Source organism: Gossypium arboreum, chromosome 7, assembly GCF_025698485.1.
Source record: "Gossypium arboreum isolate Shixiya-1 chromosome 7, ASM2569848v2, whole genome shotgun sequence".
Taxonomy (NCBI): Eukaryota; Viridiplantae; Streptophyta; class Magnoliopsida; order Malvales; family Malvaceae; genus Gossypium; species Gossypium arboreum.
The window spans coordinates 91980795-92052883 of record NC_069076.1 but is presented as its reverse complement, the minus strand read 5'-3'; the positions used below and the strand labels follow the sequence as shown (position 1 = coordinate 92052883).

The 72089-nt window shown below is 33.7% G+C and overlaps 2 protein-coding genes and 1 pseudogene across 2 annotated transcripts; all 3 read right to left on the bottom strand.

The window, feature by feature from the left end:
- Nucleotides 1-39725: 39725 nt before the first annotated feature.
- LOC108479467 (polygalacturonase-like) lies at nt 39726-54333 on the bottom strand. The gene is made up of 4 exons (XM_017782090.1): nt 54264-54333; nt 45326-45390; nt 40214-40522; nt 39726-40037 (listed from the first exon to the last, which is right to left on the bottom strand). Exons 1-4 carry the CDS (start codon nt 54331-54333, stop codon nt 39726-39728), a joined length of 756 nt encoding a protein of 251 aa, XP_017637579.1.
- A 5693-nt stretch (nt 54334-60026) lies between these two features.
- Nucleotides 60027-61624, bottom strand: LOC108489152 (polygalacturonase-like; annotated as a pseudogene).
- Nucleotides 61625-63070: 1446 nt separating this feature from the next.
- LOC108482828 (nucleobase-ascorbate transporter 1-like) lies at nt 63071-68302 on the bottom strand. Its single transcript, XM_017785918.2, has 13 exons — nt 67988-68302; nt 66752-66849; nt 66389-66565; nt 66090-66190; nt 65927-66002; nt 65588-65835; nt 65415-65511; nt 65245-65331; nt 64944-65002; nt 64767-64858; nt 64149-64226; nt 63528-63688; nt 63071-63437 (listed from the first exon to the last, which is right to left on the bottom strand). The coding sequence occupies exons 1-13, from the start codon at nt 68061-68063 to the stop codon at nt 63225-63227; spliced, it is 1563 nt and encodes a 520-aa protein (XP_017641407.2). The 5' UTR covers nt 68064-68302; the 3' UTR covers nt 63071-63224.
- Nucleotides 68303-72089: the final 3787 nt, after the last annotated feature.

Here is a 72089-nt window from a genome sequence, read left to right as displayed (position 1 = left end):
GATCAATACAGAATCATGGATATCACATAATATTAATGCATAAGAAATTCAACATGTAACACCCCAAACCCGAGACCATTGCCGGTGTCGGACACGAGGGGTTAACAAGCCAAGTTCACATGTTATTGCCCACCAATTTGACATTTCCAGTCAGGCTGGAAAACTGCGTCACTGTCGCCTTAAAAATCATATCTCGAGTTTCAAAACTTGGAAACTGGTTTCGTAAATTTTACCTGAATTTAGACTCATATATCCATCCATGGATTTATTTCTAGGATTTTTGGTCGGGCCAATTGGTACAGTTTATTAGTTAAAGTTACCCATGTTACAGGGATCGACTGCTCTGACCTTCGCGCGGTATAACTTGAATATCTCTCTGTACAGGGATTTAATGCTGGTGTCGTTTGTTTCTAATGAAACTAGACTCAAAATGGAATCTGTACATATAAGGTATGTCTCATAATTCTTTTGGATAATTTATAGTGAATTTTAAAGTTGCGACAGGGAACCCAGAAACCATTCTGGCCCTGTCTCACAATAGCTTTAATATCTCTTAACCTGTAACTCCTATGACCATTTCGTTTCTTCCATATGAAAATAGACTCATCAAGGTTCATTTACATAGCTTATTAACTATTTAATTCCATTCCTATGAATTTTGGTGATTTTTCACATTCACGCCACTGCAGCTGGCAGCATCTGTTTTTAAGGTAGGACTTACCTATTTGGTAGTCTCCATGATTCAACTAGTCTTGCCATACATAGGTTCATATATGATCATTTTAACCATGCCAATGGCTGATCATATGACCAACATTCCCATTTCCAAGCCATAGCCACATCATGACACCAAATATATACATACAACCCACAATTAGTCTAAGTTCATGCTTCCCTTTTCGAGCCATTTTCGCATGGCCGTACATACTTACATTACAACCTGTTTAACAAACAAGGGGTAGTCCTATACATGCCATCTCAAGTTCAACCAAAAATTTATACCAAAATGGAGGCTTGATAGTGTGGATGACTTCGACTTCAACGATCCCAAATCCGATTGCTTGAGCGAAATCTAGAAAACCGAGAGCCAAAGCAACGGGTAAGCATTTTTATGCTTAGTAAGTCTCAAGGAATATAATCAACTCTAATTACAGCAATACATTCACATAGCCAAATGCATCATTTCATTAATACACATTCTTACTTCATACTTCATCATTATATAATTTCACAAAGTATCAATCAATTCAATAACTGAAATTCATTAGTCGATTGAGCGAATGTTGCTCAAACATGTCGACTCTCCAATGCACATATAACGTACCTTATCCTTTGGGCTTTCCGAGTGTACTAATTGAATTCATTACAGCAACCAACACTCACCTCCAGCCCAAGATTCTTCGAATATAACCGGATATAATCACGCACAAATGCCTTGGTCTTAGCCGGATAGAATAACTCGACGAATGCCTTGGTCTTAGCCGAGATATAGCCACTAGCACAATTGCCTTCGTGTCTTAACCGGATATAATTTCCAGCATAATTGTCTTCGGCTTAGCCGGATATCATTCAATTTCTCATGCACACATACATCAATAATCATTGGACATACATATTTCATTTTCAGTTATTAAGGCTCAAACACAATTATAATCATTAGCATATTCGCCTTCGGGACTTAGCCCGGTGGAATTCAAATACTCATACACACATAATCAATAATCATACACAACCATATTTCATCTCACATAATTCAAGTAAGGTCACTTCTTGAGGACTTACCTCGGATGTTGTCGAACGGCTTTTTCGGCTATTCGATCACCTTTTCCTTCCCTTGTCCAATTGTGGCCCTCTTAGCTCTTGAGCTAATTCAAACAAATTCAATTTATTAAAACCTCATTGTGCTTGCTTATGGCGAATATGACAAGGATTTTAAATGGTCATATGGCCACTCTTTAGCTTGAATACACAATGGTCATGCACATTTTATACTACATCAAGCAATTCAATACAATTTATTTGAGCATCAAGGAAATGCTAAGGCCTTCAATAGGCTACCCAAGGCCGAATATTCATGTACATGTTGAGGTCAATTTTGCACTTAATACCTCACAAAAAACAGCATGCAATTTACTAATTAATGCTTTGCACATTGTGGCCCAAAACTTATAATATAGCATCAAGCACCTACATGTGTGCTAGGTCAATTGTGCTTGCAATTTCACAAGCATTCTTCCACATCTTCTTCTTTAAACCAATATATTCATCACTTAGTTCATAACCAAAACATAATGTGCAATCATATATATGCATATATGAGCATGGCAATTTCAAGGTGTCCATAGCCATCCAAAACACAAATTTTAACTAACATGCAAGAAGCATGAATCATGCTCAAGAATGCATCATGGCGAATATGACAATCATGCTTCTTTTCAACTTCAATCATGATAAAACAAAAGAAAGCTCAAAATCTTACTCATGAGTAGACAATCCATCATTGCATGCATCATCATCAAGTTTCACACTTAGCATGCAATGGCTTTATCACCATAACAACTTTGGCCAAATGCCATTTCCATGGCATAACAAAGATTTGAGCCATGGCTAACATGCACATCAAATTAGCAACCAAACCATGCATGAAACTCCCAACACAACCTCATACATACCTTAATCTTGATGTAAACTTAGCCAAATCTCCTTCTAGGTCTCTTCCAACCCAAGCATGAAGCAACAATCCTCCCCTTTTCCCTTAGTATTTTCGCCAAGAAGATGAGAAAGGATGAACAAATTTTTCTTTTCTTTCCTTAGGACATTCGCCAAGCCTATGGAGAAGAATGAACATTTTTTTCTCTTTTTTTTCATACTCTTATTTTATCATTTCTAACATCATCCATTAGTAAAACATGTTGGGAACATGTTTTCCTTGCCCATAATTTGTCATGGCCGGCCATCCACCTTAGGGAATGGGATAATTGACATGCAACTCCATTTATTTCACTTTATGCATTATTAGGCCACTTAAAAATACACCTATCACATTTTCAAGTCCTAGCACATGGGTCCTTTCTTATAAATTAGCACCTAATTAATAAGAATCGAGACATGAAATATTTACACATACCAATTCCACATACAATAAGCACGGAATATAACACTTAATTATTCTTGTGACTCGGTTTCGTGGTCCCGAAACCACTCTCCGACTAGGGTCACATTAGGGGTGTCACAACTCTCCCCCACTCAAGAGATTTTCGTCCCCGAAAAGCTTACCGGTAAATAGGTTCGGATATCGCTCTCTCATAGAGTTCTCGGTCTCCCAAGTAGCTTCTTCTATCCCGTGCTTGAGCCATAACACTTTCACTAGCGGAACCCGCTTGTTTCGCAACTCTTTCACTTCTCGTGATAGGATACGAATCGGTTCTTCCTCATAACTCATATTAGCTTGAATTTCAATTTCGATGGACTAATTACGTGCGATGGATCGGATCTATAACGTCAAGCATCGAAACATGGAAGACATCGTGAACCTTTTGAGTTCGGGGCAAAATCAAACGATATGCCCTTGGACCGACTCGCTCTGATATCTCATATGGCCCAATGAACCTCGGCTCAACTTGCCCTTACGGTAGAACTCGAGTATCTTTTTCCAAGGCGATACCTTGAGAAACACTTTATCACCCACCTGATACTCGATATCCTTACGCTTCATATCCGCATACGACTTCTGACGATCGAAGGCTATCTTGAGACTTTCACGGATTACTTTCACTTTCATTCAGCATCCCTAATCAAATCCACCCCGAAAATCTTGCTTTCACCAAGCTCAGTCCAAAACAATGGTGTACGGCATTTACGCCCGTACAAAGCCTCGTAGGGTGCCATCTTAATACTTGATTGAAAGCTGTTGTTGTAAGCGAATTCAATCAACGGCAAATACCGTTCCCATGAACCACTAAACTCGAGGACGCAACATCTTATCATATCCTCAAGTATCCGAATTATCCGCCGGATTGACCATCGGTTTGGGGTGAAAGGCGGTGCTGAAATGCAACTTGGTACCCAAAGCTTCTTGCAACTTTTTCCAAAATCGCGAGGTAAATCTCGGATCTCTATCCGACACGATGGAAATAGGCACCCCGTGTAATCTCACACTCTGAGAAACGTACAATTCCGCTAATTTGTCCATTGAAAAATCCGACGACGACGGGGACAAAGTGGGCCGACTTAGTCAATCGATCTACCACGACCCAAACCGCATCCTTCTTACTTGCGACAATGGCGGTCCAGATACAAAGTCCATTGTGACTCGATCCCATTTCCACTCGGGTATCGTGATTGGTCAAGTAATCTCAAGGCACCGATGTTCCGCTTTCACTTGTTGACATATTAAACATCTCAAACAAAGTCGGAGATGTCTCGCTTCATACCATGCCACCAAAACCGACGTTTCAAATCATTGTACATCTTCAGACTCCCGGGTGGATTGCCATTTGGCTACAATGGGCTTCATTGAATTATCGAAATGAGTTCAATTCTTTGGGACACATGACGACTTTTGAACCTCAAACAATCGTCATCGCCGATTTGAAACTCCGAGTCCTTGTTCGAACACACGCAGCCCGTTTTGCAACCAACTCGTCGTCGACTTTCCGAGCTTCTCGAATTTGGTGTGTCAATAATGGTTTGGCTTTCAATTCAGCCACTAACACACCTTTGTCGGATCGGACGGACAAGTGCACATTCATCGTCGTAAAGTGAATAACGATTTACGACTCAAGGCATCCGCAACCACATTCGCCTTTCCGGGTGATAGTCAATGATCACTCATAATCCTTTAATGTACTCAAGCCAACGTCTTTGTCGCAGATTTAAGTCTCTTTGGGTCATCAAATATTTGAGACTTTTGTGATCCGAGTATACATGGCACCTTTCACCAAATAAGTAATGTCGCTAAATCTTTAAGGCGAATACGATGGCGCCAATTCGAGATCATGAGTCGGATAATTTTTCTCATGTGGCTTTAATTGCCTCGACGATAGGCCACAACTCGACCTTCTTGCATTAATACGCAACCTAACCCAAGTAGAGAGGCGTCGCTATAGATGACAAACTCCTTGCGGACTCGGGTTGCACTAGAATTGGGGCTTCATCAAATAAGTTTTCATTGATCGAAACTTTTTGGCATTTCTCCGTCCATTCGAACTTAACGTCCTTTTGGAGTAGCCGTCATCATCGTGGCTATCGTTGAGAAGCCTTTACAAATCGTCGGTAATAACCTAAGAAGCCCCAAAGCTCGAACCTCAGAATATTTCTGAGGCTTCCAATTAAGTATGGCTGAAATTTTATTGGTCGACTCGAATACCCGATGCAGATACCACATGACCCAAGAAGCTAACCTCTCGAACCGAACTCACACTTGCTGAACTTAGCATATAATTGCTTGTCCCGTAAAATTTGCAAAGACTAACCGCAGTGTTCAGCATGTTCGGTCTCATTTCTTGAATAGACCAAGATGTCATCAATGAACACGACTACGAATCGATCCAAATATGGTCTAAAGATCCGATTCATTAAATCCATAAATACCGTAGGGCATTAGTGAGCCCAAACGGCATCACTAGGAACTCATAGTGACCATATCTCGCTCAAGGCGTCTTGGGCACGCTCGAATCTCGGATTCGCAATTGATAGTAGCCCGATCTCAAATCTATTTTCGAGAACACCGAGGCTCCCTTCATTGATCGAACAAGTCATCAATACGTGGCAACGGATATTTGTTCTTTATCGTCGCTTTATTAAGTTGACGATAGTCGATGCACAATCGCATGGTTCCATCCTTCTTCTTCACGAACAACACCGGCGCACCCCAAGGCGAAAAACTCAAGCGAGCAAAACCTCTATCCACCAATTCTTGCAATCGAGCTTTCAACTCCTTTAATTCCGTTGGTGCCATACGATATGGAGCTATCGAAATTGGAGTGGTACCGGTACCAATTCGATGCCAAATTCTATTTCCGAACAGTGGTAAACCCGCAATTCTTCTGGGAAAACATCCGGTATTCACAAACCACGCACAGATTCGGGTTTCTTCTCGATTCCTTGTCATCGAAGTACGACGCAAGGTACGCCGCACCCTTTTCTTACATATTTCGGGCCAACATCGCCGATATTACAAATGGCAACCCTTTAAGTCCGTGGACTCAACCCGAATTATTTCATTATTCAAGACCTCAAATCGATAGTCTTGCTCTTGCAATTTACAACCGCATCGTGCATGGTCAACCAATCCAAACCAAGAATAACATCGAACTCATCGAACGGCAAAAGCATTAAGTCCACGAAAACAAGAACCTCGGAACACTAGGGGACTTTTCTTGCACACTTTGTTAACAAGCACGTAATGACCCAAGGGGTTTGACACCCGAATTACAAACTCAGTAGACTCAATGGGCAAAGTCTTACTGGATGCTAAGGTTTCACATATATATGAATGAGTAGAACCAGGGTCAATCAAAGCAATTACATTTGTATTGAAAAGAGTGAAAGTACCGGTAATAACATCTGGAGAGGCAGCATCCTCGCGTGCCAGATGGCATAAGTCCTAGCAGAGCACGAGCCTCGATCCGATGGTAGCATCTCTAGATCCTCTCGACCGCCAACGACATTGCCCATATTTCTAGGTGGCCTACCTCGAGCGATGGTAGCACCGGGTTTGCACTCGATTTACATTCTGCTCATGCATCCTCGGGCAATCCTTCATAAAGTGGTCGGCCGATCCACACTTATAGCGAAGCGATCACGAAACCAACAGCTCCCCGAATGCCATTTGCCACAATGTGGACACTCCGCCCTCTCGGCGATCATTTCAGCCACCGGCGATCGAGGTGACTCGTGTGGTCACAGGGGGTCGATCGCGTCCTCGTCTAGGAAAGCCCGAAACGCCTCTAGACCGGCTCGCATCATCTCGAAATCTCTTCGATGCTTGTTGAAGAGACTTTCCGAGGACCTCTTCGAATTCTCCAGTTCCCACATCGCTTTTTGTTTCTCCTTTCTAAGCTCTTCGACTTTACAAGCTCGCTCAACAAGTACTACGAACTCTCGTATCTCGAGAATGCCAACAAACATCCTTATATCATCATTCAGCCCATCCTCAAAGCGTTTACATAATAGCTTCGGACAAAATGCATTCTCGCAGTCGGCTAAGCCTCACAAACTTTCGCTCGTAGTCAGAACGGACATAGAACCTTGCTTAAGATCAAGAAATTCCTCCGCTTTTGGTCGATGAATCTCGGTGATATACTTTTTCAAACTCGGTTTGAAAGAATTCCCAAGTCACTTGCTCTCTAGGCACCACAAGTCGAGTACTCCACCAATAGTAGGCGGACTCGTAGCAAGGAGATGGTACACTTTAAGCACTCATCGGTGTACAGGATAGCTCATCAAGCACCGGATAGTGTTATCTAACCAAAATTCAGCGCTTCGGCATCATCATCATCCGTAGCCTTAAATTCAGTGGCCCCATGTTTTGAATCCTATCGATCGGGGCTTACTTGACCTTATTTGGTCATCACGGAGGTATTGTAGGTGCGGGGTTGCATTTGTCGGGAATGGAGGTTGTGGAACAGTAGTGTTGGTTCGAATGTATTGATTAAACCATTCGTTCATCACACTATAAAAGGCTTGCTTAGCCTCGTCATTAGGATTGCTGGCCATAGGTTGAGAGTCCACGGCCGCTGTCCCCTTGCGCGGAGCAGCGCCACACTCTCCACATCATCAGCTATCGCTTCGGTTGGGATCGGGATCCATTGCTATAAACAAACACAAAGTCAAATTGTCGAAATCACCACACTATCGATTCATCATTTAATGGCATGTATAGCTAGACCCCAAACACATCACGGTAGTCCTAGAATCGACTAAACCGTGGCTCTGATACCAATAAAATTGTAACACCCCAAACCCGAGACCATTGCCGGTGTCGGACCCGAGGGGTTAACAAGCCAAGTTCACATGTTATTGCCCACCAATTTGACATTTCCAGTCAGGCTAGAAAACTGCGTCACTGTCGCCTTAAAAATCATATCTCGAGTTTCAAAACTCGGAAACTGGTTTCGTAAATTTTCCCTGAATTTAGACTCATATATCCATCCATGGATTTATTTCTAGGATTTTTGGTCAGGCCAATTGGTACAGTTTATTAGTTAAAGTTACCCATGTTACAGGGATCGACTGCTCTGACCTTCGCGCGGTATAACTTGAATATCTCTCTGTACAGGGATTTAATGCTGGTGTCGTTTGTTTCTAATGAAACTAGACTCAAAATGGAATCTGTACATATAAGGTATGTCTCATAATTCTTTTTGGATAATTTATAGTGAATTTTTAAAGTTGCGACAGGGAACCCAGAAACCATTCTGGCCCTGTCTCACAATAGCTTTAATATCTCTTAACCTGTAACTCCTATGACCATTTCGTTTCTTCCATATGAAAATAGACTCATCAAGGTTCATTTACATAGCTTATTAACTATTTAATTCCATTCCTATGAATTTTGGTGATTTTTCACATTCACGCCACTGCAGCTGGCAGCATCTGTTTTAAGGTAGGACTTACCTATTTGGTAGTCTCCATGATTCAACTAGTCTTGCCATACATAGGTTCATATATGATCATTTTAACCATGCCAATGGCTGATCATATGACCAACATTCCCATTTCCAAGCCATAGCCACATCATGACACCAAATATATACATACAACCCACAATTAGTCTAAGTTCATGCTTCCCTTTCGAGCCATTTTCGCATGGCCGTACATACTTACATTACAACCTGTTTAACAAACAAGGGTAGTCCTATACATGCCATCTCAAGTTCAACCAAAATTTATACCAAAATGGAGGCTTGATAGTGTGGATGACTTTGACTTCAACGATCCCAAATCCGATTGCTTGAGCGAAATCTAGAAAACCGAGAGCCAAAGCAACGGGTAAGCATTTTTATGCTTAGTAAGTCTCAAGGAATATAATCAACTCTAATTACAGCAATACATTCACATAGCCAAATGCATCATTTCATTAATACACATTCTTACTTCATACTTCATCATTATATAATTTCACAAAGTATCAATCAATTCAATAACTGAAATTCATTAGTCGATTGAGCGAATGTTGCTCAAACATGTCGACTCTCCAATGCACATATAACGTACCTTATCCTTTGGGCTTTCCGAGTGTACTAATTGAATTCATTACAGCAACCAACACTCACCTCCAGCCCAAGATTCTTCGGAATATAACCGGATATAATCACGTGCACAAATGCCTTCGGGTCTTAGCCCGGATAGAATAACTCGCACGAATGCCTTGGTCTTAGCCAGATATAGCCACTAGCACAATTGCCTTGGTCTTAACCGGATATAATTTCCAGCATAATTGTCTTGGGCTTAGCCCGGATATCATTCAATTTCTCATGCACACATACATCAATAATCATTGGACATACATATTTCATTTTCAGTTACTAAGGCTCAAACACAATTATAATCATTAGCATATTCGCCTTCGGGACTTAGCCCGGTGGAATTCAAATACTCATACACACATAATCAATAATCATACACAACCATATTTCATCTCACATAATTCAAGTAAGGTCACTTCTTGAGGACTTACCTCGGATGTTGTCGAACGGCTTTTTCGGCTATTCGATCACCTTTTCCTTCCCTTGTCCAATTGTGGCCCTCTTAGCTCTTGAGCTAATTCAAACAAATTCAATTTATTAAAACCTCATTGTGCTTGCTTATGGCCGAATATGACAAGGATTTTAAATGGTCATATGGCCACTCTTTAGCTTGAATACACAATGGTCATGCACATTTTATACTACATCAAGCAATTCAATACAATTTATTTGAGCATCAAGGAAATGCTAAGGCCTTCAATAGGCTACCCAAGGCCGAATATTCATGTACATGTTGAGGTCAATTTTGCACTTAATACCTCACAAAAAAACAGCATGCAATTTACTAATTAATGCTTTGCACATTGTGGCCCAAAACTTATAATATAGCATCAAGCACCTACATGTGTGCTAGGTAGAATTGTGCTTGCAATTTCACAAGCATTCTTCCACATCTTCTTCTTTAAACCAATATATTCATCACTTAGTTCATAACCAAAACATAATGTGCAATCATATATATGCATATATGAGCATGGCAATTTCAAGGTGTCCATAGCCATCCAAAACACAAATTTTAACTAACATGCAAGAAGCATGAATCATGCTCAAGAATGCATCATGGCGAATATGACAATCATGCTTCTTTTCAACTTCAATCATGATAAAACAAAAGAAAGCTCAAAATCTTACTCATGAGTAGACAATCCATCATTGCATGCATCATCATCAAGTTTCACACTTAGCATGCAATGGCTTTATCACCATAACAACTTTGGCCAAATGCCATTTCCATGGCATAACAAAGATTTGAGCCATGGCTAACATGCACATCAAATTAGCAACCAAACCATGCATGAAACTCCCAACACAACCTCATACATACCTTAATCTTGATGTAAACTTAGCCAAATCTCCTTCTAGGTCTCTTCCAACCCAAGCATGAAGCAACAATCCTCCCCTTTTCCCTTAGTATTTTCGGCCAAGAAGATGAGAAAGGATGAACAAATTTTCTTTTCTTTCCTTAGGACATTCGCCAAGCCTATGGAGAAGAATGAACATTTTTTTTCTTTTTTTTTCATACTCTTATTTTATCATTTCTAACATCATCCATTAGTAAAACATGTTGGGAACATGTTTTCCTTGCCCATAATTTGTCATGGCCGCCATCCACCTTAGGGAATGGGATAATTGACATGCAACTCCATTTATTTCACTTTATGCATTATTAAGCCACTTAAAAATACACCTATCACATTTTCAAGTCCTAGCACATGGGTCCTTTCTTATAAATTAGCACCTAATTAATAAGAATCGAGACACGAAATATTTACGCATACCAATTCCACATACAATAAGCACGGAATATAACACTTAATTATTCTTGTGACTCGGTTTCGTGGTCCCGAAACCACTCTCCGACTAGGGTCACATTAGGGGTGTCACACAACAATTCATCACTTATGGAGGTCTCCAAGACCGAAGACATACTTTTAAAAAAGGTAGGGACTAAACCGAACACATTTAGAATTTTCAAAACTTAGAAAAATTTTTCAATTCAGTTGAGGTCACACGCCCGTGTAATTAGGTTGTGTGCCTTACATGGGCACCAAACATGCCCATGTGATCCAGCCGTGCCAAAACAGAGTATATATACTGACTTTTACACACGGCCAACAGGTACGGTCGTGTGCCATGGCCATGTGATACTAAACTGGCTACTAACTTAAGCCCACAGCCATATGACACGCCCGTACTCCCTGACCGTGTGGCACAATGCAGGCTTGGTTTAAGCCAGCTTGCCACCCCTTTTTGGGTCATTCCTACAATCAATATTAAACAACATTTATACCAAAATTTTCAGCCAATTCCATGCTCAAAACATGCCTCATTATAACTAAATCATCATCATTCAATAACCTATTCAAATTCATACCAAAACACATAAAAAATCTTTTTACAACAACATGCCAAAATGCTCATTTCATAGCTCATTTATGGCACCTTCTAACTCATGCTTAAACTTAACATTTCTTCAACTTGGCATATTTCAAAATGACCACCACATACAAGGCCATATAACCATTACAAGCATACACAATTTGGCATCACAAACCATTTACCAAAACTAAGCACAAACATACCATTTGCTAGCCAACTCTCATGGCATAACATATATACATATCAAAGCTTAAATACATAGACATTCTAGCCTATACATGTCATACTTCAAAATTTTACACTTTCAAAAGTACCATAATGAGTTCGATAGTGTGGTGACAATCCTCAACTATCCCCGAGCCTTCAGTAGCTACAATAATTGTAAAACAGACAGAAATCACACAGAGTAAGCTACAAAGAGCTTAGTAAGCCAAGTACAATTGATCTAACTATTAAATCATATAAAGTACAAATCAACAGCAAGAATTCATAGCCATTTCACAGAATAGCACATGAGCCTAACCATGCTCATTTGCTTGTATACATGTCATGTTTCATTTCCATGATTTCATACATACTTCGCATTCATTATTTCACAGAAACAGAGTCTTTCATATTCAGAAGTTTAATACAATACAAAAGTACCTGTATAGATTATACATTTCATATATTCATTCCCATATCTCGTACTCTATCATCAGACAGTTCAGAAACGATACAGATACTCATAAACGGTACAATGTTGGCGTCTCGGATGTGGTCTTACATGTAATTCAGTATCGATGCCTCTATCCCAGATAGGGTCTTACACGAAATTAGATACGATGCCGATGTCCCATACATGGTCTTACACGTAAATCTCAAATCGAGGCCTATGTCCCAGACACGGTCTTATACGATATCTCAAATCGATATCAACGTTCTTTTGAAAACATACAAAGCTTTTCAGATACTAGCATATTTCAGAATTTACTCGGAATTCATTCATCAGGCTCTCACAGCCGTCCAATACAGATTATAACTAGTATATACAACATTCAATCAATTTAACAAGTAATTGTATTTTGACTTACCTCGTACGAATTTCAAACGGAAACGAGTCGACTATTCAACTATTTTGGACTTCCCTCGATCTAAGTCTGATTTTCTTTTTTCTTGATCTAATACAATTCAAATTCAACCATTCAATCATTCATTTCATTCATTTCATTCAAAATAATCCATGAACACATATTTAGGGCACTTTGCATTCAAAATAACCTTACATTTTCACACTTTAACAATTTAGTCCATTTTTCACAAAATCACAAATATGCAAAATTCACCAAGACTATAGCTTGGCTTGAATATACATAGCTACCATACAAGCCCAAATAATATATTTAATTCACAATTTAGTCCTTCAATACCTCATTTTCATAAATTAGCCCAAATAGCTCTATTCCATTAAAAATTCAAGAACAAAACATGATAATCTCACATATATCTTTCATAATCTATATAAAAACATTACAAAGCTCATATAATCATCAATGGCACATTTCATAATCTTCAACAGAAATAGAAATTCAGACATGGGTTTTGAAGAACACGAAGCAACGATCACAGAAATGTAGAAATTATCAAAAACGAACCAAAGCACATACCTTAATCAAGGATTACAAATGTCGAATATCAAAACCCTATTTTAGCTCTTTTCCTTGCTTCATTCGGCCATGAAAATGATAAAATGGCCATTATTTTATGTTATATTTTATTTAACATATGTTTAATATGCTAATGACCATAATATCCTTTAGTTATAAATCATTAAAATTTACCTAACATGTCTATAATTGTCCACCATTAACATAAATGGTAAATTTGACATGCAAGGACCCTCACTTAAATAGGCCAAATCAAATTGGTACTTTTAACTTTTAGCACACAGCTTTTACACTTTACATTATTAGGTCCTTTTGGCAAATTAATCACAGAAATAGACAAATTAAATCACAGAAACTTCGCAGATATAAATTCACATATCACAGACACAGAAAATAATATTAAAATATTTTTCAGAATCGGTTACGTGGTTTCGAAACCACTGTTCTGACTAGGGTTTAAATCGAACTGTTACAGTTGTGGCTTGGTTTTAATCTCTTGAATTAGTTGGTGAATGCATTCAAGTGATGTTGTAGGTTGAAGGCAAATTTGGGTGAGAATAGGGGCCTTGAAAATGGCCTATTTTCGTCCACATGAGCAAACACACGGGCATGTGTCTCAGCCATGTGTGACACACGGCCATGCGCACGAGCATGTGGTTTGGCCATGTATCCCCTGCGTCTTTAAAATTGAGAAACAGAATGCCTAGGTATTTTCAAACAAGTAGAGACACAGGCATGTGTCTCAGCCGTGTGTGACACGCAGCCTAGCACATGGGCATGTGGCTTGGCTGTATGACCGCTGCACCTAATTAATGTAAAATAAATTGTTCACATGGCCTAGCACACGGGCGTGTGGCTTAGCCGTGTGACCTAAGCCAGTAGCTACCCTAATTTGAACACGGGCTGGGACACAGTCGTGTGCCTCACATCGAATGCCCACACAATCTGAGACACTAGCGCGTCACATGGCCGTGTGAACTACACGGCCTGACCATACGGGCGTGTGTCCCCTGCACTTAAGAAAAATTTTAATATTTCGCAAAAACTTCTTCAAGTTCCCGGTTTAGTCCCTATTTGATCTAAATGCATATTTTAAGCCTCAATCGCCCATTTAAGGAACAATACGATTGATTTCAGATATGAATAGTAAATGATATGAATTTTTCTGTAATTGATCTGTAAACTCCAGTCATGCTCTATGACCCTACTCTGGCGACGAATTGTGACAGCCCTAATTTGACCCTAGTCGGAATGTGGTTTCGGGACCAAAAAACCGAGTCATAAAAATTTATTTAAAATTTATTTGCATAACTTCTATGTGTGATAGTGCATGTGTGAAAATTTGATGTTTTAATTTAGTCTTATGAATGGGAATTTTACTTGAAAGGACTTGGTTGAGAAACCTTGAAAATGGGATAGGCAAATGTGTAGTAGCCAAACATTTTATGTTTTAGTATTATGGGGGACTTGGATGTTAAATAGACCTATTTTAAATGTAAATGGCCAGCCAACATGTATATAATCATGGGTTCTATTGTTTTTATTTTAATTGGTGGGAATTATATATATAATTAATATAGAAATAAGCATTTTATGATAAAATGATTTTTATATTGTGAAATAATGAATTTATAATAGTAAATGGTGATAAAAACAAAGTTCCATGATCCTTTCTTTCATTTTTTCGAATCTAAAGAAAGAAAAAAAATGGAGCAAGACATTCGGCCATTTGAATCATAAGGAAGGTTAGTAAATTGTGTTAGGTTTTTTTTTAAATTCTAGCTTGTTTTAGGTTAATCATCATGTTTCTTACTTAGGCCATGTTAAAATTTTGGATTTGGGTGGTGAATGGAGCATTCGGCCATGGTTGTTAATGAAGAGATTGGATTATTTTCTTTATGTTTTGATGAATAAATGCTGATGAGAGAAGTTTGAACTAGTTAAAAGTTTAATTTGATAGTATTTATATGTGTAATAGCCGAACTTGGACTTGTTTAGTTACTTGAATAAATGTTTTGAAGTTAAATGCTAAAATATGAGTATTGCCGTTTAGATGATTTGAAAAGAAAAAGGTAGATGTTTGAATGTCTAAAGGTTCGGTATTGTACATGAATTCTAATGGTATGATTTTGTAAATTGCCGAATGAGCTATAGGAGTTCGAAAATGGTTTAATTTTCATGTTTAAATTCGGTTATATCCAATCATGGTTGGAGTTATTTTGATATGCATAGTATAAGGTATGTATGATTTGTGTTTTGGTTGCATAACTATACATGTTTAAATGATATGAATGCAAAGAGTTGTGAAATAGTAAATTGTAGTAAATCTGCTTGGGACAGCAGCTGTAATGTGATTTTGGAAAATCACCATAAATTGTGGGAGTGGAGTTAGAATCTGAATAAACTATGTAATTAAAGCTTAATGAGTCTAGTTTCAAATGAAATCAACGAGAACATATTTTGACTTCTGTACAGTTAAAAATTTGATTCGAAGTAAAGGGTGGTCAGATTAGTCGAATAGTGAAACAGGGGAAACTTTAAGAAAAATATGGTATTGATTGGCCAAGCTAAAAATTCTGAAAATTTTATGAATAAAATATATATGAGTCTATTTTTAGGGAAATTTTACGGCAATTGATTTGGAGTTTCGGATCTCCAATTATAAATAATTTAGTGATTGTTGCTCAGGAAGACAGCTTATTGTGAATTTGTGATTATGTGGTAAATATTGATAAAAATTTGTTAACGAGTTGCTTAATGTTTTCTTATAAACTTACTATGATCTATATGTGTGAAATTCGTATATATATATATATATATATATATTATATTCTGAAAGTAATGCTTGAATAGTCGAATAATGACTAGTTTAAAATTGTTGAATTTAAGCTCAAGAGCATAGAGAACCAAGGTTGGACAAGGGAAAAGAGAAAGTAGTTGAATAGCCGATCCGGGACTGTTCGAAAATATTCGAGGTAAGTTTTGAGTAGTTACCTTTAGTATACAATTGATGATGCCTTGATATGTGATATTTATGTATTGCTTTCGAATCGAAATGTAAATGATGGTATTCATATGGAGCTTATATCCGAACGTAGCAAATGACTACTAATGTGATATGTTGAATAAGTTGTGTTAATATATGATTAAATATGCATGATATTTGATGTGTATCCGGGCTTAAAGACCCGCAGGCTATATGCTGGAATTATACCCGGACTTAAGGTCCGCAGGCTATGTGCTGGAATTATAACCGGACTTAAGGTCCGCAGGCTACGTGCTGGAAATATGTCCGGGCAAAAGTCCCGTAGGCTTCGAGCTGGTATTATACCGGGTTTAAATTCCCGCAGGCTTGTGCTGGTAATTGGTTTCAAGTTCTAAGACCTGACAGGCTTAATGCCAATAATTAAGTAAGACTACGATATTGAATGTTCGCAGTAAACCATCGGTGATTTGATTTCGAAGTGAATCATAGCATCAAAGAAAAAAATATATATATATATATATACATTTATATATATATATATATATATATATAAGTGTAATTGATGGTTATAATTGCGAATATGAGAATGATTTAATCGGTCATGGTATATTTGTATATGAATTATATATTAAAATTTCTTTATGTACTCATGTACATTCAGTCAATGATTTGTGAATTATTAGTATTAAAGAATGATACTTAAGTGTGAATGATTGTTATTTCTACGAGTAAAGCAATGACCTATTCGGTCAAATGTTGTTAATATATGAGATTATTTATTTTAAATGCATCGTATGAACTATTAGTAAAAGAAAAATATGTGCTGAGAATCTATGTTTATGTTTATGTGTATTTGGCCATGAAGCAATTTGAATTGAGAATAAGTCTGTTTAAATGAATGTTTTGATTTTCGATAAGTTTTAATTATTTGTGATGCTTAAAACTTACTAAGCTTTGAAAGCTTACTTCGTTTGTTACGTTCTCTATTTTATAGATTGTTGATTCTAGTTACCTGCTCGGAAAGGGAATCGTCAGCTACTCGTCACACTATCTGTCATTTTGGGGTACTACTATATTTTGAAGCTAGTATGGCATGTATGGAATAGACTTAAGAGAATGATATTTTGAGATGTACTTATATATAAGCCATGTGAATATGGCTACTTTTGAATGTCTATACAAGTTTGAATTTCGATCTTTAACTGAGTTTGGTGATGTATATTTTTATTTTATTTTTTTATTGTGTATGTTTTTAAAATATTAAATCTTTAACTGAGTTTGGCAATGTAAGGTTGGGATAAAAATGGGTAGGTATGGTTAAAATTAATACATACCTACAAGGTCGAAAAGTATACAATAAAGTGCTGCAAAGATGAGGACAGGTATGGATGCAAACACTGCTCCAAATTTTCCTCCACAAAATATCATTTATGTTAAGATTAAATCACTATTTGGATCTAATTTAATGACCTTTTTACATTGGAGGCTGAACTTTTTGCCAAAGATAGGATCTGAGCCTAGTAAATTGTTCTCGCATTGAGACCTAAATTAGGTAATCATTCCAAATTTGGGGCTATAAATTATTTTTTGTCCAAGTTAGCCCTCGAACTTGGCAATTTTTCCAATATTGGGGCCTAAACTCTAGGGTTTTTAAGGACTAACTTGAACAACAAGGCCAACAAGGCCTTAAGCTAGACTTTCATAATGTTTGAGTTTAATGTAAGGAGGATTTTCTTCGGCTATACGATGGTTTTTAGGTAACTCATTCTCGATTTTTCCTCGAGAAGGGCTTGTTTGATTGATAGTTATGTTAAACTGTCTTACCTTTTAACCAATGCCACGGCTTAGTACATAAGCCGGAGGAGAAGTCACGAATTCATTGCAATGACGGTTTGTTTATTATATAGGCTATTGGGATCACATAAGCATAAAAACCTCCAATAACTGCTGGCAACCTTGTTCCAAAAAGTTCTTGGAGAATCATGTTATCATTTAAAAATTTGGCTGTTAGATTTATTTTTTTAATCCACTTTGCCACTTGAATTTGACAAATAAATTCCTTTTGGTCTTTGATTTTAAGGTATTATCATTTAAAATTTAAAAATTTTATATAAATTTTCAAGCGATGATTACATTCAGTGTCAATAATTGAGCAAGTGGTTGAACAGGTTAAACCATCGATTTTTTATTCAACCACTTTGAAGGATTCCATTGCCAAACATTTTATACAAATTTGAAAGCTTTTAATATTGACGTAATAGTAATTTTAGCTCTCATCGTTTATACATTGTGTCAATTTGATCTTGATTCTAAAAAATTCAACTCCCTAACATTTATATAGTCCAATTTTGTATTTTTTACAGTTTTGCTTTTGTTTCTAACATACGAGGTTAAATTTAAAATAATAAGAAAAGGTAAAATTATTATATTAAATTTGTAACAACCCTTACCCAAGACCGTTGCCAGAGTCGAGCACGAGGTATTACCAGACTTATCTTACTTGTTTGGGGCATAAAAAAAATTTACTTCGCTCACTTTCATCTAATAAATCCCTAAAAAGGGCCCTCGAGGCCCTAAAACGTGCAATTGGAACTGTTTGGGACCAAACCGGGAACATTAAAAGTTTTCCGATTACATACACAAATCAAAACAATTTATTTTACTATTCATAATAAAACTATCCATCTGCGTAACAGTCACTAAATTAATTATAACTCAAGTTACAAAACTTTAAATTTAAATATGTAAATTTTCCATGAAACTAGACTCATATATATTCTTACCATAATTTTTTTATAATTTTTTGCTTGGCCAATTGATATAGTTTATTCATTAAATATTCCCCTATTTTGCAGTTCAGCGGACCTGACCTCTCTTCACTAAAAATTGATTATATCATTATACAGAAATTGGATAATGTTTATCTTTGTTTCTAATGAAAATAGACTCACTAAGAAATCTATAAATATAAACTTTGACTTATAATTATTTTTTTAAAATTTCCAGTGATTTTCCAAAGTTGGAACAGGGGATCACGAAGTCACTCTGAACCAGTCTTACAGAAATTTAAATATCTTAGAATATAAACTTCATTTGCTTGCTTTGTTTCTTTTCTATGAAAACAGACTCAATAAGATTTAATTATATATCTCATTCACCATTTAATTTCATTTCTACAATATTTAGTGATTTTTCAAAACCACGTCACTGCTGCTGTTTCCTAACTGTTCTATGGCCAACTCTTACTCTTTCATAGTTTCTTTGCATCAAACCTCATTTAGGCATACATAAATTACCAAAACATATTCTTATTTAGCTATATCATAAGCTAATCATTACCAAGTATTCACATGCCATTCTTTAATCATATCATAAGGACATACACACAAAATAGCCAAGTCCCTATACATGCCATAACTTAAAGTATTTTTAGTCACAAAATACCGAGATAACTTGTTGATAGTGTGAGGTGATCCTGACGTCCTTACAATTTTCTAAGTTGGCTTTGCGATACTATAAAAAAGAGAGAAAAGAAAGGGAGTAAGTATAAAGCTTAGTAAGTTTGCATGTAAATAAATAACAACATTCTAAATGAATTATCAAGATAACCTGAACCTTTCAAACATGGACTTATCTTACCTTCCCTTTGGTACACTCTTTGAATTTTCCGTTGAACCATTTGGAATACTAAGGATACATGGGTACCTTTCTTTTTTAAACTTACCATTGCCATATCTTGACATGGTCTTACATGGTATCCCTGCCTTATGAACTCACCATTGCCATGCCTTGGCATGGTCTTACATGGGATCTTTGCCTTATAGTAGTTTATCAATGCCATGTTTTGACATGGTCTTACATGGTTTCCTTGCCTTGTGAAACTTAACAATGTCATGCCTTGGCATTGTCTTACTTGGTATCCTTAAACCCTAATGTCATGACATTTGTATCCTACACATTCCTAAGGTTCAACCGAGACTTTTAAGTCTCATTTCTCCGTCAATTCTTTCTTGAATCATCAAGGAATAAATTTTCAAAATAAATATATAGATGCTGAAAAATAACATCATTAGTTATAAATAACAAAACATTGCATTTATTTACCGCACACTTACCTCGATACAAAATACGATCAAATATTTTGATTTAGTCCTCAACCTTTTTCTTTCCTCGATCTAACCCTGAATTTCGTTCTTCTTGATCTATAATAGCAAATTGAACTTATTTAATATTTACATTTATCAAAACAGTCTTTAACTCTAACTTTGGCAAAATTATGATTTTACCCCTAAACTTTTGCATATTTGCACTTTTCCCCAAGGCTCGGAATTGAAACTTTATCTCTAATTCTTATGTTTTATGACATGCTGATTCATTTATTTACCTATGGAGACATCAAATTCCCACTCTAACATGTACTTATGACCATTAGGTATTTTTATCGATTGTCATTTTACTCGTTTTTGCTTAAAATCGCTTAGCTCAAGTCGTTTAACATAATTTCAAGCTTCATATTCTACCATAAAACATCAAAATAAACACATTTCACCTATGGATATTTTTCCAAATATGAACTCTAGGTTAAATTATTGCTAGAATAAGTTAAATCAAGTTACCGGAACTTCAAAAACGTAAACAACATTAGAAACAGGGCTTGGAATCACTTACTATGAAGCTTGGAAGCTTGAAAAAACCCTAGCTATGAAGAACCCTTGAAATTTTGGCCTAATGAAGAAGATGGGCACATTCTGCCATCTTTTTCCCTTTTTTAATCTTTTAATTACCAAATGACTAAAATACCCTTCATTAAAACTTTAGTTATTTTTATCTATGTATGTCCATTTTTGTCCATGAAAACCTAATGGTCTAATTACCATTTAAGGACCTCTACTTCAATTATACTCTTCAATTTAATCCTTTAGCATCTAAAACTCATATTTATCAACTTTTGCAATTAAGCCCTAGTAGGCAAATTAAGCATGCTATCTATAAAATTTTCCATCGATAATCTAACACGTGCATCTAATCACTCGGTAAATTATAAAAATTAATTGGAATAAACATTTCTATCTCGAATTCGCGGTTTCGCAACCACTGTTCCGTTTAGGCCCTATTTTGGGATGTTACAAAATTTTTAGATTTTTAATTTTAATATATTTTGGATCAAATTTGTAACACCCCTAACCGTATCCGTCATCGGAACAAGGTTACGGAGCATTACCAAATTTTTTTAGAACATTTACAGTTAATTCATAACATTTACTTTTCATATTCAAAACCATACATGATCAATCATATTATCCCTCAAATGAATCCTCGAGGCCTAAATTATGCATTAGAAACAAATCGGGACTAAACCGAGAACTTAGAGAATTTTTCACAAAATTTCAAAATTTTTCTCATGTACAGGGGTCACACACCTGTATAGGTAGGTCGTGTGGTTCACACGGCCAAGTGACACAAATCACACAGTCGTGTCTCCAACTCATGTAACTCTCTGACTTGTAAAACATTAAGGTGTAGTTTTCACACCGCCAAGACACACGCCCGTGTCTCTGATCGTGTGCTCAATCCTGAGCATTCTGTTTCTCAATTTTAAGGTGCAGGGGACACACGGCCAAACCACATGCTTATGTGTCAGGCCGTGTGTCACACACGGTCAAGACACACGCTCGTGTGTCTACCCGCGTAAACAAAAATAGGTCACTTCAAGGCCACTTTTCTCTCCCTTTTCAAAATTTACCTGCACAAAACACTTTCATATACCAATATACTCCAATCCAACAACCAGTACAAAATAACATACTTATTTTCTTCAAAATAAACCATCATAAAACTTGTTTTGCCAAACTTACTAACATAATCTCATTCATTATTCTACCATAATATTTACATATACATCATTCACACTCTTAGTTTAAATTTAACCTTTTACCATTCAATCCTATACATGTCATATAAACCATAAGTCATAATACAAAAATCTACCAATGATAATCTAGATAGTGTACCCTGATGTGTTGATTCGATCCACCAAATTCACATAAATCTACATAGAACATTAAACACACAGAAGTAAGCTTATGAAAGCTCAATAAGTTCATAGGCTTTTAAATAAATCTTACCGAATAGATAATAACAAAATATTAAACAAATCATGTCAATAATATTCTCTGTCAATCACAATCTCAAACGTTGAATATATTTGATTGAGTTTAATATTACAACTGATTAAATTCTTTCACTTTCATTCATATAACACTTACCAACACTTGTCAAATTATAAAACGTCTTACGAATTTGAGTACATCGTTTGCTCATTACCATAGTCCAACTATGGTCTTTCACTACTAATGTCATGGCCCTGCCATATTCTTTCACTCATGATGCCATAACCCAGTTATGGTCTTATACATGTACACTTTCTGCCATGGTTCACCCATGTTTTATGTATACTGTGTCATAATTCAATTATGAACTTTTCACTAAAATGTCATAGCATAGCTATAGTCTTATTCCACACTTTACCATGGTTATACTATATTTTTTATCCGTCAATTCATCACTTATCACTTCACTTGTCACTAAACGATTGTATTCAATCTAGCGTTCTACTCAATTTGAACATTCAAATCACTTTTCATATACTTTCAATAGTCATAATTCAATGACAAACACATAAATAATACATTTTATCATTTATAAATGAACAATAATCATAAAAATTTAATCATATGAACTTACTTGGGCCAATTCGTAAAAGTTGTAAAAATTTAGGGACTATTCTGCTACTCTTTCTTTTCCTCGTTTATCTTCGATTTCTTGATCCATAATATAAAATTTTCCATTCATTAGCATTTAATGAAATTCTAATTCACTTTACAATTTATTCCCTTTAATTTTCAAAATTACACTTTTACTCTAAAGTTTATACAATTTTACAATTTAGTCCCTAATCAATTAACCCATAAATTGAACTAATTTTTCTTAATAAACACTTTATTCCATCATTATAAAATATTACACAACCTTTGGCATTCAAAATTTTAGCACAAAACCCTAATTCTTAACTTTTTTCACAATTAGGTCTTAAAAAATCAATTTCTATTAAAATCACTTAATAAAATCATCACATAACAAAATTAAAGCTTCAAATCCATGTTTATTCATCATAATATTCCAGAAATTATCCATGAAAACTTTCAAAATCACCCATAGAATCACAAACTAATAAATTCAATAGGTGGACCTAATTGTAAAAGTCACAAAACATAAAAATTTCAAAGAAAAACTAAGAATTGAACTCACATGGTGCAACAATATGAAAAACCAACTTAGGAGGTCTGCTATGGCATTTTTAGCAGAAGAAAAATGATGAAATCTCTAGATTTTCAATTAAATCCTTTTTAACTAACAAATTTTAGGTTCTTTCCAATTTTGCCCATTGTTCACATTGTTTTCTTACTTATTTCATGCCCCAAACCATCCAGTCCATTAATTTAGGTCTAATTTCATTTTAAATCCTTCTTTATTAGACATTTAAGCTATTTAATTACTTTAACAAGTTTGCAACTTTTACAATTCAGTCATTTTTAATTAATTAACTATAGAAACGTTCAAATTTCCAAACAAAACTTTAATACTAACTCAATAACACTCCATAAATATTTCTAAAAATATTTATGACTCAACTTATGAATTCGAGGTCTCGGTACCTCGTTTTTAACTCAGTTTACCTAATAATTTCTTTTAAATTACAACATTCTCTAATTCAAGAATACTTTTAAATTCATACATGACTTATAAATATTAATTTACTAAATTTCGAACTCATTCATCGGATTTAGTGATCTCGAATCACTATTTTGACACCACTAAAAATTAGGATGTTACAAAATTTAATTGATAAATTTATTTTTTATCTTTTAAGGTGAAAGAGTCATAAAAAATAAAACTATAAAAAATCAAATTATACAATGTGTAAAAGTTAAAAATGTTACTTTTAGAATCAAAACTAAATTGATACAATGTATAAATATTGAGGATTAAAATTTTATTATGCCAATTTTATAAATAAAAGAACAACAAATTTAGATAAATAAAAAGCAAAATAATTAAATAGTATCTTGTTCAAGTAGTATTTTAATAATAATTATATAGTAAGCCTAAAAGCATAAAATGTTATCACATTGCAATATTTTTTGTTGAAGTGTATTTTTAAAAATAATTAACTTTAAGAAAAATATTCATAATAGCATGGAATGTAAAACAAAACAAAATTTGTTTGCAAAATAACAATGGTTCTAGCAGTTACAACCTCATCAAAAAATTTATACCTATGCTATTGATTAAGCGATTGGGGTAGGTTTTGTTGTGATAGGAGCGGAACATGCAGCTGGATTTTGTTTGCCACTAACTTTAGGCTTCACATTTGAACATTGTGATATTGTAGGTTCAATCGGTCAACTGTTCCTATTTCAATGTAACACCCCGAAATTTTTAGTTTTCCTTTACTTGGGAAATTCTGCAGTAATTAATTTCAGTATCTCTGGTTCTGTGTTCTGCTCATGTGTTTAAATTCTGGGGTTCGAATTGCATTGTCAAAGTTTTATCATTTTTAAAACAACCTACAAGCATGCATTGCTGCTTAAGTTCAATTCGTTACAATATTGTAATAAAAAATGAGCCTGTTGGTTCACTGGTTAGGCATTAGTCTATATTTTGTCTGGTTTTGAGTTCGAATCTTCTCGTATGTATTAGAAAAATTTTGCTAAATGTCAGAAAAGCTAAGTGGAAGTTAGATAATTAAGAGACGATAGATTTTCTTTCTTCGTTCTTTTAACTCCCATTCTTTTTGTTTCTTTCTTCTTCACGTTCTTTTTTTTTTTGATAATTTACGGTTAAGAAGGGTACGAAATTAGTAAGTGTTGTTGCTAAACGCTAGTCAGAGGGCCGTTGAGTAAGTATTTGCTAACATGAGCGTTGCATGTTTGCTTTTCGTTTCTAAATTGTTGTAAATCGAATAAACTATGAGTTGTATGAATCGATAATAAACGATTGTTGTTTTCCCTATAGATGGGAATACTTCCGACAAGGAACAATGACAGGTTGATATTCGTGATCGTTGTTGAAATTCGGGTCTAGTTAGTCTTTGTAACAGTTTCCAACAAGGAGAAATCAGGTGCATAACAATTTTTACAAGTTTTACAGGTTTTTGGTCGACGAAAGTAGTGGCTGTCGACGCCACACAGCCAGACACACGGGCGTGTGGCTAGGCCGTGTGAGCCACACGGGCATGTGAGAGGTAGTGCAACCGGCCGTGTAACTCACTGTTTATCGAATTAGGGCAACACGGGCTAGCACATGGGTGTGTGTTCAGGCCGTGTGTGACTAAGTTGGTACTGGGTTCACACAGGCACAAGACACATCCGTGTGTCTAGGCCGTATAACTCACTGTTATTGATTAAGGACCACACGGGCCATCACACGAGCGTGTGCTTAGGCCGTGTGAGTCACATGGGTAAGGACACGGTCGTGTGTCCAAGCCGTGTAACTCTCTATTTCTTGACTGGTAGCACACGAGTACCCAACACGGTCGTGTGGTCAGGCCACATGGACCATACGAGCAAGGACACAGCCGTGTGTCCAGGCTGTGTGGTAGCCAACTGGGATTTCGAAAGCTCTTTTTATGACCGAAATAATTACTTTGACTAATATTGACTATCTTGATATGATTGTTATGAAATGAGATACAATGAGAAATTACGGTTAACATGTAATTGAGATCTGACAGGTAATCTGTAAGTAATATGTAAGTTCTTGTATTCTGAATGTGATCGATTAGAAATGTGCAGAAAAGGAAAAAATCCATTCTGAACAGTGGTTTGCCCACTTTCTGATTAAATCTGAAATTAGCGATTAACACTAACTATGCTAGCATTGATGATGTGATTCTATACGTGTCAAATCAACACACTGCGGTGTGTAGGGATGGATGGACATTGAATGTCCTTAATTGTGTCTTGGGTGTCGGAGATGGTGTGTAGCGGATGGAAACTAGGAATCTCTATTATGAATCTATTCTTATATCTGATTAAGCATGTTAATAAACTACTACCGTCCGTATGTGTTAACTAGTATAATTGATCTGCTTATATCGATATTGTGAACATTAAGAACTATCTGGTACTCCAAATAAGATCACCTCGTGATCATACGAAAGCTGTACAATATATTTTTCTGTTATGCATTGAGTTTACCACTCACTCTATTATGTTTGGCTTTCAGGTGAACCATTACACTGAACGGGATCGATGTCGCGGCGGCTCGGTCAACCTTATCTTTACTGGGCTTAATATGAGATTATTCACTATTATATTGTGGATTTATGACGTTTGTGAACTAAAGTCACTCTAATGGATATCTGGATTTAGATATTTTAAATTATCTATCTTATGAATTTGTTAAATTATTAACATGATGTTTGTAATTTTCTGAACTCAGTCTGGACGGCTAGGCCGGGGTTAGGGTGTTACATTTAATGGTATCAGAGCTAGGTTCATCAACACTCAGACTGTGTTTGGGCTCTTAATACATGAAAAAATAGCTAGTAATGATTAGTAATTGAATTGATGCGAAAATATTGAAATTTTATTTAGTAACCGAGCTTCTGACACCGATCCTATAAGTATGATTTTATTGTTATACTATTATAAAGACTATGATTCTGAAACTGAGATGTGTGATGTGGATTGGTGGAATAGATATATTGGATGTTTGAGCTAATCTGTGAATTCTACAATTGTAGTCTGATTAATATGATGAGTTTGTGTAGTAGTCGTGGGCGTGGTATGAGAAGGCGTCGAGGACGCCAAGGAGGATGAGCTCGATCCGAGTCTTCCTCAATAGGTAGCATGCCCAATTTGGAGACCAGCAAGATAGTTGGTACTCCCACTGCTAAGATAGAGTGCCAAACTCCAACGGCTGGGGATGACGCACTGTCCCAAGCTATGGTTCGGGCACTTGAGAGGGTTGCTGAAACCCATTCAGGATCAGGAAGTCAAGGGTCGATCACTGAGGGACTTCGTTCGAATGGTGCTGAATTGTTTAAGGGCGTCATTGGAGTTGCTCCTACTGTTTCAAAGTACCGGCTCGAGGCTACCAAGCAAATTATAATTGATCTCGACTGTATTCCTGCTCAGAAATTACGGGGTGATGTCTCTTTATTGCGAGATGAAGCCTACCAGTGGTGGTTGACTTTTGAGAAAGGTGCTCAGCCGGGATAGGTGAATTGAGACTACTTTAAAAATACCTTCCAGGGTAAGTATGTGGGGGCAAGTTATGTTGAGGCTCGTCGACGCGAGTTCATAAGTCTAGTTCAGGGCGATAAGTCGGTCGCTGAGTATGAAGCTGAGTTTTTACTACTAAGTAGGTATGCCCAAGCCTTAGTAGCATCTGATTATGATTAGTGTATACGGTTTGAAGAAGGTTTGAGGTTCGATCTGTGTGTTCTGATAGCTCCTCAGAAGGAGCGAGTATTTGCCGCTTTAGTTGATAAGGTAAAGATTGTGGAAGAGGTAAAGCACCTCGAGCGCGAACACCGTGACCGTGAGAGAGGTCAGCTTAAGGGTAAGAAGGGTTCAAGTCCCTCTGTTTCTGTTCAGCACCCTAAGAAACGGGCAAGGTTTGAGCTACCTCCGAGGCCGAAACATCCTCAGTAGCGACCAAGGTTCAGTTGTGCAGTGAGTGCGGGAAGCGCCACTCAGGCGAATGCTGGAGAAAGTTGGGGGCGTGTCTCCATTGTGGTTCGATGGGGCACGAGTTAGGGATTGTCCTCAACGATTAGATTCAATGCCAGTTGGGGCACAAACTCAGACTCCTAACCGTACTAAACCACCGAGAGAAACTTAACAACCTTTTCGTGGTCGTGGTACTGGTAGAGGTGGTAACAGATTCAGGAGAGGTTAGAGGGCACCGGCTAGAGGTACTAATCAAACTGAGGTTTGTCAGCCGGCACTAGCTTATACGGCTAAGTGCCATGATGAGAGCGATGATGCTGATGTCATTGTAGGTACTTTTATTATTTATTCTATTTCGTATTTTGCTCTTATTGATATCGGTTCTATGCACTCGTACATAGCTAGTGTTGTTTCTGTATCTTTGGGTCTATCTGCTGAAAATATGACTAGAGCTATTTCTGTGATTAGCCCATTGGGTCAGTCAATTCGAGTAGATAAGATATATCAACGGGTACCGTTAGAGCTTGAGGGAATGGTGTTTCCAGCTGATTTAATGGAGTTACCCTTTAATGAATTTGATTTGATTTTGGGGATGGATTGGCTAGTTGAGTATCGGATATGTCTAAACTGTGTAATAAAAAAGGTTACCTTGAAACCGACTGAAACTGAGGAGGTGATCATGATTGGTGAACAACGAGAATACCTTTCTAATGTAGTCTCTGCTCTTGTAGCTAAAAAGCTAATTCAAAAAGGATGTGGGGCGTTTGTCACTTACATATCAGATTTTGCTCCCAAAAAGCTGTCTATAAGAGATATCCATCTAGTTAAGGAGTTCTCGGATGTATTTCCTGAGGAATTGTCTGGATAGAGAAGCGGAGTTTGGAATTGACCTACTCCCTGATACAGGTCCTGTGCCTATTGCGCCATATCACATGGCACCAAAGGAGTTGACCGAACTGAAAGCCCAAATTCAAAAACTTCTAGATCGAGGATTTATTCGGCCGAGCGTGTCTCCCTAGGGGCACCAGTATTATTTGTTAAGAAGAAAGACGGATCATTGTGAATGTGTATCGATTATAGACAGTTGAATAAACTGACAATCAAGAACAAGAATCCATTACCGAGGATTGATGATCTATTCGACCAGTTTTGAGGAGCGTCCATCTTTTCTAAGATTGACTTGCGCTCTGGATATCACCAACTTAAGGTCAAAGAGGCAAGTGTGTACAAAACTACTTTCTGAACTTGATATGGCCATTATGAGTTCTTGGTTATGCCTTTTGGGTTAACAAATGCCCCAGCGACATTTATGGATCAGATGAATCGGGTATTCCAGTCGTATTTAGATTAGTTTGTGGTAGTCTTCATCAGCGACATTTTACTCTACTCAAAGACCGAGATAGAGCATGATGATCATCTTTATATAGTACTTCAAACACCTCGAGAAAAATAGTTATACGTTAAGTTCAATAAATACAAATTTTGGTTACAGGAAGTCACCTTTTTGGGCCATGTAGTGATGGTTGAGGGGATCCGAATTGACCCCAATAAAATCGAAATGGTTTTCGAGTCGAAACAGTCAAAAAAATGTGTCTAAACTCCATAGTTTCTTAGGCTTAGCTGGATAATCAGAGGTTTGTCGAAGGATTTTCTCTGGTTGCATCACCTTTGACAAAGCTGCACGTGAGAAGATTTCGCTTGTGTGGTCTGAGGCTCAGCAATCTAGTTTCGATAAATTGAAGTCTGTTCTGACGCAGGCCCCGATTTTAACACAACCCGAATTGGGCTAAGAAGTTGTGATATATAGTGATGCCTTGCACGTTGGTTTGGGTTGTGTATTAATGCAAAATGAAAAGGTGATTGCTTATGCATCATGACAACTTAAAACGCACGAAGGTAACTACCCGACACACGATCTCGAGTTCACCGCAGTGGTGTTTGCTTTGAAAATATGAAGGTACTACTTGTACGGTAAAAAGTGTACTATTTACACCGATCATAAGAGTCTCAAATATTTGTTCACTCAGAAGGAGCTAAATCTTCGGCAGTGATGCCAGGTTGAATTACTTAAGGATTATGAATGCACAATTGAGTATCACCAGGGAAAAACTAATGTAGTGGCTGAGCTCTTAGCCGTAAAGCTATGGTTGATCTGAGAGCGATGTTTACTCGATTAAGTTTAACGGAAGATGGAGTATTATTGGCTGAGCTTCAAGTTAAACTAGATTGGATAGAGCAGATTCAGACTAAATAGTTGAACGATAAATTTTTAACTCAACGTATGCAGCTTGTTGGCTCAATTGAGAATTCTAATTATAGTTTGAACAGTGACAATGTATTGTGTTTCAGAAGTCAAGTTTGCACTCCTAATGATAAAGAATTAAGGCATTCGATCTTGTGGAACGCTCGTTGTAGTCCTTATGCTATGCACCCGGGACAAAATAAAATGTATCAAGATCTACAAAAACTTTATTGGTGGCCTGGACTAAAACAAGAAGTAGTTGTTGTCGTTTCACATTGTTTAACATGTCAAAAAGTTAAAGCCGAACATCAATTACCTTCTAGTTTGCTACAACCAGTTAAAATTCCACAGTGGAAATGGGAGCGGATAACTATGGATTTTGTAAAGGGTTTGCCATTAATCTCTACTAATGAAGATTCGATTTGGGTCATCGTTAATTGATTGACCAAGTCAGCTCATTTCATTCTGATCAGAATGGATTATTCCTTATAGAAATTGGCAAAGCTGTACATCGCTGAGATTGTTAGACTGTTCGAAATTCCAATATCGATTATTTCAGATAGAGATCCACAATTTACCTCCCAATTCTGGATGAAACTCCATGAAGCATTGGGTACTCGACTCAATTTCAATACTGCTTATCACCCTCAGACTGACGGCCCGTCGAAAAGAGTTATTAAAATTCTCAAGGATATGCTTTGAGGTTGTGTGATAGATTTCAGAGATAGCTGGGAAGAGTACTTACCGTTAGCAGAATTTGCATGCAATAATAGCTTTTAGGCCAATATTCAGATGGCACCGTACGAAGCCTTATATGGTCGTAAGTGTCATACCCTGTTGTGTTGGACAGAGTTGACTGAACACCGAGTTAGGCCTTGAGCTAGTGTCTGAGACTGAGAATACTGTGAAAATGATCTGTGACAAATTGAAAGCTACTTCTGACTGAAAAGAGTCTTATGCGGATTTGAAAATGAAGGAGATTGAGTATTCTGTTGGTGAACAAGTTTTCTTGAGGGTGTCACCGTGGAAGAAGGTCCTCAGATTTGGATGTAAGGGTAAATTAAATCGAGATATATTGGACCTTACCGTATTCTAAAATGGGTCAGACCTATTGCTTATCAACTGGAATTGCCACCAGAGTTAGATAGAATTCATAACGTATTCCATGTCTTGATGTTGAGACATTATCAGTCAGATCCATCGCATGTTGTTACTATTGACAAAATTAAACTGCGACCTAATTTAACCTTCGAAGAAGAACCTGTACAAATAGTAGACCCAGATGTCAAGGTCTTGAGGAGGAAAGTCATTCCTCTAGTTAAAGTCTATGGTGGAACCATGGTACCGAGGAAGCCACGTGGGAACCAGAAGAATCTGTTCGATAATAGTATCTGTATTTATTCGATTCAGGTTTCGAGGCCAAAATTTCTTTTAGGGGGAGAGAGTTGTAACACCCCGAAATTTTTAGTTTTCTTTTACTAGGGAAAATCTATAATAATTAATTTTTATATCTCTGGTTCTGTGTTCTGCTCTTGTGTTTAAAGTCAGGGGTTTGCATTGCATTGTCAAAGTTTTATCATTTTTAAAACAACCTATAAGCAAGCATTGCCGCTTAAGTTCAATTCATTACGATATTGTGACAAGAATGAGCCTACTAGTTCACTGGTTAGGCATTAGTCTATATTCTGTCTAGTTCCAAGTTCGAATCTCCTCGTATGCATTAGAAAAATTTTGCTAAATGTCAGAAAAGCTAAGTGGAAGTTAGATAATTAAGAGACGATAGATTTTCTTTCTTCGTTCTTTTAACTCTCATTTTTTTGTTTCTTTCTTCTTTGCATTCTTTAGTTTTTTTTTTTTGATAATTTACGGTCACGAAGGGTACAGAATCAGTAAGTGTTGTTGCTAAACGCTTGCCAGAGGGCCGTTGAGTAAGTATTTGCTAACGTGAGCGTTGCATGTTTGTTTTTCATTTCTAAATTGTTGTAAATTGACTAAACTAAGAGTTATATGAATTGATAATAAACGATCGTTGTTTTCCCTATAAACAGGAATACTTCCGACAAGAAACAACGACATGTTGATATCCGTGATCGTTGCAGAAATTCGGGTCTGGTTAGTCTCTGTAATAGTTTCAAACAAGGAGAAATCAGGTGCGTAACAATTTTTGCAAGTTTTGCAGGTTTCGAGTCGACAAAAATAGTGGCTGTCGACGCTACACAACTAGACACACGGGCATGTGGCTAGGCAGTGTGAGCCACACGGGCATGTGAAAGGTCGTGCGACCGGTCGTGTAACTCACTATTTCTCGAATTAGGGCCAGACGGGCTAGCACACGGGCGTGTGTTCAAGCCATGTGTGACCAAGTTGGTACTGGGTTCACACGAGCACAAGACACGGTCGTATGTCTAGGTTGTGTAACTCACTGTTATTGACTAAGGACCACACGGGCCATCACAGGGGCATGTGCTTAGGCCATGTGAGTCACATGGGCAAGGACACGATCGTGTTTCCAAGCCGTACAACTTTCTGTTTCTTGACTGGTAGCACACGGGCACCTAACACGGGCGTGTGGTCAGGCCATGTGGACCACACGAGCAAACGGCTGTGTGTCCAAGCCGTGTGGTAGCCAACTGGGATTCTGAAAGATAATTTTGTGACCGAAATAATTATTTTAACTAATATTGACTATCTACGATATGACTGTTATGAAATGAGATACAATGAGAAATTAAAGTTAACATATAATTGAGATCTGACAAATAAACTGTAAGTAATACGTAAGTTTTTATATTCTGAATGTGATCGATTAGAAATGTGCAGAGAAAGAAGAAATATGTTCTGAACAATGGTTTTCCCACTTTCTGATTAAATCTGAAGTTAGCATTTAACGCTAACTGTGCTAGCATCGATGATGTGATTTTGTACATGTCAAATCGACACACTGCGGTGTGTAGGGATAGATGGACACTGAATTTCCTTAGTGGTGTGTTGGGTTGGTCAGAGATGATGTGTAGCGGATGGAAACTAGGAAACTCTATTATGAATCTGTTCTGATATCTGATTAAGCATGTTAATAAACTCCTACAGTCTGTATGTGTTAACTGGTATAATTGATCTGTTTATATCGATATTGTGAACATTGAGAACTATCTGGTACTTCGAATAAGAGTACCTCGTGATCATACGAAAGTTGTATAGTATATTTTTCTATTACGCATTGATTTTACCACTCACTCTATTATGTTTGGCTTTCAGGTGAACCATCACACTGAATGGGATCGATGTCGCAGCGGCTCGGTCAACTGTATCTTTACTAGGCTTAATATGAGATTATGTCACTATTATATTATGGATTTATAACGTTTGTGAACTAAAGTCAGTCTGAAGGATATCTGGATTTAGATATTTTAAATTATCTATCTTATGAATTTGTTAAATTATTAAGATGATGTTTGTAATTCTCTAAACTCGGTCTAGATGACTAGGCCGGGGTTAGGGTGTTACATTCAATGTCAGCAAGTTCCACATTTTCACACAGCAAAGTAACATTGTAAATAATCTTGACAGCTTCTGGAAGCGCAGAACTGCCATGAATGTTTATAAAACTAATGGTTCTTAGTTTAAGTTTTGATTCTTCCTGCATCAACAAAATAATTATTCAATGACCGATTAACTCTTTGTACTCTCTTACGATTTTGATAAATATGTACACATATTTATTTTGTATTTGTTCCATGGGAAATATTTCTGATCAATTATAATAGGAGAACTGAAATTAGTCATAGTAATATCCTCAAAGTGAATGTTTGAACAAGTGCCAGGTTTAGCACCTGGCCAACTTTTGATTCTAACACCATTTGAAGTATTAGTCAAGGTACAGTTGTAACAGCCCGTTTTTAGTCGAATTGGAACAGTGGTTTTGGGACCATAAATTCGAAGTAAAAATAATTTATTATTATTATTTTAATGTCTACAGCATGATAGTATGATTGTGTGAAAATTTTGTTAAGAAAGTTTATCATTTAAATGCTCAATATGATAAAAAAAAAGGGACTAAATCGTGTAAAGTATAAAACTTATGTTTTATTAGCTAAAGGTGTCTAATAGCTATGGAAATTTAAAGTGGAGGTCCTTAATATTATTAGTGGACAAAGATGGACATCTTTTAAGTGATTTTAATGGTTAATTAAAAAGGTTAAATTGATAATTTAGTTAATAAAGACAAATTAAATAAAAATAACATGGCTATCATCTTTCTCCATCTTCTTCCATCGATTTTACAAAGAAAGAAAAGCCATAAAACCTTGTTAAGTTCGGCCATGGTAGCTTGGAGTGCATGGTATGTATTTTGACTCGGTTTTTAATAATTTCTATGTTTTTGTGATCATTGCAACTTAATCTAGCTAGCCCAAGGTCTAATTTGCAAAATTGTTAAAGGTTTAGGGTTTTCCAATTGATGAATATAGGTGTATTTTTATGTTTGATTATAGAAAATGTATGCTTGTTGTTAGATAAAAAAAACACTTGTAAAGTGATTTTTGGTAAAATTGCCAATTAGGGATTAAATTGTGAAATGTGTAAATTTTATGGTTAAATTTTGAAATAAATGAAAATTTTGGGCTGCTAGGGACTTAATTGATATTCGGCTGTAATGGGTTGAAATTGAATTTCATGAATTTGTATTTTTATAAGATAAAGACTAAATTGTAAAGAAATTAAAATATAGGGGCAAAAGTGTAAAGTTGCCATAATATTATTTTTGGGCTTAAATTTAATAGAATGATAATTAAATAACCTAAATTTGATTACATATAGATTAAGAAAAGTGAAGTTCGGATCTAGACTAGGGAAAGAATAAAGTATTGGACTAGTCGATCTATTCCGACGTTTTTGCGATCAAGGTAAGTTCGTATGTTAATAAATATTATTGTAATTGTGTTTTAAATGCTTTATATTTGAATTATTGATGAATATGATTGTACAAAAATGTTCAACTAAGATTCGACTATGAGAAATCCCGGTTGAACCTTAGGAATAGATTAGGATACGAATGACATGTCATTAGGGGTTATGCGATTTGGGTGCTGGTTCGTACATCCTACCAGTGACTGAGTTATCCGGCATGTGTTGTAGATTCTCGTCAGCTTGTGTGAGCAACACTGTGTAGCTACGTTATGACTGTCAACTTGTGTGAGTAGACCTGTTGATAGCTCGAGAGTGAGGATTATATGTGACATGAGATTGAGATAGCTTCGGCTATGTATTGGCACTTAGGGTGCGAGATTCTCGAGTATTCCATAGTATTCCTGTAACACCCTAACCTGTATCCATCACCGGAGTAGGGTTACAAGGTATTGCTGATCAATTCATAACATTTAACATACATAACTCATACATAAAGCATTCATTCTCATAAATCATTCAACACAATAACATTGTCCCTTATAAGGGCCTATGAGGCCTTAAACATGCTTTAGAAGTGGTTCAGGACTAAACCCATAACATATGAAAATTTTGGAAACTTAGAAAAAATTTCAACCATACAAGGGTCACACGTTCGTGTGAATAGGCCGTGTGCCTCACACGGCTCCAGACAAGCCCGTGTCTCAAGCCGTGTGGAAATAGGGCATACATACTGACTTATATCACAGGGCCAAGGACACGCCCATGTGCTAGGCCATGTGAAAACTGGAAGGTATACTAACTTATGCAACACGGCCAATTAAGGGGTATACTGACTTGTACCACACGGCCAGTCACACGCCCGTGTGTGAGACCGTGTAGAGCATACTGACTTCAATTCAATTTCAACACCAGGGGACACACGGCCATGTAACATGACCATGTGTCACACACGACTGAGACACATGCCCGTATCTCTGCCCGTGTGGACAAAAATGGTACCATTTCATTATTCAATTAGGTAGCCAAAATCATCAACCAAAAGCACAATTCATACCATTATATTTTCGCCTATACCAATTCTCAAATCACTACCATTTACTTAGCCAAATACATACCAAAACAATATCAAAATAAGCCATCACTCATGGCTATATTTATACAAACCAAAACATATACATTTATAATCCACTTCTAATAGCCAAACACACACCAATATTAACATCATTTACAAGCCAAATCTCATGGCTATAATCATAACCAAAATACCACATCTAGCCTATACATGCCATATACCATAAATATATAATCCAAAAGTACCAACTTAGATGTTTGATAGTGCGATGATGTTCCCGAGGACTCCAGGATCCGAGCTAGCCTTGATTTACTATAAAACATAGAAAAATAACACGAAGTAAGCTTCATAGCTTAGTAAGCTCGTAGGTAAATAACTTAATTCATTGAATCAATGCAAATCAACTAATTACATATGACAAACCATATACACATTAACTAAAAACCTTTCTCATGTCTCAAAACATGATCAAATACCATCTCATCGAAGTTTCACTATTTAATACTCGAATAGGTTCTGTACATACCTATATCGCCTCATACTAACCTCTTTCTTCAACCATATCGTTCGTTCACCCGTTGAACCATTCAGAATAGAAATCAGATACTCAGGAGTCTCGTACGATAAGTACCTATACCATGGCCCGTAGCCAAATCAAGGTAACTTATCTGAAAAACTATTATCATGGCACGAAGCCAAATCATCCGATATGCATGGCCCGAAGCCAAATCGGTAAAATACGCCCTCGAAGTGCTAATATCATGGCCCGAAGCCAACTTAACGCATCACTTACTAACATGTCAATAGTATCCAAAACTATTCTTACAGTTCAACCAGGCTTTCACACTTTTCGTTTCTATCATCGAATACGCTCATAGAGTCGTTTCCACACTTCATACATTATCCATAATCCCGTTTTAACAATTAATGCAATATTAAAGCATTTTAACATACATTTATAATGTAATCATCACATACAAACTTACCTCGTATTCAGAATTGACGGATCGGATTGACTACTTGATAATCTTGCTTTTCCCCTGATCTAAATTCGAATAGTTTCTTTCTTGATCTATATGAATTCAAAATTAACTTATTTATTCATCTACTCATTCAATTAATCCAAAAATACACATTTGGGCACTTTTACACATTAGGCCTTACACTTTCGCATTTAATCAATTTAGTCCCTATTTCACAAATACACAAAAATTCACACAATTCAACAAAACCCATGCTTGGCCGAATTATATATAGGTCCCTAGCAGCCCAAAACTTTCATTTATTTCACATTTCGACCACACAATTTGCACATTTCACAATTTAATCCCTATTAAGCATTTTCATCAAAAATCTTTTTACAAAACATGAAAATCTATCATCAAAAATTCATATTTCATCTTCAAGCACCAAAGAACACATAGATTCAACAATGGAAACTCTCAAAATCTTTAACAATTTTGAAATTAAAGGTACGGGCTAGCTACATTGAGCTGCAATGATTATAAAAATATAGAAATCATCAAAAATCGAGCTAAAAATCACTTACATGCTCAAAGTACCATGGTCGAACCTTCAATACACAAAAATGATATCTTTTTATTCTTTAAAATTGGGTGGATGAAGATAGAAGCCTTAAAATTATGTTTTTATTTTATTATTATACTTAAATAACCAAATTACAATATTAACCTTTAATATAAACCATTAAAATTCATTTATGCATGTCCATCTTTGTCCACTCATAATTAAAATGGTCTAATTACAATTTAAAGACCTTAACTTTAAGGTTCTATAGCTATTAGACACCTTTAGCTATTAGAACTCAAGTTTTACGCTTTACGCGATTTAGTCCTTTTTTTTCTCAAATTAACCAACCAATCGATAAAATTAGCTCACGAAATTTTCACACATATCAAATAACATGCTTTAAATTCCAAGAATAATATTAAAATTATTTTTTAACATCAGATATGTGGTTTTGAAACCACTGTTTCGATTTAACTAAAACGGGCTGTTACAATTCCAAATGGTTCAACGGATATATTGAAGATATGAAACGGAAAGAAATAGATATGTACAGTACAGGTATGTACGGAAACTATATGAGCATTGAACCTATGAAAGTTATGATTTTATGATTACTTATGTGATTGAATATATGTTAACCTTATGATTTAATGATTTTGTAGTATATTATGTTCATACTACTTGAATTGTGATTGAATGGTGAGCTTTACTTATTAACTATATGAGCTTACTAAGCTTTATAGCTTACTTTGTTTACTTTTCCATGTTTTATAGTGATTATTGAAGCTAGCTAGGATTGGGATTTGCCGGAGATTGCATCACACTATCGAGCTTCCACTTTAGTACTTTTGAGCTTATGTATTTGGTTATATGGCATGTATAGGAGTTATGGTCATTTTGGTATAAGTTAGTAATGGATTTAGCCATTTGAGTTGGCTTGTAAATGATTAAAGGTTTATTATGTGTATAGCCATGTGATTTGCCTTATTTTGGGCATGTTTGGTAATGTATGTATATATGTGGGAAAAGCCTTTTGATATGTTACGCATTTGGTAGTTGCTATGTAAATGCTTGTGGTGAATGGTTGTTAATGAATTGGTAAATTGAGTATCAAATAGTTGATAATTGAGAATTGGTATGCTTGTGATTTTAGGTAAATTGGTGCATAAATAAAAGTGACCATTTAGGTGATTGGAGAACGTGAACTTGGTATGAAATTGAATTGCATATTGTAGTACTTGTGTGCTTTGTAGTTGTTGGTATTGAATTGGCATGAATTAGGTTTAATTGAGATTGGTTAGATTATCTATTGATGCTATTTATATGCCAATTGATGTGTTTAGATGGATGCAAGTTTGGGTGAGAAAACTGGCTTGGTAAATAGCCTATTTTTGTCCACACGGGTAAAGACACGGATGTGTGTCTCAGTCTTGTGTGACACATTGTAAGATGACACGGTCGTGTGTCCCCTGGTGTTTAATTAGAAATCAAGTCAGTATGCTCCACACGGCCAAGCATACGGGTGTGTGACTTGGCCGTGTGGCATAAGTTAGTATACCCTACAGGTTTGGCACGGCCTGGCACACAGGCGTGTGAGGCCATTTCGAAGGGCACACGGGCTGGTCACACAGGCGTGTGGTTGGCCGTGTGACCCAAGTTAGAGAGTTACACGGGCTGGGATAGGGCCATGTGATCCCATTTCGAATGTCCACACGGCCTGTGACACGGGGGTGTCTTTGGCCATGTGAGACACGCGGTCGGGCCACACGAGCATGTGTCCCCTGTATTTTGAAAAATTTTCTAAGTTTTCTGAAAATTTTGTGAGTTACTTGTTTAGTCCCGAACCACTCCTAAAGCATGTTTTGAGCCTCGCAGGCTCGTATTAGAGACGATATGAATGACTGTGAATGATTTATTTTTGGAATGGAAAAATGTATGAGAAACGTATGTTTGTTTGCGTAATAAGTCTGATAATGCTATGTAACCCTATTCCGGCATTGAAACGGGTGAGGGGTGTTACAGTAGTTTTTTACTGTAACTCCATCAACAGGTTCTTTATTTTTAAACAATTCGAGACTGCCAATACCGATACCATGTCCTGGTCCACAAGTTACTCCATTGATAACCAAATTTTTGGACCCATCCCCAATTGAAACACAATCATCATCGATTTTTATCTCCGTGTTAAGAACATTGACCCCATCTGATCTCCTGATGTGAATCCCATCTGTGTTTGGGCTTTCTCCAAGTGCAGATACAGTGAAATGTTCGAAAAATATTTTTCCATCCTAGAACATTAACGTGGAACTGCTTGCTGTCTTTGGTAGTTATACCTTGTATCATTGCGTTGGTTAAAAAATCAAGCCTTAGGTTCTATTTAATTTCATAATGAAACAAAAAATAATTATTACTTAATTCTATTTATAAAAAAAAGTCATAACTTTTCAATAAGAAAAGAACTTACAATAAGAAGTGAATCACGATAATCATGCTTTTCGCAACCTTCCCTTTTATATGCAATGGCTCCCTGGCCGTCGAAAACTCCTCCGCTAGAAAATTTAAAATTTTCAATTCTATTGAAGGCAGTCCATTTAGGCTCCTTGAAAGCACCAGGGTCTGCCGGAGCCTTCACAGTGCCTTCAACTTGAAGCTCAATAGGAGCCTTGCAAGGACCATCTAAGGTAGTTGTACTTAAAAAATATATCCCTCTAGGAATCACAATTTTTGCCGGAGATGTCGAGGAACATGCTTCATTCCAAGCATCCAACAATGGCTAAAACCAAAAAAAAAAAAGGATACATATAAAGATAAGAGACTTGAAAAGTAGTTATGCATATGCATGCTTTTATCTGCTAACTATAAAGTTATATGATATTTTTCTTACCTTACTTAAATCTGTTTTGTAACACCTTCAACCCGTATCCCTTGCTGGAATCGGGTTACGGAGTATTACCGAGGTTTACCAATCAAACAGACATAAATTTTAAACATTTCGTATCATATAATATTCATATGTATATACCAAACTAATATTAAACTTATAACCTCATTTATAATTAATCAACAAAATGTTTAATATTTAGACACCCTAGGTACATGATGACACAAAAGGAAAAACGTCACCACGTTTGAGATCGGGACCATTGTTGGATGCTGAATCGACGATCAAAACTTAGCATCTAACCTACGCACGGAAAACAAAAACGTGCACTGAGTATAAATTAGTGGTATTTCTATTATTCGAATAATTAAAAATAAAACAATATAATATGCACAATTAAAATTAAGCACAGTTGAACATTTAAAACCATATTTATTTATATAATAACACAATCTATACAATACTCAAATCTTGAATACATTATTTTATACAATATTCAATTTCCATCACTTGCTATATAATAGCTTTTCTCACTTTGATCCACATATCAATTAACAATAATATTATCCTTTTCATGAATACATAATTCATGCATTTCATTTATATATTTCAATTCACTATCCCATTTCAATTCACATATAATACCTGTAACAGCCTAATTTTCAGTGGTGTCGGAACAGTGATTCGAGATCACTAAATCCAAAAAATGAGTAGGAAATATTATTAATTTAGTGAGTATAAGTTAAATGTGAAGTTAGGAAAAATTTTGAAATAGTGAATAGTGTACTAAAAAATATATATATATTAAAATAATTAGAATCAAAAACGAGGTATCGAGACCTCGAGAATTTTAAATCGAGCCATAAATATTTTTATAAATATTTATGGAGTGTTAATAAGTTAGTATTAAAGTTTCGTCAAGAAATTTTAAAGTACTGATAGCTAATTGAACAAAAAGGACTAAATTGTATCAAATGCAAAATTGTAGGAAATGATTAAATAGCTTAAATGATAAAAGAAAGAGGGTTTAAAAGGTAAATAGACCCAAGGTATATTTGGGATGGACGGCAAGGGCATGAAATCAGCAAGAAAATAAGGGGAATTAAGGGAAAAATTGCAAAATTGCAAAATTTACTTAATAAAGCTAGGACTAAAGTGGAATTATCCAGGTTTCTCTTTATTTTTCTGCATTCTCATCAGCCAAAACACCATGGAAGAGTTCCCTTAAGCTGGTTTTTCAAATTTTTACTGCAATTAAGTTCAATTCTTGATTATTTCTTTAAATTTTTGTGTTTTTGTGACTTTTACAACTAGGTCCACTTGTTGAATTCATTAGTTCTTGAGTCTATGAAAGAAATTGAAAGTTTCTATGAATATGTGCTGGAAGTATATGATGATTTGGCATGGAATTAGAGTTTTAAATTGTTTATATGCTGATTTTATTGAAAGAATTGAATAGAAAGTGAATGTTTGGGACCTAAATTGTAAAAGAGTTTGAAGTTTGAAATTATGAATTCCAATAGTTATGAAATAACTTATAATGTCTAGGAAAAGTATTAATTGAGAAAATTAGCTTAATTTAGGGGTTAATTAAGTAAGGACTGAATTGTATGAACTGTGAAATTTGGGGCAAAATGAAAATCAACATTTTGCACTAAAACAATTTTGGACAGTAGCAATAGTCTAACTTTGAAAAATCACCAAAAATTGTAGAAATAGAATTAGAGGATGAATAAAATATGAAATTAAATATTATTGAGTCTAGTTTCTTATAGAAGAAACGGTGTAAGCAATGGAATTGTAAATCATGAGATATAATAAGTTTTGTGAGGCAATATCAGAATGATTTAGGGTTCCCCTGTTCTGACTTTGGAAAATCATCAAAAATTGGAGAAAAATAATTAAGGAATTAAATTTATATGTTTAAAATAATTAAAGAGTCTATTTTCAATATAAATAAGCAGGAACATCATCCGAATCTCGTACGATGAGATAATTAATTCTTAGTAAAGAAGGGTTGGAACTGTCAGACAGCAGAACAGGGGTAACTTTAAAGAATAAAATGTACTTATTGGCTAAACCAAAAACTCTTAAAATTTTATGGTAATAATATATGTAAGTCTAGTTTCATAAAAAATTATCGGATCTTAATTTCGAGTTGTTTAGCTTAAGATATAAATAATTTAGTGACTATGATGCAAATGGACAGTTTTGAATATACATATATATAAATAGTGAAATTATTGATAATGTTACTTGTTGCATGTTATATAAATTAAGGATGTGGAATGGAGAGGAGGAGGAGGAAAATATGTATGAATATTCAGCTAACATGGCTAATTTGCATGTTTTAGGCTCATGGACTAAATTGAATAAAAGTAAAATTTTATGGGAAATTTTGTAAAAAAAATGGTAGAAATGACCAATTTGCATGAAATGGATTATTTTATTATTTAAAATTACAAAATTGAATGAAATTATTAATTTAGCTCAAGATCGTGGAAAAACATGTTTTAAGGATTAAATTGAAAAGTGTTGAAATTATGGAAAATTCTAATATTTTATAGAATTCATGGGTTGTTATCAATTTTTTTTAGAATAACGCCTGGAAATAAGGATTAAATTGCAAGAATTTTATTTTATTTTAACCTAAGGATGAAATCGTCATTAATTAAAAGTTTAAGGGTAAAATGGTAATTTTGTTTAGAGCATTAGTTGAATGTATTACAACATGAAATAAATGAAAACGACGATCAAATTTCTTTATAAAGATCCGGATGACTCGAATACGAGACTTGAACTTGGAAAAGAAAAGATATCGGATTAATGAAATATCTGATAAATAAATCGGTAACTCCGATAATGCTCCGTAACTCTATTCCGGTGACGGATTCGGGTTAGGGGCGTTACAATACCATCCAATATTAATCATAGTGTCGTTTCATTTAATCACCCCTATTAACATGACTCGGACTCGGACGGATACACGGATCTAACCAAAACACACCAATTTGGCACCCAGTGCCTCATCGGATAATTTGAAGTAATAATTTGACACCCAATGTCTCATCGGTTAAACCGAAGTAAATTGGCACCCAGTGTTTCATCGACTCGAAGTCGAAGAAATCCTTAAACTCTTCCAATCCTATGGCATGCCATCTATATCTGACTCAGCCTGATACAGTTAATAGGGTTTCAATTCACTTTTCAAATACAACCAATATTCATTTCAATTCAAATAATCAATATATTCAATATATATATATCAATTCAATTAATATAAATTTAATAAATTCATCACATGCTAAATCAATTCATTTCAATTGCAAAACACAATAATTCTTACCTCAACACTTACCATATACATTAAATTAAAATACAATAATTAATAACTAAGTTCAGATTATAGAAATACAAACTGGAAATTCCGAGCTATTTCTCGTCGACTTAATTGTTTTTCCCTTTTTAGTCGAGGATTCCAGTAAGATGTTAGCTACGGAATTAAAACAATTAAAAATCATCAATACAACACAATTCAATTTCATATTAAATATTTCAATTTTTACTCCTAAAACGAGACTAATTTATATTTTTCACATTTAATTCTTTATTTTCATGCAAATTCCACTTTAGACTAAATTTAACTCCCTATTTTCACATAAATTCCTAAATTTCAAATTTTTCACAATTTAGTCCCTATTACACAAAATTTACAATTTATTCTACAATTCAATCCTTTTTTTATTTCTAACTTGAAAATCTATCAATTTAGTCCCTAATACTCTAATTATTCAACATAGAAAACATTTAAAAACTCGATAATTTCTAAAATTTTGACATAGGTCGAATAGTATTTAATACCGAAATTCAAAAATATAAAAATTACAAGAAAAAAGAACTAAATTAACTGACCAATTAAACTTGGAAACTTTAAAATCGTTGGTCATGGCTTCCTTCTTTCTCCTTTTTCTTTTTGTTTCTATTTCGTTTAACCTTCTCTGTTCTTTCTTTCTTTCTTTTTCTTTTATTTCTTTCTTTTATTATTATATAATATATTATATATATATATATATAATATTTACTTAAACATTAAGAATATATAATAATATATATAATAAACTTATAAATATTTATATTATGCCTTTTAAGCAATGGCACAATTGCTTCTTTGGTCCCTTTAATTTTTCTTTAATCTATAATTCAACTTTTACTTTATATACAATTTAATCCTTATACCTAATTACTTTTAACTCAAGCAAATTCACTTAATTGAAACCTAATTAACTAGACAACTAGCTTCATAAATATTTATTAAAAACATTTACGAGTTCGAATTACGGGAATGGAGTCTCAGGAATGCACTTTTTTTTTTACTTTGGTCCTTTTTAATTAATTAACTATCGAAACGTTAAAATTTCTTAACGAAACTTTAATACCGCCTTAATGACACTCTGTAAATATTTATAAAAATATTTACGACTCGGTTTATAAAAATAAGGTCCCGTTACCTTATTTTCTAAAACCACTTGAACTTAATAAATCACTTATATAACATAAATTATCAAATCAAAAACTTTTTTTAAAAAAATTACATTTGACTCATAAATATTAAATAATAATATTTATGAACTTACTCGTCGAATTTGGTGACTCCAAAACCACTTTTTTCGACACCATTGAAAAACGAGTAGTTACAGTTTTCTCGTCTGCCTTTGCACCAAACTTTGCAACAACATCAATAACACCAGCACCTCCTCCTCCTTAACTTTCAGCGGATGGTATGGATAAAAGTAATAGTATTAACATGGATGAAACAAAATTAAATTGAATAGCCATACTTTATTTTTATTTACTTCAAAGAGAGAATGATTTCTGTCTTTTGTTTTGTTTCAAACCATCTTATATAGAGTAAAGCCAAATTACAACCAACTAAACATTCTCTATTTTAATTAGCGTGGGTAAATAATATGACCAAGTTTTACTTACTATAATTAGCGCTTTTTTTTCTTCTTGGAAGGGAATTTGCTTGTTAATTTGCCAACAAACTTGATATAGTAAAAAGTGTCACGTGACTTAATATAACTATTTAAGGTTTCTATATATAAATTAAAATGATGAATAAAATTGTCGACTTAGGTCGATTGGCATCAACATTGTTGCACATGCAAGAGACCATGGGTTCGAGCATGCTGGAGGGCATTAATGCTCTCCTATATGAAGGGTTGGGGACGAGTTATGAGTAGTTCTAGGTAGTGTATAAAAAACGATGAATAAATTATCCATTATTAATTTATTTTTTATATTATATTAATAATTTATAATATGGTTAGATATAGATAAGTAAATTTGTATGTTTAATAATATTGAAAATTATAATATTTTATTAATTTTAAATATTTTTAAAATAAAAATTTATTAATAATATAAAAATATTGAGCTTGACTTAAGTTAATTTTTATATAAAAATAAAATCACCCATAAAAGGTAAGTCATTCTAGAGGAAAAAATGGCTTATTTTTCGTTGACTTATAAGTTATTTCCCATTGACCAAATTGTTTTGCAAGAAACAAACACAGGAAAATGTAGAAAATCTTTTTTCGCAAACCATTTTCAATGAAACAAATAGAGCTTGCCTTAACTGAGTTGGTGTCACAAGCCAAGAGGCAGGTAGATTACTTGAATACAAGGTCTCATTGTAATTTCATATAATTATTTCATGTATCAACAATAGTCTACAAGCGTAGTTATAATGCTACTAAGTATCTTTGTTTTTCGTTTTTTAAAGAATAAACATAATATGCAAATACGCTTTTTTTTTATTTCAATTCAATGGTAAGTTTTTTTTTTTTTAGAATAATATCCATTCAAACAAAAAAATTTACAACTGAGGATCAATCTCGGATAAATGTACAAAAGAAAATGTAAATAAAAAAATGAATTACAAAATAAAATCATACTCTGTTAGAATCAATTTGAAAACTCTATCATGGGCTGAGAAGGTTAGGCCTTGATTGTAACAGCTAAATTTTTCAGTGGTGTCGGAAACAATGATTCGAGATCACTAAATCCGACGAGTAAGTTTAGAAATTTTAACAAATAATAATTATAGGCCAAGCGCGAACTTAAAAGAATTATTTTTAATTAGTGAGTTTTATGATTTTAAAAGAATTAATCGTAAATTTGGTTGAAAACGAGGTATCGAGACCTCAGATTAGAACCGAGCCATAAATATTTTTATAAATATTTATGAAGTGTTATTAAGTTAGTATTAAAATTTCTTTAGAAAATTTTAACGTTTGGTTAGTCAATTAATTAAAAAGGACTAAATTGAAAATAGTGCGAAATTTATTAAATTATGATTAAATAGTTTAAGTGATTAAAAAGGAGGGATTTAAAAGGAAATTGGACCCAAATTGTATGGGCTGGACGGTTGGGCAAGAAAATCAGAAAAAAAAGACAAGGAGAAACAAGGGCAAAATGGGAAATTTTGCAAATTAAACATATAAAACAAGACAAATTTGAAAAATCTAGAGATATCATCATTTTTCTTCAGCAAAAACGCCATGGGAGGTCTGAAAACTGCTGGTTTTTCATACTTTGACATATGTGAGTTCAATTCTTGTCCTTTTCTTTGAGATTTTTATGTTTTTGTGACTTTTACAATTAGGTCCAAGTGTTTAATTCATTAGTTTTTGATTTTATGAACAAAATTAAAAGCTATAATTGATAATTGTTAGCTGTTTATGATGAAATAAAATGAATTTGAAGCTTTTATTTTGTTGTTTGATGATTTTATCAAGTAATTTCAATAGAAATTGATTTTAGGACCTAATTGTGAAAAAGTTGTGAATTAAGGTTTAGTGTTAAAATTCTGATTTTCAAAGGTTGTGTAATAGTTTAGAATGATGAAATAAAATGTTAATTGAGAAATATTAGCTTAATAGATGGGCTAATTGAGCAAGGACTGAATTGTATGACCTGTGAAATTTAGAGGAAAAATGGTAATGAACATCTTGAACTAAAACAATATTGGACAGCAGCAGTAGACTAACTTTGAAAAATTACCATAAATTGTAGAAATCGAATTAGAAGATGAATAAAATATTAAATTAAGGCTTATTGAGTCTAGTTTTTCATAGAAGAAACGATGCAAGGAATGGATTTGTAAATTATGAGATATAATGAATTTTGTGAGACAATGTTAGAATGAATTCGGGTTCTCCTGTTTTGATTTTAGAAAATCACTAAAAATTGGATAAAATTAATTAGAGTCTCAAATTTATATGCTTAGAATTCTTAATGAGTCTATTTTCAATAGAAATCAATGGGAACATTATCCGAGTTTTGTACTGTGATATAATTAATTTTAAGTGAAGAGAGGTCAGAACTATGGATAGTGAAACAGGGGAAACTTAAATTAATAAACTGTACTAATTGGCTAAATAAAAAATTCTAAAAATTTTATGGTGGAATGATATGTGAGTCTAGTTTCAGGGAAAATTTACGGATCTTAATTTTGAGCTCTGTAGCTCGAATTATAAATAATTGAGTGACTATGACTCATGTGAACAGCTTGATGTGAGCATTAATAAGTAAATTATGAAATCGTACTTACAAGAATGTTATATACATTAAGGATGTGTAATGGAGAGGAGGAGGAGGAAAAATATATATGAATATTCAGTTAGCATGGCTAATTTGCATGTTTTAAGCTCATGGACTAAATTGAATAAAAGTAAAATTTAGGGATAATTTTGTAAAAATGTCAAAAATGACTAAATTGAAGGAATAAATTGTTTTATTATCTAAATTAATAAATTGAATGAAATTATCAATTTAAGATTGGGTGAAATTTGGGAAAATGGTAAATTACCAATATGCCCCTAAATCTTGGTATTTCTGCAATTTAGTCAGGTAGGTTCGGATACCCTGAATGAGCATGTAAATATAACAATTTAAGTATTGTATCGTATTTTATATGATATTTTGAATTGAATATATGAAAAGGATGTTACATGAAACATGAAACATGAATACTAAATAATATAAATTAATTGAAATTATTCTGAAAATTTCGGTAATGCCTCGTATCCTATCCCGGTCTCAGGTACGGGTATGGGGTATTACATTTAATGGTATCAGAGCTAAGGTTTAGTCGATTCTCGGACCGAACGTAGCATATGTGAAGTCTAGAAATACATGCCATTATATAACTTGTGATAAGATAATGTAATATCTTTTAACTCTGATGAGATTTATTTTACTTAAAGATAGAGATACTTTCCCAACCAAGCTAATTACGATAATTTTGAAAGCGATACTCAAATATATGAGCAAAAGTAGATTATGATGAGTCGGAACTTATAAAGGTATGAATAAATGTTATATTTAAATTTATGTGTATAGTAAGTAAAATTTTAAGGTAAGTATTACTATTGAATTGAATTTGTATGGATATATGTGATTGATGTGGAAATAGAATTTTGGATATATGTTATATTTGAAAATTTTATTGATTGGGAATGTGATGAAATTGATATGAATATGTGATTAATTGAAATGTGTATTGATTGAAACCGGAAAGTGAATTGAATACCCTATTAACTGCATTCTGATCGAGTCGGATATAGTTGGCATGCCATAGGATTTTGAGAAGGGATTTGGAGATGAGATTTGGATATGCTGATGTTTATATTCTTCGAATTTATCCGAAGAGGCACTTTGTGCTATTCTGGTGTGTTTTGGATGGATTATATTATTCTGGTTTGTTTGGGAGGATTATATGATACTGGTGTGTTTTGGAGGATTATCTTGGTGTGTTTTGGTTGGACATTTTGGTGGGTTTGGATGGAATCCGTGTATCCGCCAAAATCCGCGTCTTGTTAATAGGGTAAATATGAATATTAAGTGAAATTGAAATGAGAATTGAATTCCTATTAACTTGTCGACTAGTCGGATATAATTGGCATGCCATAGGAACCGGAAGTGTACGGATTTGTCGGCTATACCGATCGTGCACTTTATGTGTCGTATTTTAGGCACCTTGTGTGTCGATCGAGCACCTCGTGTGTCGTTTCGAGCACTTATGTGTCGATATCGATCAGTACTACATACCGTTTTAGGCACAATGTGCCGATCTTGGTGTGTTTGGTTGGATCCGTATCCGCCTCGAGTCCAGAGTTATGTTAATAGGGTTGAGTAAATGAAATGAGAAAATCGAATGAATTTGATCGAATAAACTATTGAAAGTGTGAAAAGTGGAATTATGAAAAGAAATGTGAATTGTGAATTGAAATAGAGATATGAGATTGAAACCTTGAACCAAAGGTTCATGAATTGATTAAAGATAATATAGATGATATATAATGCCATTTGATGAAAGACTATTGCGAGATATGAAATTAAAGCATAATTAACACATATGACTTATATTGTTACATGTTTTATGTCTATTATTTATTATAGTATTTATAATTTGAATTATGGTAATACCAATCGAGTACAAACATACTCAACATACGATTATATTATTATAATTCAAATTATTTATTATTATTAAGTGTTAAATCCCTATCACTCCATATGAGATTCAATTCTATTATGTTTGGAAAAAGAAGTCGATGGTGAAACTTACATGAGACTATTCTTCTGTCTCTTCCGGTTTTCTCTGAGAAATCATTTGGATATTTATTATTATTTTCGTATGAGTTATGTTCTCGGATTTCTGGTATGGTATCGTATTTTGGAGTTCTTTATCTCGGTTTTCCTATCACTCTTATTTCGTAAATTATCGATCATGATTTATCCTTAATTTATGTTCTTTGGTTTATGATGACTATGTCTATTATGATAAGACTATCCGTGTCTGTTTGGCATGTCTACGATGTTATGTGCCCAACATGTTTGATTAAGTAAATTTTATTCAAAACTGAATAAGTGTGTGTTTATGTACACTTGGTTGAATAAGTATGATTAGTAAGTTCATATGGCTAAATTTAATGTTGTGATATGAAAATTTCATGAATGATATAGTATATTATTGCATATGAATGTCATTAAACTGTGATAGTTGTAAAATGATATTTGAATAAAAGTACAAATTAAGTGGAACACCGGATTTGAGTACTTTCGTTCAGTGGCTAAGATGAATTGACGGAAAAGACCATGGTTGGACCATGGCATCAATATGATATGTGATCTATGTAAGACCATATCTGGGCTATGGCATCAGAGATATGTGATTACGTGCTTCCGTATAAGACCATATCTGGGATATGGCATCAATGTGATATGTGATTCGTGTAAGACCATGGCTGGGCTATGGCTACAGTGTGTGATATGTGACTATGTACAAGACCATAGTTTTACTATGGCATGATGAAAACGAAGTACTCAATTCCGAAATAGTTCCCTAAATTGATTAAGAAAGGTAAGTGATAAATGGACTTAAAAGATTGAAATTGATTAATTGTTGATATTGAGCTAAACTAAGTGAATTCATTGTTTGAAATTGTCGATGGCAGAAAATATTGATAGACTATATAAGTGTATAAATTTTCTTGAAGTGAATTATGTGAAAATGATGATGTTATGTATGAATGTCAAGTCATATGTGTGTAGTTATTAGAGTTAAGTTAGAGGCTTTACGACCTCACCCCCTTACCAGAGTTGTAATTATGAGGGAATAAGTGAGATTTTGATGATATGTCTACAATCGTATGCTACTGTCTAAAGGTTATTGGGAAGAGATGTTTGTGATTAATTGGTTGTGATTCTGAGAAATTTTGTGGAAGTTTTTCATTAGAATTGAAAGCAACTTTTTCGGTAAGATTTTAGGGACTAAAATCCCTAAAAGGGGGAGAGTTGTAATGTACCAAATTTTTAAGGTGGTGTCGGAAACAGTGATTCGAGATCACTAAATCCGACGAGTAAGTTTAGAAATTTTAACAAATAATAATTATAGGCCAAGCGAACTTAAAAGAATTATTTTAATTAGTGAATTTTATGATTTTAAAAGAATTAATCAGTAAATTTGGTTGAAAATGAGGTATCGAGACCTCGGATTTATAGAACCGAGCCATAAATATTTTTATAAATATTTATGGAGTGTTATTAAGTTAGTATTAAAGTTTCAGTTAGAAAATTTTAACGCTTGGTTAGTCAATTAATTAAAAGGACTAAATTGAAAATAGTGCGAAATTTATTAAATTGTGATTAAATAGTTTAAGTGATTAAAAAGGAGGGATTTAAAAGGAAATTGGACCCAAATTGTATGGGCTGGACGGTTGGGCAAGAAAATCAGCAAAAAAGACAAGGAGAAACAAGGGCAAAATGGGAAATTTTGCAAATTAAACATATAAAACAAGACAAATTTGAAAAATCTAGAGATATCATCATTTTTCTTCAGAAAAAACGCCATGGGAGCTCTGAAATCTGCTGGTTTTTCATACTTTGACATATGTGAGTTCAATTCTTGCCCTTTTCTTTGAGATTTTTATGTTTTTGTGACTTTTACAATTAGGTCCAAGTGTTTAATTCATTAGTTTTTGATTTTATGAACAAAATTAAAAGCTATCATTGATAAGTGTTAGCTGTTTATGACGAAATAAAATGAATTTGAAGCTTTGATTTTGTTGTTTGATGATTTTATCAAGTAATTTCAATAGAAATTGATTTTAGGACCTAATTGTAAAAAAGTTGTGAATTAAGGTTTAGTGTTAAAATTCTGATTTTCAAAGGTTGTGTAATAGTTTAGAATGATGGAATAAAATTTTAATTGAGAAAAATTAGCTTAATAGATGAGCTAATTGAGCAAGGACTGAATTGTATGACCTGTGAAATTTAGAGGAAAATTGGTAATAAACATCTTGAACTAAAACAATATTGGACAGCAGCAGTAGACTAACTTTGAAAAATCACCATAAATTGTAGAAATCGAATTAGAATATGAATAAAATATTAAATTAAAGCTTATTGAGTCTAGTTTTTCATAGAAGAAACGGTGTAAGCAATGGATTTGTAAATTATGAGATATAATGAATTTTGTGAGACAAGGTTAGAATGAATTCGGGTTCTCCTGTTTTGACTTTAGAAAATCACTAAAAATTGGAAAAAATTAATTAGAGTCTCAAATTTATATGCTTAGAATTATTAATGAGTCTATTTTCAATAGAAATCAATGGGAACATTATCCGAGTTTTGTACTGTGATATAATTAATTTTTAGTGAAGAGAGGTCAGAACTGTAGATAGTGAAACAGGAGAAACTTAAATGAATAAACTGTACTAATTGGCTAAACCAAAAATTCTAAAAATTTTATGATGGAATTATATGTGAGTCTAGTTTCATGAAAAATTTACAGATATTAATTTTGAGCTCTGTAGCTCGAATTATAAATAATTGAGTGACTATGACTCGTGTGAACAGCTTGATGTGAGCAGTAATAAGTAAATTGTGAAATCGTACTTACAAGAATGTTATATACATTAAGGATGTGGAATGGAGAGGAGGAGGAGGAAAATATATATAAATATTCAGTTAGCATGGCTAATTTGCATGTTTTAAGCTCATGGACTAAATTGAATAAAAGTAAAACTTTAGGGGTAATTTTGTAAAATGTCAAAAATGACTAAATTGAAGGGAATAAATTGTTTTATTATCTAAATTAATAAATTGAATGAAATTATCAATTTAAGATTGGGTGAAATTTGGGAAAATGGTAAATTACCAATATGCCCTAAATCTTGGTATTTCGCAATTTAGTCGTAGGTTCGGATACCCGAATGAGCATGTAAATATAACAATTTAAGTATTGTATCGTATTTTATATGATATTTTGAATTGAATATATGAAAAGGATGTTACATGAAACATGAAACATGAATACTAAATAATATAAATTAATTGAAATTATTCTGAAAATTTCGGTAATGCCTCGCATCCTATCCCGGTCTCAGGTACGGGTATGGGGTATTACATTGATGTGTAGAGTTTTGTCATGCCCTCACTGCTATTACAATGGACACACCTCAAGCACCCAATAAATGCAAAAAGCTCGAGCAAAAATAGGCAAACTAAAGATGCCCAAGAGCTCCCAAACTGGGAAATCGAACCCTTAGTAGAGGAGCCAAGCAATGCATTATTATGTCAAAAAAGAGGATGCTCATTCGTATCTTATTGGCGTCCACAGGCAGATACTATGCCGGCTAATACAAAATTCAACGAGAAGGAAGATAAAGGAGGAAGAGAGGATTGATTGTCAGCCGTATAATCGTCAACAACCACACTGCCGCCGAAAGGTTAAGGCTTACTTTAATAGCAATGTTGAGAACTTTAAAAATTAATATTTAAATTACTCTTGCCACTAATACAAAAATATTTATAAAAAATAAAAATTTAAATAATATAAATTAAAAATAATTTAAAAAATATTTTGAAAAATTACACGAATTGTCATCTACTACTACCCATATTTATCAAAGGAAAAACCAGTAAAATATATACAACTACCAAGCCTAATATTGGGAATTTTAGGTTGGTGGAAAAAACCTATTAAGATTAAAAGGCAAACTATAAAATTCTTCAATCCTATTATCTCCTCTAAATGTTCTAAACTTAACCCACCATGGCATACCTCTATATTTCTTCGATTTCTCCACTTCTATCATGTTGTCTAAGATGACCGCCACCGTCAATCCCACCATAGCTGGCGATGAGAACACGGCGTTCACGAATGCATTGAACTGCAAAAATCATTCACTTTTTTTACCCTTTTTATCATTGAAGAATATGGGATTCGAGTTTTTTAAAAATAAAAACACTTACCCAGGTTGCATTGGTGTGAGCGAGGCCATGATGGGATGGGTTTCAGTTTTGGTTGAATAATTGAGGGATGGAAATCCCTAAGAAGAGTTATAATCCTGTTATGATAAGGTCTCTCATGCAATTCATGTTTCTAAATTGTAGACACAATAATTTAACGGAACCTACAATCAACAAAGCGGCAATATTTTCATTAAGGTTACTAAGATGGGATAAACCAATATTTAGTCCTAAATGAAATAAATTTTTTTCATCTTGGTCCACATTTGTCTTTGACAAAATTGGAAAATTTTGTCATCAACTTCGATTCGGATGATGTAAAACTTTTAATCAATGATGCCATCACCTAAAATTTTAAAATCTAAAAAACACAAGAAATATATTAAAATATTAATTTAAAAAATCAGGTGATGGCATAGCAAAATTTAATAATATCATTTTAGGACACTTTAATGGAATCTAAATTTAAGGATTAAATTGAAAAAAGTTATCAAGTTCTTAAACTACTATGACCTTTTATGGTGCTTGAATTTGGATAATTGAGTAAAGATCTATATGACACCCCAAACTCAGCCAGGACGGCCCGACTTGAATTTCGAGCGACACATTAACCACAAATCACACCAACCATCCATACTCACCATACATATACAGAATATTTCATACAAGCATTTACTCCTAAGAGCATGTTTTTCTAAATCAAACTATAAGTCATATAATAAGCGGAATAAGGCGTACATGAATTTCGGCAGGCTCTACTAGCTGCAAAATGTTTCGTTAGTTCATCAGGCGGTATCATACAATTCAAACAGAAAATTCAACCAAACAAGTAAACAAAGAGATTAAAAAATCTAAAAAGTTAAAATGACCAAAAAATCCAATTACAACCCTCTAAAAAACTTATTTTTAAATTGTCTAAAAGTATCTAACTCTCATTCCAAGTCTCTAGCCTGGAAATGTCTCATATTGCCTTCTTCGGGTTTTATAAGCTCGGCACACATACTATAGAAAGAAAGTTTGTGTGATGGATCACCAAACTGCTGCCCTCCTCATCCTGCGCACTACTTATCGTGAAGGGAGAAGAAAGTAAAGAAATGAGTTTGGGAATGCTCAGTGAATAAACATGTACACAACACAAGAAAGCACATCAATAATTCACATACTAAACAACTCACTTACAGACAGATCAAATATAACAATTCGCACATAAACAGTTCTACATGTGTGTGGTTTGCATGTCATTAATTCACATATAATCAACCTCGTTTAGTTTAGTGATATATTGACAATTCGTGAAAATGAAACATAATTAAATAATATACGCATTGGATAAACGGATCTTCTAAAACACACCCTAAGACTCATAGAGTCACTCAAATCGCCATATAAGTGTAGCACGAATGCTCACACTCTCCGAAAAACACACCCTTACGATCCACGATGAATAGAGCATTGCTCGACATTCCCTTATTTCTCCATCGAATCATTGGGCCACAATTTCCTATCACATTACATAGGTGAGCACTCACAATTCTATTGCATGCTAATTATATCCAATGGTTCAAAAAGTTCACAATAGCAACATAACGCAATAATACTAATTTACAGATCACTGTCATTTTAAGCTCACAATTTTTAATAGAGCTTACAGTACCACAACACGTCATTGAATAGCTTGCTAAGCATTAAGCTCGCATATACAGAACATTAAGATAAAACAATAGCAAATGAGACTTAGGGTTCGCACACCGCATATATATACATTTATACATAATAGATAGAACAAAGCTTTTTAATGCAAAGGTATGTATATATATTTTTTATATTAAAACCCACGCATGCATACATATAATACAAAACCCTTTTAATGCAAAGATATGTACATATATTATTTATAATAACCTTTGCGCATGCATTCATTGTATATAACAATTCCCTTTTACATCATGTATGTATAAAACATAAATTAAAAGCCACAAACTTATCTATAATATATAACAGTACACACAAATTATACTATATAACAAACTTTAGACGCCTATATATATTATATATTTAACCTAACCCTGGACCCATGTATACATTTTACTCAAGGTTTGCATAGCATGTAAAAACACACGCACGTAGATTCATGCTAAGAGTTCGCACAACGCATGGATGAGGTTTGCACAAGACATAAAAGAGGTTCGCACATGCACATGTTCAATTCACAACATGAAGACAGGGCTCGCATGTCTTACTTGCTTTCAGCAGAGCTCGACCTCGTTTTCAAGTGCAGTATATAGTGTACTCACCTTGTTTACCACAATGTCGATTATGTGACCTTTTCCTTGCCTTTGTCTCTACTAGGCGATGCTTCTCTGGTATTTTCAGCTTCGCATGAACAAATACATATGACACATTCTCTAAAACAATTTAATTCATTCTCTACTCAACCACGGCCCACTACTTACGTTATCTCTTGCAGATTTTTATTGTTCTAATACTTACCCCATTTTCTAACTTTCAACCCTCCTAACTCATATATTTGTATATCTAGACTGTTAATTAAATGTTAATCTCACCTAAGTCTTTCCTTTAAGAATCAGTCACTGTTCATCATCTTCGTCAAGAACAAAATCATTTTAAACAACATTTCTTAGCTTTGCCAACTTCAATCCACCATTTTCATGAAGCCAGGTCATAAAAAAAACAAAGATTATTTATATTTCCTAACTAAACCGTAGATACTTTAGTCAAAAGCATATAATGCAGATTTAATATGAAAATAAATTGTTTACTTTCGGTCTTGCTATTCTTCGTGACTCTCGAGTGGTCCGCTCAATAACCGACCCAAAGTTTAAGAAGAAAAAGTTGGTGTTTTACTTGAGAATTTAAAGAAGAAAATGGTGCTTGGTTGCTTAGAAAATGTAATGCGCAATAAAATTTTGAAGGAAAATTAACTACCATGCAACAGCTTTTGAAATGAAGAAAACGTAAAAAGAAAGAAAATAATTTAAAAAAAGGAAATTAAAGCAAGAGAAGCAAATGAGCAGTGATGGCTTATATAGCCAAATTCATTTATAAAGTTGGTTTATTTGTCCTATAGATCCCTCCTAATTCTACCCTTGCTTTAATAAATCCCCCACTAACCATTAGTCCTAATTTATTTATTTAAGTTCTCTACTATCGTTATTATTCCTATTTCGTCCTATTTAAGTTCTCTACTATCGTTATTATTCCTATTTCGTCCTAATTACTAACGTGATTTCTATTTACTCTATTTTTAATCTATAAGCTAATGTCAATACTATCGGCCTGGTATCCAAGATGTGACAATGTAAGATTGAGATAAAATGGGTAGGTATGGTTAAAATTAATACATACCTACAAGGTCGAAAAGTATACAATAAAGTGCCCCAAAGATGGGGAAAGGTATGGATGCAAACACTGCTCTAAATTTTCCTGCACAAAATATCATATATGTTAAGATTAAATCACTATTTGGATCTAATTTAATAACTTTTTTACATTGGAGTCTGAATTTTTTGCCAAAGATAGGTTCTGAGCCTAGAAAATTGTTCTCGCATTGAGACTTAAATTAGGTAATTGTTCTCACTTTGGGGCTATAATTTTTTTTTTCCAAGTTAGCCCTTGAAATTGTTCCCACATTAGGGCCTGAACTCTAGGGTTTTTAAAGACCAACTTGAACAAAAAAAAATTCAAACCCTAATGTGAGAACAACTGCAAAATTCAAGGTTTAATTTAGATAAAAAATTCAGGCCCCAAAATAAAAACAATTGTCAAATTTAAGGTTTAGGGTTCCACAATATGAGAAAATTTGTCAAGTTCACATCTCAAAAAGTAATTTAACCTTTATATTACCTGAATTTTTATTTCTTTTCAACATATATTCAAATATTAATATAAGTATGATTGTTCAAATATATATATATATATAAAAGATCGAGCATATCAATGTTGGACATTTACCAAATATAAAGAAAAACATCATGAAGCCAAATGTTATCTGTTCAACTCGGCGACTTCCAACTCGGTTTAATCCTAGGAGTCTGACATTTTCCCTGAAACATAACTATGATATCAACATGGGAGAATAATACAACACTAGCAGCTAGCAACAATGGCTGGTCTAAAAGCATATCTTACACGAAAATCGTAGAACTGGTGACCGTTCCGAACAGTCCATCAAGCATTATCTCAATCCCTTCCAAATTATTACAAAAATCAACCACCTAGGAAACATATATATATATATATATATATATATATATATATATAAATGCATTCATTCGATGGATTGCCAATGAGGGATTGGTCCTTATTGTAAAACCAATGAGGACTTAAGTTGGAGTTTTATAATGTTTGAGTTTAATGTAGGGAGGATTTTCTTCGGTTATACGATGGTTTTTGGGTAATTTGTTCTCGGTTTTTTCTCGAGAAGTGCTTGTTTGATTGATAGTTATGTTAAACTGTACTACTTGCCAACCAATGCCACAGCTTAGTACATAAGCCGGAGGAGGAGTCACGAATTCGTTGCAATGACGAGTCGTTTATTATATAAGCTATTGGGATAACATAAGCATAAGAACCTCCAATAACTGCTGGCATCCTTGTTCCAAAAAGTGCTTGGAGAATCGTGTTATCATTTAAAAATTTGGCTGTTAGATTTTTTTTTTAATCCACTTTGTCACTTAAATTTGACAAATAAATTTATTTTGGTCTTTGAATTGAAGGTATTATCGTTTAAAATTTAAAAATTTTATATAAATTTTCAAGCGATGATTACATTCAGTGTCAATAATTGAACAAGTGATTGAACAGGTTAAACCATCGATTTTTTATTCAACCAATTTGATGGATTCCATCGCCAAAGATTTTATATAACTTTGAAAGCTTTTAATATTGACATAATAGTAATTTTAGCTCTCATCGTTTATTCACTGTATCAATTTGATCTTGATTCTAAAAAATTCAACTCTCTAACATTTATATAGTGCAATTTTGTATTTTTACAGTTTTGTTTTTGTTTGTAACATACAAGGTTAAATTTAAAACAATAAGAAAAGATAAAATTATTATATTAAATTTTAGATTTTTAATTTTAATATATTTTGGATAAATTTTAATTGATAAATTTATTTTTTAGCTTTTAAGGTGAAAGAGTCGTAAAAAAAACAAAACTATAAAAAAATCAAATTATACAATGTGTAAAGGTTAAAGGTTATTTTAGAATCAAAACTAAATTGATACAATGTATAAATATTGAGGATTAAAATTTTTATTATGCCAATTTTATAAATAAAAAAACAACAAATTTAGATAAAAAAAACAAAATAATTAAATAGTATCCGGTTCAAGAGTATTTTAATAATAATTATATCCTAAGCCTATAAGCATAAAATGTTATCACATTGCAAGTTTTTTTTGTTGAAGTGTATTTTCAAAAATAATTAAGTTTAAGAAAAATATTCTTAATAACATGGAATGTAAAACAAAACAAAATTTGTTTGCAAAATAAAAATAATTATAGCAGTTACAACCTCATCAAAAAAATTTATACCTATGCTATTGATTAAGAGGTCGGGGTAGGTTTTGCTACGATAGGGGCGGAACATGCAGCTGGATTTTGTTTGCCGCTAATTTTAGGCTTCACATTCGAACATTGTGATACTGAAGGTCCAGTTGGTCCACTGTGCGTAATTTCAATGTCGGCAAGTTCCACATTTTCACACGGCAAAGTAGCGCTACAAATAATCTTGACAGCTTCTGGAAGCGTAGAAGTGCCGTGAATGTTTTTGAAACTAATGTTGCTTAGTTTAACTTTTGATTCTTCCTGCATCAACAAAATAATGATTCAATGACCGATTAAATCTTTTTGCTCTCTTACGATTTTGATAAATATGTACATATATTTATTTTGCATTTTTTCCATGGGCAATATTTCTGATCAATTATAATAGGAGAACTGCATTGGTCATGGTAATATCCTCAAAGTGAATGTTCGAACAAGTGCCAGGTTCAGCATCTGGCCAACTTTAGATTCTAACACCATTTGATGTATTAATGAAGGTGCAGTTTTTTACTATAACTCCATCAACAGGTTCTTCATTTTTAAACAATCCGAGACTGCCAATACTGATACCATGTCCTGGTCCACAAGTTACTCTATTGATAACCAAATTTTTGGAACCATCCCCAATTGAAACACAATCATCACCAGTTTTTATCTCCGTGTTAAGAACATTGACCCCATCTGATCTCTCGATGTGAATCCCGTCTGTGTTTGGGCTTTATCCCGGTGCAGATACGGTGAAATGTTCGAAAGTAATGTTTTTGCATCCTAGAACATTAACGTGGAACTGCTTGTTGTCTTTGGTAGTTATACCTTGTATCATTGCGTTGGTTAAAAAATCAAACCTTAGGTTCTGTTTAATTTCAAAATGAAACAAAAAATAATTATTACTTAATTCTATTTATAAAAAAAAAAAGTCATAACTTCTCAATTAAAAAAGAACCTACAATAGGAAGTGAATCACAATAATCATGCTTTTCACAACCTTCCCTTTTATAAGCAGTGGTTCCCTGGCCGTTGAAAACTCCTCTGCCAGCCAATTTGAAATTTTCAATTCTGCTGAAGGCAATCCATTTAGGCTCCTTGAAAGCACCAAGGTCTACCGGAGCCTTCACAGTACCTTCAACTTGAAGCTCAATAGGAGCCTTGCAAGGACCATCTAATGTAGTTGTACTTAAAAAATATATCCTTTTAGGAATCACAATTTTTTTCAGAGATGTCGAGGCACATGCTTCTTTCCAAGCATCCAACAATGGCTAAAACCAAAAAAGAAAAAAAAAAAGATACATATAAAGATAAGAGATATGAAAAATAGTTATGCATGCTTTTATTTGCTAACTATAAAGTTATATGATATTTTGCTTACCTTACTCAAATTTGTTTTCTCGTCTGCCTTTGCACATAACACCACCACTTCCTCCTCCTTGACCTGCAGCGGATGATATGGATAAAAGTAATAGTATTAACATGGATGAAACAAAATTAAATTGAATAGCCATACTTTCTTTTTATTTATTTTAAAGAGAGAATGATTTCTGTCTTTTGTTTTGTTTCAACCCATCTTATATAGAGAGAGTAAAGCCAAATTACAACCAACTAAACATTTTCTATTTTAATTAGCATGGGTAAATAATATGACAAAGTTTTACTTACTATAATTAGCACCTTTTTTTTTTCTTTTTGGAAGGGAATTTCCTTGTTAATTGGCCAACAAACTTGATATAGGAAAAAGAGTCACGTGACTTAATATAATTATTTAAGGTTTCTATATATAAAAATGAAAATAATGAATAAAATTGTCGACTTAGCTCGGTTGGCATTGACATTGTTGCATTTGCAGGAGACCGTGGGTTTGAGCATGCTGAAGGGCATTAATGCTTTCCTATATTAAGGGTTGGAGAGGAGTTATGAGAAGTTCTAGGTATTGTTTTATAAAAAAAACAATGAATTAAATTATCCGTTATTAATTTATTTTCTATATTATATTAATAATTTATTATATGGTTAGGTATAGATAATTAAGTATGTATCTTTAATAATATTGAAAATTATACTATTTTATTAATTTTAAATATTTTTAAAAATAAAAATTTATTGATAATATAATAATATTAAGCTTGACTTAAGCTAATTTTTATATAAAAATAAAATCACCCATAAAGGGTAAGTCATTTTAGAGGAAAAATTGGCTTATTTTTTGTTGACTTTTAAATTATTTTCCATTGACTAAACCATTTTCAATTAAACAAACAGAGCCTGCCTTGACTGAATTGGTATCACAAGCCAAGGGACACCGACTCTGTTGGATAGATTACTTGAATTCAAAGTCTCATTGCAATTTCATATAATTATTTCATGTATCAGCAATGGTCTACAAGTGTAGTCAGTAAGTATCTTTCTTTTTCGTTTTTCAAAGAATAAGCATAATATGCAAAAACACTTTTATTTTATTTCAATTCAATGGTAAGGTTTTTTTTTTTTCTTTTTTAGAATAATATCCATTCAACGAAAGTGAGGATCAAAATCTTGGATAAATGTACAAAATAAAATGTAAATAAAAAATAAATTACAAAAGAAAATCATACTCTATTTGAATCAAATTGAAAACTCTATCCTATGTTGGTGTTTAGCCATTGGGGCTTAGAAGGTTAGACCTTGATATGTAGAGTTTTGTCATGCCCTCACTGCTGTTACAATGGACACACCTCAAGTACTCAATAAATGCGAAAAGCTCGAGCAAAAATAGGCAGACTAAAGATACACGAGAGCTCCCAAAATGGGAAATCGAACCCTTAACAGAGGAGCCAAGCAATGCATCATTATGTCAGAAAAGAGGATGCCCATTCGCAACTCATTGGCATCCAAAGGCCGGTACCATGCCAGCTAATACAAAAGTCAATAGGGGGAAGAGAGGCTTGATTGTCGACTAGATAATCGTCAACAACCACACTGCCAGCCGAAAGGTTAAGGCCTTACTTTAATAGCAACATTGACAACTTTAAATTTTCATATTTAAATTACTCTTACCACTAATACAAAAAATATTTATAAAAAAAATCAAATTTTAAATAATATAAATTAATAAATAATTCATAAAATATTTTGAAAAATTACACGAATTGCCTCTAGTACTACCCATATTTATCGAAGGAAAAACCGGTAAAATATATGCAATTACCATGCCTAATTTTGGGAAATTTAAGTTGGTGGAAAAAACCTATTAAGATTAAAAGGCAAAGTGTAAAATTCTTCATTCCTATTATCTCCTCTAAATGTTCTAAACTTAACCCACCATGGCATCCCTCTATCTTTCTTCGATTTCTCCACTTCTATCGTGTTGTCTAAGATCACCGCCACTGTCAGTCCCACCATCGCCGGCGATGAGAACACGGTGTTCACGAATGCATTGAACTGCAAAAATCATTCACTATTTTTTTACCCTCTTTTATCATTGAAGAATATGGGATTCGAGTTTTTTTTTTTTTTAATAAAAAAACTTACCCAGGCGGCATTGGTGTGAGCGAGACCACGATGGGATGGGTTCCAATATTGGTTGAAGAATTGAGGGATGGAAATCCCTAAGAAAAGTGATAATCCTGTTATGATGAGGTTTCTCATGCAATTCATGTTTGTGAATTGTAGAAACGATAATCCGACGGAACCTGCAACCAACAAAGCAGCAATATTTTCTTTAAGGTTACTAAAAGGGATAAATCAATATTTAGTCCTAAATGAAATAACTTTGTTTCAACTTGGTCCACGTTTGTCTTTGACAAAATTGGGAACCCAATTTTGTCATGAACTTGGATTCGGATGATGTAACACTTTTAAACTACCATGCCATCACCAAAAATTTTAAAATCTAAAAAATACAAGAAATATATTAAAATATTAGTTTAAAAAATTAGGTGATTGACATAACACAATTTGATAATGTCATTTTATTATACTTTAATGGAGTTTAAATTTAAGAATTAAATTAAGAAAAATTATCAAGTTCTTAAATTAATATGGCATTTTATGGTAAAAAGAAAATTTAAACCGGACTCGAATTTGGATTAATTGAGTAAAGATCTATGGTTGGGATAAAAATGGGTAGGTATGGTTAAAATTAATACATACCAACAAGGCCGAAAAGTACACAATAAAGTGCTGCAAAGATGGGGAAAGGTATGGATGCAAACACTGCTCCAAATTTTCCTGCACAAAATATCATATATGTTATGATTAAATCACCATTTGGATCTAAATTTAGTAACTTTCTTTTCCCCAAGTTAGGTTCTCAGCTTAGTAAATTGTTCTCACATTTAGGTAATGGTTCCCACTCCGGGGCTTAAATTTTTTTTTTTTTTGGTCTAAAGTTAGTTATTGAACTTGATACTTGTTCCCATATTGGGGTCTAAACTTGTCAATTGGGACCTGAACTCTAGGGTTTTTAAGGACTAACTTGAACCAAAAAAAAAAATCAAGCCCCTAAGTACAATTGCCAAATTCAAGGTTTAATTTAGATAAAAAAATTCAGGCCTCAAAATAGGAACAATTATCAAATTTAGGTTTTAGGGTTCAACAATATGGAAAAAGTTGTAAGTTCAGACTCAAAAAAGTAATTTAACCCTTTACATTACCTGAATTTTTATTTTTGTTTTCAACATATATTCAGATATGAATATAGGTATGATTGTTCAAATATATAAAATAAAATAAAAAAGAAGATCGAGCATATTAATGTTGGACATATACCAAATATAGAGAAAAACATCATGAAGCCAGCAGATATCTGAACAACTCGGCGACTTCCGACTCGGGTTAATCCTAGGAGTCCAACGTTTTCCCTGAAACATAACTATGATATCAACAGGGGAGAATAATAAAACACTGGCAGCTTGCACCAATGGCTGGTCTGAAAGTATATCTTACACGGAAACTGTAGAACCGGTCACCGTTCCGAATAGTCCATCAAGCATGACCCCAATCCCCTGCAAAATTATTACAAAAATCAACCACCTAGAAAACATATATATGTATATATACATTCATTCAATGGATTGCCAATGAGGCATTGGTCCTTATTCTAAGGCCAACGAGGCCTTCAGTTTGAGTTTCATAATGTTTGAGCTTAATCTAGGGAGGATTTTCTTCGGTTATATAAGGGTAACCTGTTCTCGGTTTTCCCTCAGGAAGGGCTTGTTTGATTGATAGTTATGTTAAACCATCCTACCTGCCAGCCAATGCCACGACTTAGTACGTAAGCCGGAGGAGGAGTCGCAATAGCCAATCGAGATGCCGCCTTGTATGCTCCAGTCGACTATAGCATCGTAAGTAACATTAAAAGCAATTTCATTAACCCAGAAATTATTTACGGTTAGAACTTTTTAAGTGGAAGTATACCTCAACCATAGAGACTAAAACTGCAGACATCATAGCAAAGGAATGACCAGCTGAAAATGTAGGAGGACCCCATTGAAGAGGGTAAGGAAACTTGAACCTGAAGCATAAAAACATTAACGTCCGAACCAGTGAAAATGGAACATAAAAATCAAAGTTTATGTTCTGATATATACCATGGAGCAGTTGATATGAGATTTGCTCGGTCGGTACGACAACTAATTTGAGTAGCAATCGGCTTGTTACGATAAGCCCCACCGGCAGTCAGTATAAGGGAATAGATCCATATGATTGTACCGCAGATTAATATGGGAAACCTTTCGAAAATTGGGATATCTCTTAATGGTCTCACATGTTTTAGATACTGTGACACTCCGATCACCAATAACAGCATCGGCAGCCCGATTTCAACACAATTTCCAAGCTGAAACGATATTATTAAGAGAAGTTCCGTGCTTTAGAGTAAACTTAATGGACTCTCTGAGTAATAGGGAAAAAAATGACTGTTCTATTACCAAAGGAAACCCTCTTTGAAACAATCCCAAGCCGACCAATGCGACCACCGGTGACATACCGAGGGGGCTGAAGAACCTGCATGGGAAAATGATGAAGAAAAGTATAATCCAGCGCCAGTCAGCTAGCAACTTCACATTTTTTGTATGTTAATGATGGATGTACCGTGAAAAGAGACCCCAAACTTGGCTGTATCCCAGTATAATTTGTATGCTTGAGGCTATGACAAGAGCTCCTTGAATTGCACGCATCGTTTGTATAAATCTCTGCAAACCAATCACATGGGAAGAGACCTCTTTCAAATTACCCCTAGCAAACGAGAAAGTTCGGTTTTTGAAAAGGGAATCGAAAGACAAGACTCGTAGTGGGATGTAAAAGCTAGCACTGATAGGAACAACATGCAATGTTTCCGTTGCCGATATTTTTGAACCAATGTTGATAAGTAGGTGTAACAAGCAACTTACATCATGTCTGTCACTAATCCGTTGCAATGACGGGTCGTTTATTATATAGGCTACTGGGATAACATAAGCATAAGAACCTCCAATAACTGCTGGCAATCTTGTTCCAAAAAGTGCTTGGAGAACCGTGTTAATGCCGGCTACAAAGAGCAACGTTTGTATTACCAATGCTTTGTCCCGCTGATTACAAGCCAAAATATGGATAAAGAAACAAAATACGTGTTAAAGAAGGAAATGCTTGGGAACCGATAAACTTGGCTCAAGGTTACCGGCATAGTTAGATAGTGCCTAGCTACGAGTCATGATATAAACCAAGCATGAATTAAGATGAAAATGAACTAACAAAGTCGAGTATAACGAGCTTACATCGGTTCCACCCATTGCTGGAACAAGCAATGTAGGGATCATTACGCTTGTACCCAACATTAGGATATAGTTCTGAAATGCTAATAGGATGGTCTCAGCTGCAAGAAAATGCACTTGGCATTGTCAAAATGTGATTTATTTGAACTGTGGCAAGATATAATCCTTCAATTCTTTAAGCTGCAATGCATTGTACTTCTATATTTCTCGGTTATATGGAATACACATAGAAGTTATACAAGCCTAGAGAAGCACCAAAACTCGACCTATGATCAAACAGGTTTACTTAAAGCCGGGCAGTTCAATATAGTTTAGTAAACTATAAGCAAGGGGATTCGATATTTCCGATGGTTCACATGGGGAAAAAGATACCATTGGTGTTCAAAAAAGAAATGCAATGATCAAATCTCTTAACCCTTTTCTTTTTCCTCCTAGAAATGTCGATATTTTGAATCAAAACCATCATCACCCTCACCAATCTCCAAATAATTCATGCATTTGGATCCTACATCTATTTAACAAATCTATAGATCATATCATATCATATTATATCCTAATATGAGCTGCTATAAGCAAATGCACAATGGCATGATCTCTTCCAAGGCGAAACCGATCATCACCGGAGTGAATGTATGTCATTATAAGGTAATTTATATCATTAGAGTATGCCAGTGCCCAGTTTTATGTGCTTGGGATCAATATTGCAGTCATACTAAAACCATGACCCTAAAAATTTGCATTAGTTGAATGCATTTTCAAGTTGATTTAAATAATCGTATCATACAATGCAAATGATACCCCCAGTATTTGCATTCTTCAAGCATGAATGAGACCATTTTTGTAAGCAACCAAAAAAAAGGGAAATTACAAAAATGTCATCTCCCAAAATCAATTGAAAGTTTCAAGGAATTTTCTGTTTGGTACCCGGGAAAAACCCAAGAAAAGAACACTAAAATCAAGGAACCTAGGTAGAAAAAGAATTAATCTTTTTTCATCATTTATTTTCCATCTAATGGATTCAAGTTCATAATTATGCCATAATGTCACCTATTACTTTCACATAAACACAACAACTATTTTGTTTTCAGCTTATAAAAACTTTAACACAATGAGAACAACAAAGACAAAAAAACAAACACAAAAGAAACATTTTTAAGTTCGAGACCAACAACCCCATTTTTTCTTCTCGTCTAAAACATTTCAAATATACAACAAACACTAGATAAAGAAAGAACATACCCCAAGAAGGGTTAGAGTCTATGCAATACTCAAGGTCTTGAAGCTGGTCCATAGGAGGATGGGTTATTTCCGCCATTGTTACTAAGCTTTAGAATAGATAGAAAACTATTAAGTAAAAGGAAGAAGAAGAAGGTAGGAAACTGAGGTAAAGTAAAGTGGCGTAAAGAAAAGTGGGTTCTAATGAAATAATAATAAAAATAGTACCAAAAAGAGAATAAGATGACAATGAACAAAGGCAAAAGAAGCAATGGCCTCTCAGTGAAGCCCTCCGACACCTTTTTTTTTTTTTTTTTTTGGTACTTGTACTTTGCTCTCTGGTCTAGAAGCTTATTGTTTTTTTAGTTTTTTAATTTTTTTATTTTTTTACTTAGTGTTGATTTTTTTTCATTTAATTAATTACCATGGTTTTTGCAGGGAATGGAACAGTGGGTGTACGGTCTCAACACCCCCACGCACATTGAAATGAAAATCTTAGACATTGTCGTTTTGCATGTCTTTGTCTTCTATATTCTATGTTCTTTATATTTTATTTTTTAATCATTAACTATTCCTTTAAGGCTCGATTAAATTTAAAGTTAAGTATGAAATTCAATCCAAAAACATTGGTAACCTGTTAATACTATGATTAATAAAAGAAACATTTGTTAAAAATGGAAATTATTTGAAATATATTAATTTTTGAATATCTTTGCTCAATTAAATTATTATAGTAGATTTTTGTTGTCAAAATTTGAACTTCAATATATTAAATATTTTAAAAATCAGGATATCATAATCTTAGGAATATTAATTAAATTTAAAGTGTTTTTATTGATAAAATAAAATTTTAAATCAAATAAAAAATTCTTATCTCGAATCCTTTCAAATTTAAATTGAGCATGCCAACGATAATGTAAAATTGAGAAGATAAAATTTTGGATTCTTCCATTAATTACTCCTGATTGCTTTCTTTCATCCCCTAATTTTTAGCTAACATAATTAATTTTGAATTATTATAGAAACATTTGATTAAGAAATAAATCTTTTTAATGGGTATTTTTTATAAATAATTAATAGTTTTGACATTATGGTAAAATATTCAAACTTTTATTGTTAAATTAATAACTAAATGCAATTAGATATGATTTGGACGAAACTAAAAAGATTAAATAATTAGTAATAAAATAATTCTATTCAAAGACAAATTATTCATTAATAGAAAACAAAATAAAAGATCTGGCTATGATAAGAAATACAATAAAGAATCAAATACATAAATTTCTAATTATAAAAGACAAATAACCATCATTGATTTTTTTAAAATTCCAATTTTAAGTGAAATGAAAATTGATGTCATCAAGTAAATTACCATATGATATTGGTTTCTCCTTTTGCTCTATCATAGTACAGATTCAGAATACTAATAACTCTTCTTTTAGCAATACCCTATCCAAATTATACAAAAGAAAAATCTAATGTAAACCTTTATTATAATATTTTTCTAAAATTTGACCATCAAAATGTGCCATTTAGATTATTAGAAGTAATAGATTAAATCAGGATTAATTGTGTGTCACATGGGATTAATCAACGAGACTTTTTTAAAAGAAAAAATTAATGAGATTTATTGTTACTGATAATTAGATGATGGTTTAAATAATTAAATAATCTATAGATGAAGCTTATGGCAAAATGAAATGGTGGAGAATATATATGAAAGAAGGGTGGTCCAATTCCACTGTATTGAGAATCTGAATTAGGAGAATCAAAATGGGTCCCAAATTTGTATCTTGTTGGACCAAATTAAAAAGGAAAACAAATTGCTAATGTTTTCAGGACATTTTAAAAATTGATTAATATATGTATTCAGTGTAGATATTCTTGTATTTTTTTTTTAAAATGTATTAGTTATTTTTTAAAAATAAAAAAGAGTTGGCAAAAGGCAATTGGACTTGGGGGTAGGTAGGTTGACATTAATACAAAAATGAAGGATGAGAATAAATGTTCTGTTCTGAAGAAAGCATTTACTAAAGACTATAGTAAGGCATTAAATGATGAATAAGGCCCTTTTTTTTTTCTTTTATTTATTTATGGCATTAAGAAATAATAGATATAAAAAGATTTATTTTATTCATGCAATTACCAATATCATCATTATTTATAATCTTAAAATGCAATATTTTCTACAAAAGAAAAAGAAAAGAAAATTAAGAAACAAAAACTAAAAATTTTAATGAATATGGAATTTGGTATAACTTAAGTTGGCTTCCTAACACCACGCCGTCCAAGAATAGTTGATGCATCCGATTATATTATTATTTATAAAGCTACAAAACCCTGACACCTCAATGATCAATGCCAATCAATATATATTATGTCTTATTTAATTTTACTAGAATGCTTTTTTTTCTCTACCAATGAATCACTTCATATGGGCTATTTTACTAATCTGACCCAAAAAATTTAATATTTATAAAAATAATTATTAAAATGACCTGAAATGAATAGTAGATTGGAGTTTTGGTCTGTCAATGACCGACACCAACTCGTATTTTGCACACATGATTGTCTGATGATTGTGTCAGGCTTTAAAAAATTAACTTTTTTAGTTTTGGCCTGTCAATGGCCGGCACCAGGATATTTTTTTTAAATCGTATCATACTAGTATACAAAATACGAGTTTTTAAAAAATATTTTAATTTAATTTTAACAATGCATACTTTATCCGGATGAAGTATGTATTAGCGATTCGATAATATGATTATATATATATATATATACACGCATATATCACATTATAAAATAAAATTTTAAATATTTATACCTAATAAAACATGCATCTCATTATAATAATTGTTATTTCCCAAATAATATATTATTTTATAATTTTATTTTTATTTAATATTTTAATTTAATTTTAATAATGCATATTTTATCCGGATGAAGTACGCATTAGCGGATCACTAATATGATTATATATATACACGCATGTATCACATTACAAAAACAAAATTTTAAATACTTATACCTAATAAAACATGTATCTCATTACAATAATAGTTATTTTCCAAATAACATATTGTTTTATAATTTTATTTCTTATTTAATATTTTAATTTAATTCTAATAATGCATACAAGTATGCATTATTAAAATTAAATTACAATATTTTTTAAAAAACTCGTATTTTTGTATACCAGTATGATAATGTTTGAAAAAAATACTTTGGTGCCTGCCATTGACAAGCCAAAACCAAAAAAATTAATTTTTTAAAGCCTGACACAATCATCAGGCAATCATGTGTGCAAAATATGAGTTGGTGCCGACCATTGACAGGCCAAAACCCTAATCTACTATTCACTTCATGTCATTTTGGTGATTGTTTTTTAACCCAGGTCATTTTTGTAAATGTCAAATTTTTTTGAGTCAGTTTAGTAAAATAACCCTTCATATGCTTTTTGGGCTAACTCTTCAATCTTCATAAGGAAGTTCTATTCCCCTTTTAGTGTGTAGTAGCAATTACTTAAGATCTAAAAATATGATTTCATATGGGATACTTTTGTAAAAATCTGTTAAATTTTTTTCAATTTTGATATTAAATAAATTAGTTTATTTTAGAAAAATCAAAGTAATTTAATTTCTATTAATTTCAAGAGTGAGCAATTAAGGACAATTAATTATAATGTTAATATTAACTTTAAGTTTACATAAATTTGATTGGTATAATAATAAATTTAACTCTTATAATTTACACATTCTATCAACTTGGTCATTATATAACAAATTTAGCCTACAATATATTTTCTAAAAGTTAAGGCTAAATTTGTTGCTTGTTTTAGAATCAATGCCCAAATAACTAAATATGTAAACATCGATGGCTAAATTAGTTATTATATCAATTAAAATGATGTACAGTTGACAAAAGTCATGATTAATTATTCTTAATTGCTCACTTTCAAAATTGACAGGATTAAATTAAATTAATTTTTTAAAGACTAATTTACTCAATTTTAAAAGTGAAAGGCACAAAAGAGGTCTTATTATTATTATTATTATTATTATTATTATTATTATTATTATTATTATTATTATTATATGTGTAAAGTAAATGAATAATAATGAAA

Excerpts from the sequence above, each read along its gene's own strand:
- LOC108479467 (XM_017782090.1), bottom strand. The coding sequence starts at position 54,333 with ATGGTGGGATTGACGGTGGCGGTCATCTTAGACAACATGATAGAAGTG. Across the intron at positions 40,523-45,325 it reads CAAAGGCAGACGAGAAAACT|CCATTGTTGGATGCTTGGAA; the intron begins GTAACTACTCGT and ends TTTTGGTTTTAG. Across the intron at positions 40,038-40,213 it reads ATCGTGATTCACTTCTTATT|GATGGAAAAATATTTTTCGA; the intron begins GTAAGTTCTTTT and ends TTAATGTTCTAG.
- LOC108482828 (XM_017785918.2), bottom strand. The coding sequence starts at position 68,063 with ATGGCGGAAATAACCCATCCTCCTATGGACCAGCTTCAAGACCTTGAG. Across the intron at positions 64,227-64,766 it reads GATGTTTTTCTCTATATTTG|GAAAATTTGGAGCAGTGTTT; the intron begins GTATATGTCCAA and ends TATTTTGTGCAG. Across the intron at positions 63,689-64,148 it reads TGTACTTTTCGGCCTTGTTG|GTTCCGTCGGATTATCGTTT; the intron begins GTATGTATTAAT and ends TGTTGGTTGCAG.